Genomic DNA, 72089 nt, shown 5'->3' with positions numbered 1-72089 from the left:
TTGCCTGGTGAAAAATATCACTTCATTTCCCGTTCTTTTCTTGTGCTACATATGATGGAAAATTCGCCGATGAAACAGTGTGCAATGTACTCTCAATCGACACTTTCTGTGGTGTTTTCATCTCATCCTAAACTCTAGTGGAGACTGTAATCCACTTGTGAACATCGTTGCTCCAGAAGTGAACGCCAATTGAGGAATTTCGTGTCAAATCGTATTCGGAGTTGGCAGCACCCTCTTAAATTCCAATTTTGGGTGGAGTTCTGTCTGGATGCAAATCCATGGAGCAATATCTGGTAGAATTCCTCGAAAAATTTCATGAGAAACTTTTGGAGGCACTCTAGAAGTAATTTCAACTAAAACTTCATTTAGAAAATTTTTGGAGAAATTGTGGTCAAAAAAAATGGTGATAATTTTTAGAGAAATCAGTCGAAAAATTTCTGGGGATCCCTGAAGGATTTTTTGAAGAAATTCTTGAAAAAAACTCAGAAATTACAGAACAATTTCATGAAAAATGCCAAAGTATAGATTCTGGAAAATTTGTGCTGGCAGCACCCTCTCAAATTTTAATTTGGGTGGAGTTCTGGTTGCAAATCCATGGAGCAATATCTGGTAGAATTGTTCGAAAAACTTCATGAGAAACTTTTGGAGGAACTCTAGATGTTATTTCAACTAAAACTTCCTTTAAAAATATTTGGAGAAATTGCGGACAAAAAAAAAATGGTGGGATTTTTTAGAGAAACCCGTCGAAAAGTTATGAATAAATGCTTAAAGAATGGTCTGAATGATCCCTTAGCAATCTTTGCAGGAACCTCTGGAGAAACTTTCACAGGAACTTCTAGAAGGAACTGTTGAGAATTTTCTGATGGTATTTGTGGATAAATATCTAAGAGAACGTCCAACAGTAACTTCTGAAAAAGTTCATGAAAAAAGGGATTTCTGAATTCCTAAAGGAGTATCTGCAAAAATCTCTTTACCAAATTTCAGAATCCCAGTAAAAGAAAAACCTGCTGTACCGCATTTGACAAAACCATTGGAAGAATTCCAGGAGAAATTCCTTGACTTTCTTGAACAATTTCTTGAAGAATTTCTGAATAAATCCTGAAGAAAAAAATTCCTACATGATACTGTTTGTGTAGAAATTTATTCACAATTACTTGAGATATTTATGCACAAGATTTTGTAGCAATCGAGTTCCTGAAGAAAAAATATGAGCCAGCTTCAAAATAATTCTTATGAGAAAATTCTCGAAAAAAACCCAAGACTTCTTCAGAAATAATTCCATGGACTCTTTTAAAAATTTAAACATTTTAAAAATTTTCCAAGGTTTCTTTCAGAAATTCCTACCGCGATTGCTTCACAATTTCTTCGAGTGGTTGTTGGAAAATAACTTCCGCAGGACATTCCCTCAAGAATTACTTTTTATATTTCTCCTAGAAGTCTTTTAGGCAGATTTCCACAGATTCCTTCCGGCCCTCCTCCAGGAATTGCTTAAGAAATTTATGTAGGAATTCGATAACAAAATGTTTAAAAAATGTCCCCATTGCTTTCTCTTGAATTATCCGCTGGGATTTTTCCAGAAATTCTTTCAAATACTCGTTAAGAAAGTCTTCCTGTAGTTTCTTCATTTTCAAGGGATTCTTCAAAAAAAAATTGTACAATTGTTTCATCAAGAAGACCACCAGATGTGTTGGGGAATTTCATCGAAAATTCCATTGAAAAGTCTCGCAGGAATGTGTCCAGAAGTTTTTCCAGGGATCCATTTGGAGAATCCTGCAGGACTACTACTCAGAGAATCTCGCATTATTTAATACAGTCGTTCCAGCAGGAATTCCCTCAGAGATTCCTGCGGGCGTTCCTTCAGGATTTTCTTTAGGAATGCATTTCTTCAGAAATTTGTCCATGAATTCCTTCAAAAAATTCGTGCGGGAGTTCATACAGCGATTCCATCAGGATTTCCTTCAGGAATACATTTCTTCAGAAATTTGTCTAAGAATTTCTGCACGGTTTCCTCAATTAGTTTATTCAGAAATATTTTCTAGGAATTTTTGCAAGAATATCTTTAGAACATTTCCAATTTCTTCTAGGAATCTTTAAAGAAGCTTATCTAGCTGGTTCTCCAGGCATTACTACAGGGATTTCCTTAGAAAAACCTCTACAGATTACTCCAGGAATACCTGCTGGAAACCTCCAAGAATATTCTTTAAAAATTGCTCCAGGAATTTCTCCAAAATATCGTGAATTAACTTTTCTGGGAACCCCATCAAAGAAGTTTCTCCATGTATTCCTCCAGGATGTCTTCAATAATTCCTCGTGAGATTCCTTCGAGAACTCACCTGAGATTTCTTCAGATGTTCCTCGAGAAGTTCATGCAAGAGTACCTCCCATAATTTGTAAAAGTTTTTTTCTGAATTTTTTTTCTCAGGGAATCCTTTAAAAATGTTACCAGAGTCTTTCAGTATTTTAGGACTTTTTCAATGAATTTCAGTAAGGAAATTTTTCAAAAGTTTTCCCGTGGAGTTGTTTGAAAACTCCTGAAAATTTTGTTTTTAAAATTCCTACCGAACTGCATTTCGAAATTCTTCCAAAGGTTTTTCTGCAAATTCCTTGAAATAAAGGAATTCTTCAAATGATTCTGCAGACATTTTTAAGAGTTTTTTTTTGTAACAAATTGCACCTGCGGTTTGGTTAAATTTTTTCCTTCGATTCATTCAGAAATTCTTCCTGGAACTGTTTCAGACATTCATTCAGGATTTATTTCTAATTTTCCTCCAGTAACTGCACAAAAGTAATGGAAGAATTCTTGAAAGATTCGCAGAATGAACTTCAACAGAAAACTCTAGATGGTAGTCTAAAGATAAATCTCTTAGTTATACCTCTGGAGATTCCCAGAATAAATTCTTTTTAATTTTTTGGATGGATTCCTGGATAGAAATCGATGAAGCAATTTCTGGTAAAATTCTTTGAATAATTGCATGAGAAACTTTTAAGGAACTCTATAAGTAATTCCAACTAAAACTTCCTTTCGAAATTTTTGGAGGAATTGTAGACAAAAAAAAATTGGTAGGAATTTTTGAAGAAATCGAAAAGTTTCTGGGGGAAATTCCTGGAGGTTTTTTTTAAGGAATCCTTGGAAGAACTCAGGAATTACAGAAGAATTTTTTGAAAAATTCCAAAGAATAGACTATGGAGAAATTTCGGCTGAAATTTCTGCGAGATTCTTCGGAGAGGTTCTGAAGGAATCTGCTACTGGAACATTATTAGGAAAATTTTAAAATTAAATACTTGTAGAATGGTCTGAATAAATCCTTAGCAATCTTTGCTGGAACCTCTGGAGAAACCGTCAAAGGAAGTTCTTGAAGAATCTCTTGAGAAATTCTGGTGGAATTTTTGAAGAATTCCCAAATATATCGAATAGTTCCTAACGTCCAACCATAACTTCTGAAAGAGTTCCTGAAAAAAAAAACTGGATTTCTAGAGGAAATCCCTAGAGGATTTTCTGCAAGAATCTCTTAAGGAATTTCCGAATCTCAGTTAAAAAAAAAATCTGCCGTATTGCATCTTTTGACAAAACGATTGAATAAATTCCAGGGGGAATTCCTGAAATTTATTGAGAAACTTCTTGAAAAATTCTTGGAAAAATCCTTAGTAACAAACCCTGGCGGAAATTCCGATAATGTTTCTGGAGGAATTTGTTCACAAACACTCACATGCACAAACGTTCGTAGCAATCCTGAAAGGTGTATCCCAAAGTATCCATGTAGATGAAATTTCTGAAGGAATTACCGAAAGAAAAACATGGAATCGTTTTAAAAAAAAATATGCGTAAATTCTCGAGGAACTCCTGAAGATGACCCAAGGAAAATTTTTGGAGGAATTCCTGAAAACGTCTCAAATACATTCCAAAGAAAATAATGGAGAAAGCTTTGGTAAATTTTTTGCTAAAACCATTCAAAGAATTAAAAAAAAATTCACAAAATTCCAGGAAGGTAGAATATGGATGTACCTTTCTCATTTTTGCCTTTCTCGTACACCAAAGTGTACTGAGAGGCTAAATGTTCACTCAAAAAACGAATTTTCTATAAAAGGCTTGGAGGGACAAGTCACATATAACAATCAACTCGAATTGAGATGATGTCTGTATGTATGTATTAGAGTGGGTCAACGTTATATGGAGAAACTTTAAATTTGATCGTATCAACCCGGAACAAAGGTTTTTCAATCTATATTAGCGTCCAAAACAACTGTGCAAAATTTGGAAGCGATTGGTTGCGTCCCCGTATTCCGCATTGCGATTGAAATTTGTATGGAAGTTAGTATGGGAAAACGTACTTTTTTGCATTTTACTCATAAGTTGGATTCTTTTGTCTAACACCATGTAACTAATAACGTTTAAGTATAGCCTAGGATATTCCGAAAAACTTTACCGAAGACCGCAAAGTGATCCGACGCTTGTGAAAAAAGTTATTCGCCTCGTAACTTGGGCCAAAAATTGAGATTTTATTATTGATGTTATTCCTTTACATGTTAAATGTAAAGCACCACCGGACAATCTGCACGTTATAACTTTTTTCACAAGTGTCGGATCACTTTGCGGTCTTCAGCAAAGTTTTTCAGCATATCCTAGGCTATACTTCATCGTCATTAGTTAGATCGTTTTAGACGAATAATTTCAATTTATGGCAAAAATGCAAAAAACCACGTTTCCCCATACTAAATTCCATACAAATTTCAATCGCAATGCGGAATGCGGGGAAGCAACCAATCGCTCCCAAATTTTGCACAGTTGCTTAGGACGCTAAAAGGAATTGAAAAAGCTTTGTTCCAAAAAATCGACTTTGTTGACCCAGTCTAGTATGTATGTATGTGTGTATGTATTTGTGTGTATTTATGTGTGTGTACAAAAAGGTCACTCACTTTTGAGGCACTTTCCTTTTATTATTCGGATTATAGCTCGAATCGAACCAGAACTTTACCCCATTGTTTGTGGTCCGGATTGGTCAAGGCGTTCCGGAGTTATGGCCATTTGAGTGATCCGGACCAATACCGGAAGAACTGGCCGTACATAAAACTGAACCAAGCCCCATCATGCGACATATCAAACTGCGGTGATTTTTGTAACCTTCAGCATGGTTGAACGATTCCACGATGTCAGTCCAAAATTCAAATTGGCAGCCTAATATTCAAGATGGCGGCTCCAAATTTAAGATGGTGGCTGTTTAATGGTGTTTTAGACTCCAAAACCATGCAATATGAAGTATATTTTATAAGGGGAAATTGTCTAGAGTCCAAAAATGGTGACCAAAATATCCAAGATTGCGGTATAGAATTCAATATGGCGGCCCAAATTTCAAGATGGCGGTTGTTTAATGGAATCTTAGGTTATAAAACAATGCAATATGGATATATTTGGCATGACGAAGATGTCCAGAGTTCAGAAATAACGACTAGATTAAAAAAAATGGTGGTGTAAATCCAAGATGATGGCTCCTAATTCAAGATGGCGGCTGTTTAATGGTGTTTTAGGCTTCAAATCCATGCAATGCGGGTAGACCTCAAATTATGCATATTTTAAGGTCGTATTCTGCCTTGGAGGGCAGTTTACTCCCTTACCTAAGACACTTGAAGTTTTGGCCCGCGTGCCCACAAAATTTCCCATTCTTCCGGATTTCTTTCAAGGTCTTCATTTTAAAAACTACCTCGAGCTTTCTCCAAAAGTTCTAATCTATTTTTTAAAGAAAATGATTCACTTATACATTAAGAATTTGAAATTAAAAACTATTTCAAAATTTTCTCTAAAGCTTTCTAAAGATGTTCTGTAGAAATACTACAAGAGATTATCAAGGATTTTCCATAAATTTCTACACATTCCCGTAGTTAATCATTCGAGACATTTCTTTTCCAGAAATTGCTCCAAGGATTTTTTTTAACCTTCCGTAAGGGGCTGTCCATAAACCACGTGGTCATTTTTTTGGGACTTCTCAACCCCCCCCCCCCCCCCGCGTGGTCATTAGTCCATACGAATTTTTTTTATTTGTTCATACAAAATGGTCAATGGCCGAACCCCCCCCCCCCTCCCTTGACCACGTGGTTTATGGACAGCCCCTAACTCGCGCGGTTGACTACCTGCGTCAGCACCACGCTAATGCTGAGTACAAATAGCGAGATTTTTTCAACGTGTTGTACAAAATACAACAGCGCGAGCGCTCGTGGGTTAAGAAAGTCTTAGAAAACCTTCCAAAGATTCTTTCAGAAATGTTTCTACAGATTCTTTCAGAGATTCTAATAAGGATTCTTACGAAGAGGCTGGACGATATTCTAGCAAAGATTCCTACAGGAATTCACACAGAGATTTCATCAAAAATTCCGCCGGGTATTCCTCTATGCATTTTCTCAGAAGCTCCTGCAGGATTTCCTCCAAGCGTATCCCCAGAAATTTGTGGATTCCTCCAGGAATTCATTAAAAAATATTTTTAAGATTTTTATTAGAGGATTTGTACAAGTTTTGGTTTCCAAAAATACTTCAAGAGATTTTGTTCGGTATCCCACCAGGGGTTTCCAAGTGTTTCTTCAGCTATTCCTCCTGGAATTTCTTCAGAAAATTCATATACGGTTTCTTAAAATATTTCAGCGTTTTTTTTCGGAAATTCTTTAAGAATTCATTAAGATTTCATTCAGATATTTTTTTAAAATTCCTTCCATAATTTCTTCAGCGAACTTTCGGAAGACTTCTTCAATATTCCTGGAATTACTGCCGAAATTTCAGAAGGAATTTCTTCAAAAGTTGTTCCAGCAGAGCAGTTCGTTCAGGAATTGCTCTAGCGGTTCCTTCAAAGATTCCTCCAGGAGAGGAATGCATCAGTGAATGGGCATTGAAATCGGGAAACCTTGACTAATTAGCTCTGATTTTACCATGCACTGGAAATAATTTATCACACATCAGTAAGTCAGTAATCTGCCGAAGCAATGCCCTTTTTATGTAATTTGCTACAAAATTTGGAATTTAAATCAGCTAAGTACATGCCAAGATAGTAAAAGGCATCAACCAAAAATATCTACAGCTTTTGTATAACATTTCTCGGTGAGGTGGTCATAACAAATCTTGAAAAAAATGTTAGAAATCTTCGAGGAAAAGTCTGTCGAATGGGCAGTTTGTGATCACCAACAAAGCGAGAGGAATTTATAAAAATTGAAGTCGGAAAGGGAAAAGTATGAGATTAAGATGAATATATAAAACTAATCATATCATGAGGTATGCTCTGACGCTATAATGGGTGCTCCATAGAACAATTTATTGATATACATAGTGCGCCGTGTGTCAAAAGGTTGAAAACCCCTGCATTGAAAGTCATCACTGATTAAACTGATTGGATAGTAAAAAAAAATATTAAAAATGTACATAAAATCGAGATAAAATGTGCATAGAATCGAGGGTCTATATAGTCGAGGGTCGGTGGCGCTATCTGTTCATCTCATAGCGGCCGTTTTAGATATTTTAGTGATCCATTCCAAAACAATGTAATAATCTTTTGGAGTAGCTAGTATCACAAAGTATGGCTTTACGATTTCAAAAAGTCGTAGGGTAGAAGCTTCAGTTTTGGCCAGTCCGGAGTTTTGGCCATAGTGCGGTATTGAGCCTGTTGCGATCTAAATCGGCGTAAATTTATGTTTTACTAGTAGATCCTAATACAATATGATGATTACAGCTGTGAAAACCACACATTTTGATTGAAAACTGAAAGATAAAAATATATTTCCCTAAAAAATCTGCTCCCATATATCTATTTTGGCCAGGGTGCTTCTAATTTGGCCACTCCCATAAGAAATACACGTGATTGGCCAAAATAGAAACCTATCTTAAGAATATGGCCATAACTGCGGCAGAGCTTCTATTTTGGCCAGTGCCACTTTTAATACAAAAATCAAGTATTGGCATGATTTCTGCATTTTTCCTTCAAAATATAGATTGAAACCTTTCTTTTGACGCATTGGTTGTTTTCATAGGATTATTGGTTATTTTTATAAAAATGATTTCCCTTAGACTGGCCAAAACCGGTGCCCGCACCCTATTCCAAAAACTAAAAAACATACATATGTATCTGATTTTCTTTTTTTTTTAATGTTACGTCACTTTTTCTGAATTTTCAGGTAAAAATATAAAAACATCCCTTTGGTCCAGAGAACATTTAAACGGGGGGAAAAAGTATTTTTACATATTTGTTGCACCTTAACACAATTTGATCCACTCAATGTATTTTTCCAGAAAACTCAAATTTTGTCTTTGAAACAAAAAAAAAGGAAAAAATCGGCCTGCTGATTCAAATGTTATGATATTGGCAAAAAATGTTGTCTGGAAAAACTTTGGTAATAAATTCAGTGGAAGTGTCTTCATCCTTCCTCTGGCTGTGTATGGCAACCGATTTTGGGATTATTCTAATTATAAAAAAATAAAAAAATACATAAAAATGTAGAAATGCATCCAGTTTTGCCTTTAGTTTGTGCGATTCTTAGCAATTCAAATGATTTATTGGACAGATAATGCCACCGAAAATCTGTTGAATAGAGTCTTAAAAATAACAGTGACATTGAACCCATATGAATCTGCCTAAGAATATTGTGTTAGAGTTAAAAATGGCATTGATGTTTTATTTTTTTTTATTTTGAAGAAAATCCTGCAAAATTCCTAAGCCCTGAACAATTTACAATTTTTGACGATTATTTTGGTTGCTGAACATGAGATCAAATAGTATTCATGTATTTCTGACCGATTTTTATTTTCGGCAGTGTTCCAAAAATATTTGAACAATTTCTGAAGTCTTATATCATGTAGGGGAGACTGAGGAGACTTGATCCCTGGGGAGACTTGTTCCCCCATATATTCTCGGTATCAAAAACAGTTTTCTTCTAGCATATTTTTTCCAAAACTACATCTTGACAGACGACAATGTTTTGGTTACAATTGATTATGATTGTGCATTTTATTATTTTTTAATGGCTGATGGTTTGTTTTCAGTCCTTCAGAAATCTTTTGGGTGATTCCGAAAAGTCTCAATAACTTTGTAAAAATTGATCCAAATCGAGTCAAAATTTTACAGCATTCAAATAAGGCTGTTATATAAATATTTTAATTAATGCAGCTTGGTATATACAACAGTGACATGGGGATTACACACACATGTAAAAAATAAAATTCTATTTGGAAGCCTCTATTAACTCGGAATTCTAGTATATTCAGTGATAAAACGTGTCAGATAATTATTGTTTTATTACACACCATAAAAAGAGGGATCAAGTCTCCCCATTTTCAAAATACAGCATAACCTTAACAATTTAAGGAAATCTTATAATTTAAAATTCACCATATTCATCAAAAATACAAAAAAACATGAAATGATAATGAATAGAAAGCTTCTGGAGTTATTTTCCCTTTAAATTAACCATGTGCTCAAAAGGGGATCAATTGTGGCTAATTTTTAAAAAATACATCATAAGACATGCCTCCATAAAAACTCAGTTTTGAAAACATTAACAATAATTTAAAGTCCTTCTGTTGTGTATAAACTTGCAGTAGATTTTTACCTTCCATTCTGTGCGAAAAACGTATAAAGTTTTGTGTTTTTCTTGAAGTTATATGCAAATTAAGAAAAAGGGATCAAGTCTCCCTAGTCTCCCCTATTGTTTGATAAATCCTTGAAAAAAATTTAAATTGTCGTTTGAACGTCATTTCGGCAGGATAATCCCTGGAAATAGCAGCAGAAATTCTAGAGATTCTAAAGACATTTGTTCTAAGGTCACTTCTGTAAAAATATTGTCGAATTTGAAAAGACATATCGTTTGCGAAAGTTTCTAGAAATTCCATCCATAAAAATCTTTGACGAAGTTTAAGGATGTATCCCTTAAAAGAAAAATTGTAGTGAATAGTGTGTTAATTTTTCATTCCTGAAGTTTTTTTTATAGCTTACTGGTACATTCTACCGTGATTTTACAACGTTTTGACGCCTTTTCGGTCAGGTTTTCCACTATACCTTGTAAATTCGACCGTAAACCCTCAAATATTTTACATATTCGGATTCCTTGTAAAATTTCCAATAAATTTAATCTGTTGAATAGTGGTTTTCATTGGAAAAGTATGTTAAAAATAGGAATGAGCAGCGTGACGTTACAACGATGTAATGTCACGCTACTAATTCTAATTTTTAACATACTTTTCCTATGGAAACTAACTATTCAACAGATTAAATTTATTGAAAATTTTACAAGGAATCCGAATATGTAAAAATATTTGAGGGTTTACGGTCGCATTTACGAGTTATAGTGAAAGATCTGACAAAAAAAAACGTCAAAACGTTGTAAAGTCACGGTAGATGTGTCTACTATATCATTTGGCGGATTGTTAATTATAAAGATTCAACCGACAACATGTCTGAAGCAGTTTCAAGAAATATTGCATCAATTTTGGATGAGTATCTTGCCGCATATCTGATATTTTTGGTGGAAATCTATTTGTCATTGTTGCAAAACTAGATCATGCTAGGAGCACTGTAAAAAAACAAAATATGAAATAAATAATATGTCAGAGTATATAGAGAACATAATAATAAAAAAGAAAAATAAATGTATAATCTTACGAAAGAATCACTACAGCATCTCTTCAAAAAATTCGGACCTAAAAGTTTTTACGGTGATTCCAAAAAGTTGCAACATTTCCAAGTTATACCTGATAAAATATTGAAACAAAAAATTTTCTTTCTTCACATTCTTTTGAAGACCATGCATTTTATCATAAGTGTGTACTTGAACTTCGTTTTTATTCATGTGGCAATTTCTCTGAAAGTTCCTTGGTAATATATCCACAAATTTCTTTGGAAATTTCAAGGGTAGTTGGGATTTTTTCAATCACTGCCATTCCTCATTTTTTTATGAATCTTTTGGCAATTCCTTTGAAAATTCCTCCAGCTACAATGTTTTTTTTTTTGAGAATTCGATAAACAAATTCTTGGAATTTTTCCTGACTATTCATTTGCACATTTTTTCGATTATTACTTTGGAAACTTCTCTGACAATTTCTTCGGAAATTCCTAAAAAAAAATCCAAAGAAAATATTTGCGATGTTTGTTCGTCATATTTCTCGATAATTATTTCAGAAATTGCTTTACGTATAGTTGTGAAAAAATCATGGCAGTTTCTGCGGTAGCTCCTTTCAAATGCTTTTTAACTCTTTTTCTGGGAATTGGTATGATCGAATAATTTGGAGTACTTGCGCAAATATTTTAGGAATCTCTTTGTAAATTCGAATAGAAATTTCTTTGGCAATTGCTACGCAAATGCATTTGAGAACATCTTAGGCAATTACTTTGGATTTGTTTTTTAAGTTTTTTTTGGCAATTCTTTTAAAAATAGCCTTTTTTAAGAATGTAAATTATTTCTGCATTATTTTTGCAAATACATTCTGCAATTGCAAATAAAAATTTCTGAAATTAAAGATTAATTGATTGAGAAATGTCCAAAGGAATGGCCTAATGAATTCACAAGGAAAGCACCGAAACAATCTCCATGGAATATGCTGAATAAATTGTTGAAGAACCTCGCAAAACAATTACCTGTTGAATTTCCAAATGAATGTCCCAAGGAATTTTAAGCAAAATTGCCAAAAAGAACATCCAATTTAAAAAAAAGGAACCACAGATGAATTACAAAAAAAAAATCAAACAAAAATTGAAAGAATCCTTTAAAAGAAATGCAGAAGGAATTTCCAACAAAACTTTCGAAGACATTCCCATAAAAAGTGCTTCCTGAAGGATTTGTTGATGGATGAATATTCACCTTCGTCGTGCATAAGAGTCATTATGACCCAAAACGCGATTTCAAGCATTAATATCTCCTTTGTTAATTTACTTATCGTCATGAAAATTTTTGCAGAAACGAGAATTTAGAAAAAAAAATAATGGCACCACAAAAAAAGTTACGAATAATGCATTGCGGTCATTATGATTTAGAAATTCAAACTCTTATAGAATAAAGATTTTTTCACCAATTCAAATGACCAATGTCTTATTTGATAAATAATTTCGTCAAGAATGTGTTGATATGTTGAAACAGTGACCACCGGGAATCTGCTACACCATGCCGGGCACCATGTCGGGCATGTAGGATAGTATTACATTTTGCCAGTAGATGTGGAATATCTCGCGTTCTGGACCACTTAGAACGATACTGTCTTCGGCAAAGTTGCTCAGAAGACTAAAAGCTTCCGCATGGAAAACAATTTTATTACGAGAATCACTCACTGTGTGGCGCTAGTGGTCTCATGAGTTTCCAGTTTTGTCCGAACGTCGTATATCTCATGGTTTAGACCACTTAGAAAGATTCTGCCTTCGGCAAAGTTACTCAGAAGACTAAGAGATTTCGCATAGGAAACATTTTAGTTCGAGAATCACTCACTGCGTGGCGCTAGTGTTCTTGATCATTACTTATCCTATCTTTCTCTACAGTACGTACGAAGTGGAACCTAGCCGTTACAGCAAAACGTTGATGGTGATCAATAGATTTTACTGACCAAATCCGCAAGCGTTGCTGATTTTTCACAAATATTTAGCTAAAACTTTCAAATCGACAAATTTCAGCAAAAAATATTTAGGATGTATTGTTCTTAGAAGCTGATAGCTTGATATAATTGTTGTGTATCCATATGTTACTATGTTTGTAAAAGCTCCCTAGAAGAAAAGAAGCTTCCACATTTGAAGTTTATTTCAAAATTCGCTCACAACGTGGCACTTGTGTTCTTTAGAGCTGTCAGTTTGATTTCAGCGTCAAGTTATTAAGTTTATTCGGAAATCTCTTTATTGTTCAGTTATTACTTTGGATATCTGTGCAGTATTTCCAAAAGGTATTTCATTGAAAATCGGTTCTAAAATTACTATGAAAGTTCCTTCGGGAATTTCTTTGGCACTTTTTTTTAAACCTGCTACATTATTTTTGGAAATTGTTGGGTGAATCTGTTGGAAACTGTCTCTGCTATTGTGTCCACAATTGAATTCTCAGTTTCTTTGGTAAAAGTTTTCAAGATTTTTGCGAAACTTTGTTGGAAATTTCTTTAAAAAAATTATGGCAAAAAAGTTTTTCAAATTTTCTTGGGAATTTTAATTTATGTAGCAAATGCTTCGGCAATGGCTTCGTGAACTTCTTAAGAAATTTCTTCTACGGAAATTTCTTTGGGAATCCCATTTGAAAGTTATTTTTGTTTTTTACAATTCGTTTAGAAAATCCTATGGTTATTGCTTTGGGAATTTTTCAACATTTTTGTGGAAACATCTTTGCCAATTCTTATGGAACTCGATTGGGTATTTAACTGGGCAATTTCTTTGCAAATCAATTTGGCGAATTTCCTAAAAGTTACCCTGTGAAAATATTTCGAATTTCTTTTTGCCGGAAATTCTTCGGCAAATTCTTTGGAAACTTGCCAGCAATTTTCATTGGATTTGATTCAAAGCTTCATATAAGTTTGATTTTTGGGAATTTTCTTGGAAAATTTTTTGGAAACTATTTCGGAAATTCCTTCGGAATTTTGTTTGATAACTCTTTTGGAAATTTCTCTGCAGTAATATTGGAAATTGATTATTATTATATTTTATTTAAAAATACCGTAAAAAAGGCTGGCGTCACTAGCTTTTTAGGCGTATTGTAAGCCACGGATTGTGGGTTCAATTCCCATTCCGTTCGGAAGAAAAATTTCGCCAAAAGGAAAATTCTTCATTGATCCACTTACAGTCTTACATGGTATCCGTTGTTTAGTGAAAGTTATATACAGTCTGCGGTCTCTGGCTGACGACACTGTGCAAATTTATCAGGCAACTCTCACGGGATTTTCTTTATCAATTTCTTTCTCTTTGGAAATTTAGTTGACAAATACTTTAGTAATTTTTTCAACAGCTCTTTGCAAATTTGTATTTTTCAAATTTCTTCAGTATTCTTTCAGTATTGAAAACTCCTTTAGAAAATACATACGGAATTCCGTTTGTTATAACTTTGGAATTTCAATTAGATACTCTCTTACGAATTGAAAAAAAAAATGCAATGGTATGGCCGGAGAAAATCTCAAAGGAATTACCTAAAGAAATTCCAAAAATCATGGTGTTTCCAAGAAATTCATCAAATAAATTGTCAGAATATTGCAGAAAGCAATTTTCAATTACGTTTGAATGTTGAAATAGCTGAAGGCACCCTAATGGAATAACCGAATGACTTTTCAAAGAAGTTGCTACTAAAATATCTCAAGAGAATCCTGAAGTAAATTCCGTTGCAGAAGAAATTTCCAAAAAGATTACCAAATAAGTTGTCGAAGGCACTTCCGAAAGCATCTCAAATGAAGTTTCCTAAAAACCTTGAAGGAATTTCTCGATCATTTCCAAAGGAATTTACAGTGTGATTTCTGAAGAAATCGAAGAAGAAATTACCTAAAGAAGTGCTAGATAATATCATAATAAATTTGCCGACGGAACTGCAGAAAACAAAAATAATAAGCAATTGCAGGAAGACATTTTGAAAGTATTTATCAAATAAATTCTCGACGGAATGTTGTAATGCATTTCCATTATAATTGCAATTGGATTGAAAAATAAATGCTAAAATAATAACAATGAATTTGCCGGACGAACTTTCGAAGCAATCAAATAAATCAAAATAAAATTCTCAATGAGTTTTCTGAAGAATTGCCAACTAAAAATCAAAACATTAAAAGAAATATGAATAAGTTTTCAAATGAAATGTAAAATGGTTTTCCAAATCAATTGTTGAAAAACCCAAAAGAACTGCGGGAAAACTTTCTATCAATTGTCGGCGAAATTTCAATAGGAGATTAAGATTCAATAGAATTTCCTATAAAAATTCAAATGCTTTCACTCTTTTAAGCAAATGTTCTGAAACCTGCATTCTTTAAAATGGCCCAGAACGTCAGATGTAGGATGCTTAGACCAAACTCGTAGCTCATTAAAGAACTGAAACCAATATAGTGAGTGAATCTCGAACTTAATTGTTTTCTCAGCAAATTTTCTGAAGCGCTATTTTTTCAAGTGGTTCAAAATGCGGGATAAATGATGCTCAGACTAAACTGGAAACTGCTAAGATCACTAGCGCCACATAGTGGGCAAATTTCAAACTGAATTGTTTTTCCGATAAATGCTCTTAGTCTTCTGAACATTTTGTCAAAAAGAGTGTCCTTCGAAGTGTTTCAGAACGCGAGATATATTACTCTTTGATCAAACTTGACATCCTGCTTTGCAACAACAGTTGTCATTCTTAGCAATCCAGATCGTGAGATATGCGACGCCCTGAATCAGAGCTCATTACAGCACTAGAGTCAAGTAGTGAATAAATGATGAACTAAATCGCTTTTTACTAGAAAACTAATATTCTTTCGAGCAACTTTGTTGAATTGGGTTTTCCTCTGAGTGGTCCACAATGCGAGATTTACAACGTTTAGGCTAAACTGATAGACCCCAAGAACAATATAATCACTCAGTGAGTGATTCTCGAACTAAATTGAATCCATTGAAATCTATTTTTTTTTTCTGAGAATTTTTGCCAAAGACAGTATCCTCAGGGTTGCAAAAAAAATGAAAGCATGCAACGAACGTGAGTTTTTGTTTTTGTCTTTTCACCACACCGCTTCTGACGTTGCAGCCTCTTTCCTTCACGGAGGTGGGTGGGAAGAGAATCAAAATTCTCTCGTCGCTCACATCGTGGCGACGACGAGATTCAATATCAACATTTTCCCTGTCATTGGCACTCAAAAGAGAAAATTCACCACGCTTGTTTATGGGCCAGTCGCATTCATGCGGCCGTTGTTGACATGAAGCATCCATCAGCGCAGAGCGTGTGTTGATGATGGTGGAGTCATTACGTCCACAAAGTAGTTGAGTTTTTCTGTGTTCACTTTCAAGTATCTCACAGCGGAGCTGAAAATGAATGCCTGATGCATTCAGTTCAGCACAATTTCATTCAATTGAATGTGACATTTTCAACCCTGAGTATCCTACAAAGCGGTCCAGAGCGTGCGTGAAATATACTAAGTTTAAACAAAAAAAATTCCTCGTAGTGAGAGAACCTCAAACTAAATTGATTGCAATGCAAAAGTTTTCAGTCTTATGAGCAACTTTGCCAAAACTTATCCATCTAAGTGGTCCAGATCATGAGATATACGACGTTTTGACCAAACTGCATGCCTCAAGAACACTAGCGTCACGTAGTGAGTAGCTTGAACTAAGGCTTAGTCTTTGGAGCAAATTTATCAAAGACAGTAATCTTCTAAATGGTTCATAACACTAGCGCCCCGCAGGGAGTGAATCCAGTTTGTTTTCTATGTGAAAGCTTAAAGTCTTCTGAGTAACTTTGCCAAAGACAGCATCCACCCCTAGGTGGTCCAGAATGTTTGGGTAAAACTAAAAGCTTCCAAAAGCACTAGTGCCACGTAGTGAGTAATACTCGAACTAAACTATTCTCTATGTGAAAGTCTTTAATCTTATGTGCAACTTTGTCGTATCCTTATAAGTGGTCCAGAACGCGAGATTCACGAAGATAAGGTTAAACTGGAAGCTTTTAGCAAAACAAGCGACAGGTAGTGAGTGATTCTCAAACTAGATTGTTTTTATGCGAAAGTTTTCAGTCCCATGAGCAAATTTGACTGAGACAGTATCTTTCTAATTGGTCCTGAACGTGAAATATACGACGTTAAGACTAAACTGGAAGCACTAGCGCCACATAGTGAGTAATTCTCGAACTAAATTGTATTCTATGTGAACGCTCTCATTCTGCTGACCAGGGTTCCTGATTTCCACTTTTCATCTTCTTCCCGATTCGAAGACAGTCAGCAGCGAACGGTTGTCGCTTGAGTTCGTGTGTGTGCTTGTCAGCGACGACAGCAAACTCCGGCGAACGGTGGGAAGCCACACTTGGAAATTATTCATTCGCATCGCAAGCGAATGCGATTCGTGAGTGATGCGATTGATATTGTGCATACGAATTATTGATGTTTTCGAATTATTTTCTTTGCTAATCTAGCATTTCAGCGACAATACAGTAAAAATGTATGCATTACATGCAGAAATTCTCTTCTACTTATGATAATAGCCGCTTCGATCGCTCACCAGTATTCTTCACCATTCGCCATTCATTCATTCGCTTGCGATCCAAACTGCGACGAATGGCAACGAATATTCATGTCAAGCAGATGGCTCATCGCTTCCCACTGGTGATGGGGTTGCGTGTTTGATCACAACGATCCGTTTTCTGCATCTTTATCGATTCGCTTCAGCAAAGAGGAGTGAATATGAATGGAGTGAGGCGAAAATACCGATCCTTGCTGCTGACTAACTTTTCACAAGATAGTATCCTTCCAAGTGGTTCATAACGCGTGATATACAACGTTTAGACTAATCTGGAAGCTCAGAGAACAGTACCACCACGCAATGAGTGATTCTCGAACTAAATTGTTTTCCATGTTAAAGCTCTTAGACTTCTAAGTAACTTTGCCCAAGACAGTATCCTGCTAAGTGGTCCAGAAAGTGAGATATACGACGTTCTGATTGAACTGAAAGCTTCTCAGAACACCAGCGCCTCGCCGTGAGTGATTTCCGAACTAAATTGTTTCCTATGTGGTAGCTCTTAGTCTTCTGAGCAACTTTGCCGAAGACAGTATCGTTCTAAGTGCCCGTGTAGTTGCCGGCTTAGAATAACACTACGGACCCCCTGTTCCGGGGGTAAAAGTCCACCAAACAGGGAACCCCAATCCAAGGTGTCAGGCGACCCGTGCTGAGGGATGAATGATTGAGGGGGTTTGAAACATGCTCGATCTTTAACGGAGCCCGTAACGTGGGTAGATCTCCCTTTTGGGTTGCGTTACGGAGTAAGATCTACCAAACTGAACCCTGGTGACATCCAGCTTGTTAAGTTAGGGTAATGCGTTTTGGTAATAAGGATTCATGGTACAAAGCCCTTGTTACTAGTGACAGTTTCTAAAATTGCATTTATTTTGCCTTACGGATAGTTAAAGACTCGGTTTGTCCTCGCCGAGACTACACTTGATGGAAGGAAAACAAACATGCTTTGCGTATCTAATTACGTAATAACCTACTAAGGACTGATAAGTACTGGTGATACAAGGACTCACGTGAATTCTTATTACCGAACGAATTCTCTAATTTGACATCGTTTTGCAACTAGCCTAAAGCCCCGGGTTTTTCAATGTTGTCCTGGGACTAAACTAGAAGCAAGACACGGATGAAGCCAGAGTTCCGATGCATGGACAAATATCAGTTCTACCGTTTTGTTTTCTCAGAAATAGAATCGATTATGTGTGATTAAGGGCGCACTTTCGCTGGGATTTATTTCCCTGTGAAAACGGTACTTTTTCATCACATTCGATTTCTCGAACCTTATTACGAAAAAATAATGAAGCACTGCATATGCATATTAAAATATAACATATTGTAGTGGATCCTTACAAATGCGTAATAAATGAGGACATCACACTTGGACGAATACAACACAGAACATATATTTTGCCCTGTTATCCTATTGGATAACAATTTCCAATCACAGGATGACGTGGTTTCATAAATGTTGTTGGTCCATCAGTCAATCCTGTAATCGTATTTTGTCTGGCAGGTTGCCTTTCGTTCGCAGCATTAGTTGCTTTCATAGCTTGAGTTTTGTCTAGGATTTCTAATCCTAAGGGGGCATCCCGATTCGGGTTTCATCACTAGAGTTCTAAAACTTGAAGTCTGTGCCAGGGAAAGGTTTCCATCTCTAGTACTTAATCACGGCCCGAAATGGCCTGAATGTTGGCAATCGAAATAGGATTGCGGGCCTCTATTCTGCCAGAGCCCTATAAATGCGCATTAATTCTAGGGAAATATTTACAAGTTAAAATAGCACATTAAACACAAAATAAAACTTGTAACACAACCACTCCCAACGGAAAAAAAGAAATTTTTTGTGGATGAAACCATCCACAAAAATTTCGTACGTACTCAAATTATATAAAAACTTATATGAAAGGTACCTTTAACATATTACTTACATCCAACTTCAACAGAGACTCTTCTGTCCTGGTAGAAGACCTTGAAGTTGGTTCGGCTAGGCCTACTGCAATACACCAGGAACACAACAAAACTGTACGTAGGCTTCAATTCCAAATCGAACAGAACATTCCATCATTGGATTTTCGATCTTGGCGGCACTAGTACAAACTCCAAATCGATCAGAAAAATTCCATCATTGGATTATCGATCTTGGATTTACTAAATAAACTCAAAACAAAATAACTGGAATCTTGCTTCACAACGTAGTTGTGCAGATCAGGCAAAGCTTTCCATTTCTGAACTCCGTCACGATCGCGACGAAAAATCTTCTTCATCTAAACACAAGCCTAACCTAATACTATTGCTATATGTACACTATTTACAATGCCCGCGTGGGTTTTGCGGTTGGGCGCCATAACATGGACACCTACAAAACCCGTGCCGACGTTGGGCGCCATTATTACGAAAAAATAATGAAGCACTGCATATGCATATTAAAATATAACATATTGTAGTGGATCCTTACAAATGCGTAATAAATGAGGACATCACACTTGGACGAATACAACACAGAACATATATTTTGCCCTGTTATCCTATTGGATAACAATTTCCAATCACAGGATGACGTGGTTTCATAAATGTTGTTGGTCCATCAGTCAATCCTGTAATCGTATTTTGTCTGGCAGGTTGCCTTTCGTTCGCAGCATTAGTTGCTTTCATAGCTTGAATTTTGTCTAGGATTTCTAATCCTAAGGGGGCATCCCGATTCGGGTTTCATCACTAGAGTTCTATAACTTGAAGTCTGTGCCAGGGAAAGGTTTCCATCTCTAGTACTTAATCACGGCCCGAAATGGCCTGAATGTTGGCAATCGAAATAGGATTGCGGGCCTCTATTCTGCCAGAGCCCTATAAATGCGCATTAATTCTAGGGAAATATTTACAAGTTAAAATAGCACATTAAACACAAAATAAAACTTGTAACAACCTCTGAGGTAACAAAACAAGATCTGTACAGAAATCGATGCTCCATTGCCTCTCAATGACAATGGAGTAGTACGACATGCACTAAATACTAAGGATACGGGTATTGCTACAAAAGATCTAAATACTGGTCGCAGTGGCTCATCCGAACAGAAAAAAAAAGTGGACCAGAACGCGAGATATTACACAACTACTGGCAAAATGTTATACTATCGCACAAGTCCGACATGGTGCCCTGTGTAGCAGATTTCCGGTGACCAATGCTCCTGGAATCACTGTTTCAACATATCAACACATTCTTGACGAAATTATCTATCAAATAAGACATTGGTCATTTGAATTGTTTCCATAAGAGTTTGAATTTCTGGGTCATAATGACCCCAATGCATTATTCGTAACCTGTTTTTAATGCCCGAAGAAGGTTAATTTGTACAATATCCTGCCTCTCTTCAATTTTGTGTTCTTTGAGTACTTCAACAGTTATCAGTTGAATGATAGTCTATGCCCAGGGAAGTCAGGAGAAATTTCCCGACTGGAACGGGAATCGAACCCACCTTCTGCAGATTGGCGATTGAAAGCCTTATACACATGGCAAATTGGAGACCCCCAGGCAGCAGGGACGAAAGTCCTGGGGCCTGACGCACCCCCCCGCTTGCGAGTCAGCCGCGTAGTCGCCGGCTAAGAATAGGACTACTAACCCCAATTCAAGGTGTCAAGCGACCCGTGCTGAGGAATGAGTGATCGAGGGGGTGAAAAAGATGCTCGATCTTTAACGGAGCCTGTGGGGTACCTGGGCACCCCCCACAGTAAGCTGTCCCTTACCGCGTTAATGCAGGGCTCTGGCGTGGTGGACATTCTTTCCCGTGCGACTCGTGGGATTAATCATGAAATCAAACAAATCAAGCAATCAAAATTCAGGTGGAAGTAGTGGTGGGATCAACCCCTTCGCAAGAAGCGGGTTGATGAGATCTCCGACAAGGAGAAGTGAGGAGATAGGCGCTGGGAGTTGCGTACGCAGCTCAAGCGTGGGTGCTCCAGTCCACTTCCCGGCAAGCCAGCCGGTGGAGGTTATGGACGGAGCGTGGTTGTTGAGGGCCGTCAACCGAGGATCCAAAGGACGGTCCGCAATAGAGGTGGCTGAGCAGCAGCTTGGCAAAATCATCGACTTTGCGTCCACTAAGTCGAACATAAGCAAGGACCTGAAAACGGCCTTGCTTCGACTTAGGGCGTCGATCGACGATGCCAAGCAGGAGCACGCGGCACTCGCGTTGCTGACTGCTGCAGCAGCGGAGCCTGCAAATGAGAAAGTGCCGAAGTTTACCCAAACGGAGGCCTTCTCCTTCGCAGGAAGTCCAAATAAGGCGGAAGCGACTGCTCGCGACAAACGGGGCAAGCAATCGCAGAAGCGGGCGAGGCAACCGTCAGGCGAGGAGCTGTCTGGCGGTGCCCGCAAGGCCAGGCGAATCATTACCCCGAAAGTCGGTAATAATGCCGGAAGGTCGGACCCCAGCCAGGGTTCCCGGAAAGCTGGGAAGGGTAGGCCTGAAAAGGCTGGCCCGTCCCGGAACGATGGGAACAAGGGGTTGCGACCGCTAGTGGGCCCTCAACAGCCACAGAGTAGGGCGATCCAAGGGGAGGACCCCCCTTGGACGAAGGTAGAGCGGAAGAAGAAGAAGGCGAATCCGCAGGTAGTAGCGCAGGACGCCAAGCCAAGGCGTAGGAGGGCAGGTGCCAAGCGCGAGAAAGGCGACGCTATCGTCATCAAGACGGAACAGTCCAAGTACTCGGACGTCTTGAAGATGATGCGAAGCGACGCCAAGCTTGAGGGTCTTGGAGCCGACGTACGCAGTATTAGACGTACTCGTACGGGCGAGATGATCCTGGAGCTGAAGCGCCAGAAGGAGCACAAGGGCGCCGCCTATAAGAGGCTGGCAGAAGAGGTCCTTGGTGAGGGTGTGCAGGTGAGGGCTTTGACACATGAGGCGACTCTGAAGGTCAAGGACATCGATGAGATCACCGAAGTGGAAGAGCTCGTCACGGCACTGCGGCAACAGTGCGATGTGCAGGTGGCCGCCGCAGCCGTTAAGCTACGGAAAGGGCCAGCAGGGACACAGGTAGCTTTGGTTCAGCTACCCGTGGCGGACGTCAAAAAGTCCGTTAAAGTAGGGAGTATAAAGGTGGGTTGGTGTGTATGTCACCTGACATTCCACGAGCCACCAGAGGTTTGCTTCAGGTGTCTGGAACCAGGACACAAGTCGTGGGACTGCAAAGGCCCCGACAGGCGCAAACTGTGCAGGCGATGCGGCGCTGAAGGTCATAAGGCCCAAAGCTGCACGAGTCCGCCCATCTGCATGATCTGTACCGGGAAATCCTCGAACAACAGACATCCGATGGGTGGTCCAAGGTGCCCGGCCTTCAAGAAAGCCGCAGTGAACAACAAATCACAGTGCAGGTAACGCAGCTGAACCTGAACCACTGTGATGCGGCTCAGCAACTGCTTTGTCAGGCAGTTTCTGAGTGGGAGACGGATATCGCCATCATATCGGACCCATACCGAGTACCCGCCGGCAACGGCAACTGGGTCGCGGATGGGACCAGAAAAATGGCGGCGATATGGACGACGGGTAAATACCCCATCCAGAAGTTGGTGTCTGCTACCTATGAGGGCTTCGTGGTCGCCAAAGTAAACGGGGTCTTCTTCTGTAGCTGTTATGCGCCTCCGCGGTGGCCGATCGAGCAGTTCACGCAAATGCTGGACCGCTTAACGACCGTGCTAACAGGGCAAAGGCCGGTGGTAATAGCGGGCGACTTTAATGCCTGGGCCGTGGAATGGGGAAGCCGTTTCACGAACCAGCGGGGTCAGATCCTGCTAGAAACACTGGCCATCTTAGATGTCGACTTGGCTAATGTCGGTACCAAGAGTACCTTTAGTCGGAATGGAGCGGAGTCAATTATTGACGTGACCTTTTGCAGTCCTGGCCTAACAAGTAGTTCGAACTGGAGAGTAGATGATGGCTACACTCACAGCGACCACCTGGCGGTTCGCTACAGTATCGACTACAATAACAGCAGACAGCGGATAGAAGAAGAGGCGGCTAGGCCAAGGCCAAGCCCTCGCAGGTGGAAGACATCATACTTCGACGAAGGGGTATTTAGGGAGGCGCTCCGCCGTGAGCGAAACTTAATCGGTTTAGACGGCGACGAGCTGGTAGCGGTGCTCTCACGTGCGTGTGATGCGACCATGCCTAGGCGAGTCCACCCTAGAAATGGGAGGCCACCGGCTTACTGGTGGACCGACGCGATTGCGGACCTGCGCCGCGCCTGCCTACGGGCTAGGCGGCGGATGCAGCGAGCACGTTCAGAGGAAGAGCGAAACGAACGGCGGGTGGTGTTCGCCGCTGCAAAAGCCGCGCTTAAGACCGAGATAAGAGCAAGCAAAAAGGCCTGCTTTGAGGGTCTCTGTCAGAGTGCCAATACGAACCCGTGGGGTGACGCCTACAGGATCGTTATGGCCAAGACGAGAGGTGTGATGGCTCCTACAGAGCAATCTCCAGAGATGTTGGAGGGGATCATTGGAGGACTTTTTCCGCGTCATGATCCTAGTCCTTGGCCTCCTTTCGTAGGACAGCCGGGGACTGGGGCTGGCGATGAGGAGAGGGTCACCGATGTGGAACTTGCGGGGGTAGCTAAGTCCCTTAGCGTAGGTAAGGCCCCAGGTCCGGACGGAGTTCCGAACCTGGCCTTAAAAGTAGCTATTGCAGAGGCTCCCGAGATGTTCAGGTCTGCTATGCAGAAATGCCTGGACGAGGGAGTTTTCCCAGAAGCTTGGAAGAGGCAGAGCCTGGTACTATTGCCAAAGGCGGGGAAACCACCCGGAGACCCGTCGGCATATAGACCAATATGCTTGATTGACACGGCGGGGAAGGTGCTCGAAAAGATCATCCTCAATAGAATGTTGCGGTTCACCGAGGGCGAAAATGGTCTTTCGAGTAACCAGTACGGCTTCCGGAAGGGGAGGTCCACCGTAGACGCTATCTTGTCGGTTACAAAAACCGCCGAGAAAGCACTCGAGCCTAAGAGGAGGGGAATTCGCTTTTGCGCGGTAGTGACTCTGGATGTAAGGAATGCGTTTAATAGCGCCAGCTGGTCTGCTATTGCCGATGCGCTCTTGCGTCTGGGGATACCGGAGTACCTGTACAAGATTCTCGGAAGTTACTTTCAGAATCGTGTACTAGTCTACGACACGGAGGTGGGTCGGAAGTGCTTTCACATAACCTCAGGAGTCCCGCAAGGTTCCATCCTGGGTCCGGTGTTATGGAATGTCATGTACGACGAGGTGTTGAGGTTAGAGTATCCAGTGGGAGTGGTGATTGTCGGATTTGCCGACGACATTACGCTCGAAGTCTACGGTGAAACGATCGAGGAGGTAAAGTTGACTACCAACCACTCGATCAAGGTTGTGGAGGCGTGGATGCGGTCCAGGAAACTGGAGCTGGCTCACCACAAGACAGAGGTGACGGTTGTTAACAACCTGAAGTCGGAGCAGCAGACGGAGATCAGTGTAGGAGACTGTACTATCCTGTCAAAGCGCTCCGTCAAACACTTGGGCGTGATGATCGACGATAAGCTTACCTTCGGTAGCCACGTCGATTATGCCTGTAAAAGAGCCTCCACAGCTATTGCGGCACTGTCCCGGATGATGTCCAATAGCTCTGCGGTGTACGCCAGTAAGCGCAAGCTTCTGGCTAGTGTTGCTACATCCATACTTAGGTATGGCGGCCCGGCGTGGGGCACCGCGCTAAGTACTAAATGCTACCGACGGAAGCTGGAAAGTACTTACAGGCTTATGTGCCTGAGGGTTGCGAGCGCGTACCGTACCGTGTCACACGACGCTCTCTGCGTCATTACTGGTATGGTGCCTATCAGCATTCTTATCAGTGAGGACATGGAGTGCTTCGAAATGCGCGGCACAAGAGGCATACGCAGGACTGTCAGGATGGCCTCTATGGTCAAATGGCAGCGCGCGTGGGACAGCTCCACCAAAGGAAGGTGGACCTATAGGTTGATACCGAGGGTAGATAGTTGGATTAATAGGCGCCATGGGGAAGTCACATTCCACCTGACACAGGTCCTTACAGGTCATGGTTGCTTCCGACAGTATCTACACCGTTTCGGGCATGCGGATTCTCCCGAATGCCCAGTGTGCAATGGTTTAGAGGAAACGGCGGAACACGTTTTGTTCGTGTGCCCGCGTTTTCGCACAATGCGTGACCGCATGCTTGCCACATGCGGGGAAGACACAACTCCGGACAACTTGGTCCAGAGGATGTGTAGGGATGAGTTTGGCTGGAACGCCGTTTCAACGGCTATTACCCACATCGTCTGGGAGCTACAGAGGAGGTGGCGCGTGGACTCGGAGAATGGCTAGTCCAGATGCAGTACAAGAGGTGGTCCAGGGGTTCGGAGTCGGCTTCGTAGGTCATACCGGTGCCCTGCGGTCGAGATCGACCCTTACAACGATTAAGTGGCCGCGGAGAGGAAGTCCCGGTAGCGGTGCTGTCGTGGCGTCGGTCTACTGGGTTGGATCCGAGCCCGCGGTTGGAAAGGGGTCCCCGGCAAGGGTCGGGGTAGGTGAGATCCTGCTGTCTGCAACCTACGGGTGCATCTGATAGGGCCTGAAGGGTAGTGATACCCTTCCTTGCGGGCAGGTCAGATCGGGTTGCACGTGGGCATCAGTTCTTGATGTCCGCTCAGCAGTAGGGCGCGGGCGGGGTTGACCCTGCCCGCCTTCCGAGGACAAAGGGAGTGGCGAGGACCACTCGGGAAACTGGCTAAGCGCCAGCATGCTACCGTGATGGACTCTCCAAAGCGAGTCATCGATGTTCGTTGCTGCAGGCTACGCAGCTAACCTTGTGGGTGCGATGTGCACTAGCCCCTCTCTGAAGCAATACCTTCTTGGTGGTTCCGGAGAGACGTAGGGTTTGGCGACCATAGGAATGGTTTAGTGGGTACGAGGAGAGAGTAGTCCTGGATTTTACTTTTGTTGTAGAAGACGGCCTGTCAGACCTACACTACCCTAACCTTCTGTTAGGGTGTCTGTTGAGCAGATTATCCCCCTATGGTTTAGAAGAAAAAAAAAAAAAAAAAAAAAAAAGACCCCCAGGCCTAGGCATTAGATTTTATGGAAAATTAAGTTTGATTGTCATTTTAAAATCATAAATGTTGCATTTCTTCATTTCTTGGTTTACGACTTTTTTTTTGATAAATAACGAAGCAATGTTTTCAAAATCGATTTCCATTGACATTAGGAGGAAGGATCAAGGTTTCTCCTATATTTTCTTGGTGGAAAACGTTCATTAGCATTGCAAAGATTTTGTTTTCATAATTTTGTTTCGATTTTTTTATTCAATTTTACAGTTTAAAATTGGTATTTGTAAAACTTAAAATCATTATTCAACAGTACAAAAAATCATGAGATTCCTTGATTCTTCCAATTTTTAGAACATTGCTCCGTTATTTGAAAAAAAAAACCTAAATTAATCCACCTAGAGGTGATAGTGCCTTTCTCGTCGTATATGTTCTCACGATCTTTCCGTCGACGTAAGTCAAAGTGTTCCTGAATCCTGATATTTTTTAAGAAAAGCATGCATTTTATCAAAGCCATCATTGAATTGACTTAAAACTTATTGATGACACATACTCCGACGTTGTGTTCAGCGTTAAAGCAGAGCTGAATAATATCAGATTTCTCAGTTGACTGCTTGAGTACCTTCACTAACATTGGGAGCTGATCAATATCAAGACGATACCAACAAGCTAAGATATATTTTTTTATACATTCACAGATCACTTTGCGGTCTTCGATAAAGTTTTTTCTGCACATTCTAGGTTATATTTTATTGACCGTCTAAAATAAGAACGTAGTGAGTATAGTGAGACGTCTGTTTGTATGTGGGTTTAATATGTCAAGATTTTGTTCTCTTACACATATTTATCGCTTGCATTGATTTTATTTACTTTCGTAGTTCCGGCGAAGCATCAAACGCTGGTTGTGCAACCCTACCAGTAGTATCTAATGTGGTATGAGCCTATTTTCTAGTTAACCATTCCTCAGGTTATTAAAAAAGCCGTGATGTGATGTGTCGCATGGTACATTTTGTTACTTTCCGGAACAGGTTCCGGAGCACCACCGGGTCTCCCAAATATAGTCTCCCGAGCAGAAGCGAATACCTAATAAATACCATATCCATACCAACTTTTGCTCTAACAACTGAAATTGTTATTAAGATGGTATCGTATTAGATGTTCTAAGAACATCACAATAGCTACTTCAGGCCAAACATGTCTAAAGGCCCAATCTGCTGAAGAGAGGCTCTCTTTCGTTTCCCTCTCTTCAGTTAATATCTCACCTGTTTATTTGTATTATGATTCCCAACAAACATTTTTGCTGTATAAGAGTGTAACAAACCACTCTTAACCCTTATGTGACCGACAGGGTACCCGGGTACCCAGCGCCCATTTAAAAAGCACGGTGTAGAAAAAAGCAAAAAGTTTGTCGGACACATAACGGTTAAGCAAACTTTAGCTTAAGAAACTGCTATTCAGCTAGTTCTGTTACTTGGGTTGTCTCCTTGCATTGAACGATGGTCAAAACAATCGTCTTTTGATTTATACTGCAAATATAGTTGAAAAGTGTACCATTACATTGCAATAGTTGAAAGAGAAAGTGAAAAAAGAGAGCCTCTCAAATGCAGATAGGACCTATTGAAATGTTCGACCTGACTTGAGGTATCAGATCAGAGGTTGGTATTTATAAGGTATTGGTTGAGTTTAAAAAAAAAAAAGAATATTTAACCTGTTTTGTAACTCAGCTTGGGACTTTACCATTTGAACACAAGCTCGAATTCGTCACCATCAGCATAAACTTGCTGAATACTCGACGTGCTCTCACCGCATCGGCAATATGGACACCACTGCTGGATCAAAATTTTTAATCCGCATTCGAATAAACAAAATTATGTAATAAACAATGATAAAATACCTAATAAAAAACTTAACTTCTTTGGACTGAATTTAAAAAAAATATGTTTAAACTACTTTAACGTGCAAGATGCACCTCTCGTACCAAGGAGAATACATTTTACTTTTAGTAAAATGTATTCTCCTTGCTCTCGTACCACCCACGAGGTGGCTCTGTGCATGCTGCGGCTGTCAAAATTAGTTTGTTTTTCTCTCTGACACGGTCATTTTTTGTTTTGCTTGCTGCTGCAGCGTAAAAAGTGTAGTGTACCGCGGATTTAGGTGCTGTGGAGTGCGGAGTATTGTCCAGCAAACCATCGTAGGACATCGTAAGATTGTAGGCACTCTTGCGTGGATTCGCCGGAGACGGTGATCGGCCCGTCGGATGGACAGAAAGCTGATTGTTCGATTCCTGAAGGAGCCGAAAAGTGTTCGTCGCACAGCGGCATTTGCACGGGTCCGCCAACAACATTCAAGCAAGGAATTGGCATCCCTATCCCACCAATGCAATGTTTTCGTAGCCAACATAACTGCGGCTCAAGCTGACAACCTATCTTTTAACACGGCAGCATTGTTTCAATGCTGGGTAAGAAAACAAGAAGATCATAACAGTCCCCTGCATTCAAGTGGAAGAGGCTTCGATATGGGAGAAAAACTGGCCATTTAAGAGAATCCGGCATCGGAAGTATTGATCACGAGAACATTGCCATAGAAGAAGGAAGAACCACCGGCAACCTTGCGCGGAGAGCTGTCGCCGTCGTGAGGAAGAGATTCGTCGCTGCAAATCACCTCCTCGCGAAATCAAAACATTCGAGCTGCTGCTGTTGTGTTCCGACGCAGGAATGTCCGCACCGCCGTGAGGTAAAATACACGCTTGGAAGCTAGTAGAGGAGCCGAACTAATGCTCTTTTGGCCGTGTCATTCTTAAGGCCGGAAGCTAGTAATCTTTGCCACTCGCAGGACTAAAGCGCAGCTAACAGTCGAGGTAAGTGGAACCCGTTTTCACTTTCTATCGTTTTAGGTATCATACCTTTTCTATGCAGTTGGTGGGTGTGTGTTTTGATTTGAGCATGGAAGACGACTGGAAGGCAGAAAGTGGTACAATGTTGATTAGGGACCCATTTTATTTGTTGAGTTTGTTCTTCTATTGTTGACAAACTTTATGCACTGCTGGTTATCCGAGGTAAAAATTACGCCTATCTAATTATCGCGATCGGAGGGATCTCAGTCCAGAAGGAGAGTAGTATGGTAGTATGGCTTACAATCTGGGTTGCAGTTACCAGTACCTATTAGCGTGGTTCAAAAAATCGTTTTTTCTCCACACTGCTCATTCGATTCCTAACCAGATTATATGCCTTCTCACAAAATTTGAGCTCATTTGGTTGAAAATTGAGACTGCACAAGCCCGTCAAAGTTTGTATGGGAATTACTATGGGAAAACGATGTTTTTCATTCAATCAACCGTAGAATTTCCCCAACTGCCCTAGTGGGTTAGTCGACCCTTGGTAATCCTAGGCTACTCTATCAGCTACAACTTTGCCGAAGACCGCATTCAAATCGGACGCCTCATTAATTAGTTACCGATTTTTATCCAGAATCGAAATCTTTACTCATGATGGTTAAACTATTCGGTGGGCATCACTGCATTCTGCAGTGGAACATAGTAGCCATGACTTCAGTGTGCTATCTTTGGCGCCATATGCAGCAATGTTGCCTGCTGGGAAGCTGGAGGATCATAGTTAAAGTTTGCCCAGTTGGATACAAATCGATAACTAATTAATGAGGCGTCCGATTTGAATGCGGTCTTCGGCAAAGTTGTAGCTGATAGAGTAGCCTAGTGTTACCAAGGGTCGACTAACCCAATAGGGCACTTGTGGAAATGCTACGGTCGATTGAATGAAAAACATCGTTTTCCCATAGTAATTCTCATACAAACTTTGACGGGCTTGTGCAGTCTCAATTTTCAACCAAATGAGCTCAAATTTTGTGAGAAGGCATATAATCTGGTTAGGAATCGAATAAGCGGTGTGGAGCAAAAACGATTTTTTGAACCACGCTAGTACCTATGCCCAGTGATGTCAGATTTTTTCGCAAGTAGTTCCGTAGATGAAAAGTGATGAGCGGGGGGGAGAATTTCAGAATTTTGGTTCCGTAGATTCCGCTGCAAAATCCGTAGATTTTCCGTAACTTTCCGTAGGATTCCGTAGAAAAATCGAGTTTTCCGCAAATTTAATCTACGGATCCGTCGATCCGTAGAAAAGGCTCAATTCCGTAGATCTACGGAAATTTCCGTAGATCTGGTAACACTGCCTATGCCCAGACGCCTCCTGTGAGTGTCGTTGAAACTAAGAAGGCTTCGAAAACAGATCATGTCCCCAGGCGCAAGGACACACAAACCGGTTTGGAGTGTCTGGGATGCCCAAACACTTCATTGTCGGCAATTTGTGTACAGTGGTACAAATTCGTTTAAACGCACTTCATTTTTGAACGGTAAATTTTACTTGCAGTTCATCTGTATTTTATTGGTATAAATTTTGATAGACAATCACGTAATATAATATCTGCCGGAGTGACAAATAATTCTTTTCAATTCGTTTTATTTTTATCAGGAAATAACTATCTTATTTTTGGAGGAAATTTCGTTGAAACGCACTTTTTTTTGTTTTTTTTTACACAATTGTTATTGAAAAACTGATTCACAATTTCTTATATCAATATGCATTTGTACAAGTACTATACAAGTAATACTTAGAGCGCATTTATCATATTTTTGTATGCAGAAACATATAAACTGAATAATTTGAGAAGTGCGTGCGTATAAACGAATTTGTACCACTGTATAGCTGTTCCTCGACCAGGGAGTTGGTTTTTGGTAAAATCTTGCTGCTAACATGTGCCAGTGTTATTGCAAACAACTGGGAAACATGACTTTGGCCTTATACCCTTGTACTCGGGATCCAATATTTGACAAGGAATGAACAAAAAAGTAAACCACAGACAAACAGACGTCTCACTCTACTCATTCCTCATTGTTACCCTTTTTATCGGTTAGTTTAAGGACAGACTTGTTAGAATCCCAATATGGCCGCCACAATGGCCGACTTTGGCACCTACTAACGATTTTGAGGGCACACATCTCTTTGTAAACAAAACCAGCGCACCTGAGCTTCTATTTTAAGCTTATTACAAGTGAGCAAGAACAGAATAATCCCTGGGCTTGGATTATATCTTCCAGGAAGCTTTGAATTCAGGCATGTGGCCGATGTGCTTTGCAGTAATGATTGGAATAGCTGAATGTAGCCTAGCTAGGCAATATCATTGCTAACGTACATCAGGTGTACCTAAAAAAACCACGATTTGATTTATCTTATGCATTGGTACACATACTTTTACATTTGACCACTTCCAGTGGGACACCCAGAACTAGTTTCGGGACACTACCGGTTGTCTAAAATATGGTCTGAGGCTATGTTCTTACGAATCGATCATCGTGTTATCAAAAAAGGGTCTCTAGTTGGCCTAGTGGTTAAGGCTATGAATCGCCAATCCGGAAACGGCGGGTTTGATTCCCGTTCCTGTCGGGAACATTTTCTCGACTTCCTGAGCATAGTGTATCATTGAACTTGCCTCACAATATACAAATTCATGCAATGGCGGGCAAAGAAAACCCTTCCATTATTAACTGTGGAAGTGCTTTAAAGAACACTAAGTAGAAGAGAGGCAGGCCAAGTTCCAATGCGAACGTCGAGCTATAAAGAAGAAGAAGAAGTTATCAAAAAAGCTGCTATTTGATGTACTGTCAAACCCCGCGTATTCATCACTCTTTAATAAGACACTTTTTAACTTGTACCCCGCGCATTCGAAATTTGTTGAATTAAAAAATGATCAAATGTCACAGTGTAATACATACACTGTAAATACAAATGATACGATATTGTGATGTTACTTACACCCGCAGCGGCTCCTCTTCCGAAAGTTCTAATTTGGTGCATTCCGACACCTGATCCGTTTGGTGATCAACCGCAGTGAACCTCGGAAGCCAACAATCGTAAAATGTACAAGCTATCAATTCGTACCACCACAATATCTGTAAGATTTGTGTTCAACAACAAATCATACAATCTAAACAAAACTAAAACAGAGTTAGTTTATCGAATTGAAAGTTTACACAGGTAATTTGACAGCAATTATTGTCGAATTAGCGTGGTTTTATGGTACGACACGCATGGATTTTATTCAATTTCACATTTACAACTTTCGGTTCACATTTTACCACTTATTGATTGTCCCTGATGTAATCTTAGACAAGTTTCATGCAAATTATTAATCAGTTCTCCTAAAAAGTCGCAAATTGATGTAATGCATGTATGGGTTTGGTTCATTCGTGCATTTCGCCAGTTCCGGCGAGGCACTCGAATCTGGTTCCGGAACACTACTGACCTGAGACTATTTTCTTGCTGACCGTTCTTCGCGTTATCGAAGAAGCCGTTATTTAGTGTGCTGCGTATATGCGATTGGTTTTTTTTCTCCATTTGACCACTTCCGTCGGGGCACCTGGAACCGGTTTCGGCACACTATTGGTTTTCCAAAGTATGGTCTATGATTTTTTTGTTAACCGTTCATCAGCTTACCTAAAAAGTCATTAAATGTGTCGAATTTATGGGTTTGGTTCTCCTTTACATTTGACCACTTCCGATGGGGCAACCGTAATCGGTTGCGGAACACTACCGGTTGTCCCCAATAAGGCCGGAAACTTTTTTTTGTCAAATCAAGATGGCTTAAAATCCGCGATTTGATGTGTCGCTTGCATGGGTTTGTTTCCCTTTTATATTTGGCCATTTCCGGCGGGACACTCGGAACCGGTTCAGGATCACAACCGATTCAGATATGTTCTGAAAATATTTTCCTGCTTACTGTTCATCAGGATATCGAGAAAGCCACGATTTGATATATCCCTTGCATGGGTTTAATTAACTTTTATACTTTGCCACCTCCGGCGGAACATCTGGAACCGGTTCCGATATGGTCTGAGAATGCTTTCCTGCTTACTGTTCATCAGGTTATCGAAAAAGCTGGGGTTTGATATGTCACATGCATGGTTTTATTTCAATTTTATATTTGGCCACTTCCGACGGGACACCCGGAACCGGTTCCGGAACTCAACCGGTTCAGATATGGTCTGAGAATATTATCCTGCTTACTGTTCATCAGGATATCAAAAAAGCCACTATTTGATATGTCGCATGCATGGGTTTGGTTAACTTTAATACTTGGCCACTTCCGGCGGGACATTTGCAACCGGTTCCGGAACACTACCGGTTCCGATATGGTCTGAGAATGTTTTCCTGCTTACTGTTCACCTCGTTACCGAAAAAGCCGCGGTTTGATATGTCGCATGCATGCGTTTAGTTCACTTTTATGTTTGGTCACTTCCGGCGGGACACCCGGAACCGGTTCCGGGACACTACCGGTTCAGATATGGTCTGAGACTATTTTTCTGCTTACCATTCATCAAGTTATCGAAAATGCCGTAGTTTGATGTGCCGCATGGATGGGTTTATAGCGTTTTCATATCTGGCCCCCTCCTGGGGTACCGGTCCGGAACACCTAAATGGCCATAACTCCGGAACGGCTGGACCGATCTGAACCATTTTCAATAGGAAACAATGGGACCAGATTCCGCGTCGAATGAACCGTCGGTCAATAAAATCGGTTGAGGTTTACTGCCAAAAAGTGATGTGAGTTTTTTTGTACACACACATACACACACACACACATACACACACACACACATACACACACACAGACATCACCTCAATTCGTCGAGCTGAGTCGATTGGTATATAAGACTTGACCCCTCCGGAGGCTCTATCAAATTTTCGTTTTTGGAGTGAACATATAGCCTTTCGGTACACCTTGGTGTACGAGAAAGGCAAAAAGAAAATCAAAAACCAAAAAGTGAAGAAATTCATTCAGTTCCACCTTACTTGAAGCAGGTATTCTTGTAACATCCAAATCAAGTAACTTAAAAATTAACTTTCATTTCCCGAACGGAATCCGCCGTTCGATTCTGGGGATTCTAAGTGAGCAAGTCGACTGAAATTTCCCCACCAAATGAGTTGGCTACGACTGGCAGCATAATGTTCTTCCTTTTCTATACGAGGAAAGATAACACTAGTTCACAAAATAAAACGAAAGTGGTGAACTTCTATCAACGGCATTGGTTTTGATGACGAATTACGTGCTGATTTCGAAACCGTGTTTTTTTAAGTGGACAATTTTTGAGTTTTACCTGAAAATCAAACCATACAGTATTATAAAACATGGAATTTACTAAAAGTTAAAAATATTGCCTTGCCTGTCAGTCAATCTTCAATCTTTTTGCATCAATAGAAAACTGAATAAAATGTGTTTAGAACATCTGAACACGATTTTTTCGTCGGATCGATGAAAGTCGAGAAATTGGTCAGCTTTTTTTTTAAATTTTGGCAAAATTTTCAAAAAAAATTTCAAAAAAAAAAATCTTTCACAGCGTTCATGCTAAAAATGAGTTGTAAGCGAGTAAAAGTGAACATTTCAGCTCAATCTGAGCATTGGTTACGAAGCATAAGATGCATGAAGTGAACAACCTTGCTTGAAAATAGGACAAAAATGGGTTTCAAATTGTTATCCTTGTATGGAGAGTCGAAAGAATGACCGCTCTAGTATTTTTTTCCATCACGTTTTCAAACTAAGAGCAGGATTGTACACTAAAAATGATCACCGGCTTACCGAGTTCCAAAGTGCTGTAAACTAGTGTAACATGTGTGAACGGATTTTTTTTCGTCTATCCTTTTCCCAGATGTGGTTCAAGTTCAAGTCGCTCCAGCACGAATGGTGGCTTGTTATCTGCTAGTTGATGTGTGGCGAAGCAGTTTATTTTTTTCAAGTGATTCATTCGCAATAAACATATTATCAAACATTGCTGCTCGACATAGAAATTAGGAAACGAAAAAAAAGGCATTTAAGAACCCTAGAAGTGGGTAACTTTGGAAGTGCAGCAGGAGGCAGATCCAGATTGAATGTTTGCATGCTGCACTAGATTAGTGTTTGCATATTTAACTTGTTCGCAGGGAAAAGTGCGAGTATTCAGCGGCCCAGTTGTTCACAAGAACCGTAATCCGAGCTTACTTTGCATTAAAAAAACTTGATTATGTACAATTTATCATCTGATTTGGAAATGGGGTACTGTTGATCACCCAAGTAGTCAGTATTTGTTTCTGTTACAATACCTGTACAAGTTTAAATCGGGTCCCCAAATTCATAGTTGATGCCAAAAGTCCAAGTGGTCATAAACATTTGGAGGTATTTGAAAAAAAAAATAAAATTAAAATTAAAAAATATCAAAACTAGAAATAATACCTAGAGATGTGTCAATTTTCTATCGGAGTTTATTCTCAAGTTTCACCTATAAAGTTGATCGATTCGAAGTCATGTGTAGCTGGTAGAGGAATTTTGAGTTCCACATTGTTTGTAGATTTCATGCAAAACGTGGATTTTTGAAAATGTATCAAACTGCGATAAGAAAAACAGTAAAGAATAATCGGTTCATTTAAACATTCATGAAACTCGATTTCTATGAACTCCATATCTCTTCGTAGCTTGAGCTGTTTAACCAAAACAAAGTTCGTGATCAGAAACAGATTTAATGAAAATGGTGATTTTAAAATTTCATGAGCAAGTTTCTGCTGATCAATGCTACCCCATTTTACGGTATGTTTGTTTTATACTTGAGGCTGCTCCACTGCAATGCCATATGTATGTTTGCAAATTCGGGTTGAGATAAAGTTCCAAAAATTCCCGATACGAACAGTGGGTTCAGTTAAAAACACAAGGACATATTGTAGGTTGATATAAGTAAAGTTTTGAAATTAAATTATGCTTTAAAATATTTGTTTTGAATTTTTAAATTATCTTTTACAACACAAAAAAAAACCATATGATGCCTTTCATCATTTTGAAAACTAAACCATGAGAGTCTGAGCTTTGAAAAATTTTTCGAGCTACCTCTCGAAAGATTGTTCTTATCTATGCGTCGTTTATTTTGTTGCAAAAGTGAGACTAACTTTGTGCTGTGTTCGTCAATTGTGCAAACAACGCTACATTTACTTTCCGTTGGATTGAAACGATTTCAATTTCGGACTTTGAATTGATCCCATTGTGCGGTCAGAGCTGTTATCGCAATTCTCGCCGATGATTTTTTTTTCTCGCCGCCTATGCATAAACCACATAGGATCAAACCTAGGGTGGACCGCGCTTGGATGGAAAACTCAAATCTGAAGTTTTTTATTTTAATATAATTGTAATAATTTTACTCGATGTAATTCTAGTCAGAACGCTTAAAGAGTGTCAAGCTTATTTTTTCTCAATTTGATGTGCTTAAAGAGTATATTTTTGTTTGTTTTTCTATGAACGCCACTTTGACCATAATCATATCTACACCACAACCAATGGCTGTATATATAGGCGTTGTACAGATAAACAGACGAACCACCAAGATAGGTTTTCTTGCAATATTTCATCATTTCTGGTGCACATGTTGCACAAAACGCGCTTTTGCGATACAAAAGGCACTAGTGGTAAACTTCAAAACGAAAGAAAGACATGAACTCCAAACCACAGACAAACAGTCGTCTTACTACACTTACTTCCCATCGTTTCCTTTTTTAACGGATAATTCAAATATTTTGTAGTTCGCAAATCTCTCGCTCATTACGCTCATTACGTTTTCGTGACGATGATTTTAATCGCATTTTGTTCCAAGTGATACATCTGTTGTTCTGTGTCCAAACAATCATCGAATGCGTGGTCGATGGAAGTCTCACCAGTGTATAATAGAATGTTAAACGATTTTTAGAGCGAATACGAAGTTATGAATCACTGTGGTACCAGAAACCACAGGTTAGTCTTCAGTCGATGCTTATTATTGAATTTTTGAATTAACTTCAGCTTTCCAAGATTTTTCTTTTTTCATGAAGATTTGCCGCGATGCGGCATGGTAACCAAGCAAGGTAATCAAATGAACATGAATTTAACTGACCTCACAATTTGCAGTTGTGCGCCGTGATTCACCAGAACAATCGGGAATGTACAAGAAATCTACAAACGGAGCGTGGGACTTGACTACCGTTTACAATGAACAGCTTTGAGAGTTCTCAGCTTAATCAAGCGCTGTAAGTCACGTTATATATTTATATTGACAAGGAGTTCACTCCGGCATATGCAGCGTTGGTCATTTCAATTTTGTTTGAATAAATACAACTTAACACCTCTACAATTACCATACTTAAACAATTGTTGTTCAAATAATCTAGACCGTACGTTGAATGTAAAAACAATAGCATGGAACGAGCTCACCTATTGATATGCATCCATCCAACGTTCCATCGCTGTTCGAATGCAATACTAAGACATGCTGTTCAGTTGCATAACTACCACAACCCAAAGAATGCAGCGAACAAAGTGAAAATATAAAATTAAAATCAACGAATTCACGCCCATGCGACTCTGCGTTGGCATGCTTTTTATCTGATAAGTGGTAGCACACTCGGAAGTCAGCACTGTTTACAAATAAAAAAAAATCACATAATATTCACTCCTAACAAAAAGCGGAATCAATCAGAGAACCATTTTGCTGAAATACCGCACCACCCTAATGCTACTCTGAAGTTCTGAATCACCGCAAACGTATAAAAAGCGATCGGGACAACTCCTCAAACATCAAACATCAGTTCTACCAGTGAAAGTGAAGTCGGTCGAAAATTCATTCAGGATGCAGGTAATTTTGGCTATGTAAGTATAACTGTGGAAAATATTATTGTTTTTTTTATATATTGATTCTAAAATACCTCTTGCAGACTAATTGTGATGATTTCACTGAACGGCATAAAACCTTTCACTGTGTCAGATGAATGGGAAAATTCAATTGATATATATGACTTCAACTGGCCTGCTGATGCAACCTCGATAGGAAAAGTCCCAAAATATAAAACAGATTACAGTTTTTACAATGCAATAGTGGACATACTGCCATATAATTTCACTGAGCCATTTGAGAAGTGCAAGCTAATTAAATTTCAAGGTGGATCTGTTAAATCAATCCACATAAATCCCAGGTTAGACTATATTTCTTTACGCGAAACATCTTCTGAAAATGTGATTATTAAACCTGATGTGTTCTACAAACTGGGTCATTTCACGTGTACGAAATCAAAATTGACACAAATCCCAGAGAACATTAATCGGTTAAAACATTTGACATATTTAAATCTTGATGAAAATTTGATAGAAACAGTTCAAATGGACCAGTTTAATGGGTTGAACAATTTGAAAAAACTTTTTCTTTCTTCTAATAAAATAAAACACATTTACAGTGACGGTCCGGTGAGTTTGCCATCGCTCACTGAAATGTATCTTGACAATAATCGACTTCAACATTTTGACGTCTGCAAATGGGACATGCCTACTCTTTCCCGCCTTCTTCTCCGACGTAACAATTTGACACATTTTGCAATTCATCAATTTCCTGCGCTTAAAGAACTATTGATTGGTGGAAACCCATTGAATTGCGCTTGGAGAGATCGTTTAAAGAATAAGTCAATACGGCTCTTTTTCCATACATATTGTGACGAAAAAAGCGTCGGTGACTTCGTGTTGGATTGTTCACCACCAAATCATCAGCTACAGCAGCATCAGGTTTCCAATTTCAACTCCAGCTTAAGCCAAAGCGAAGGTACAATACCGAATAGTAATCAACAAGTTTCGGAATTGAGTGACAGAATACAAAAACTTGAAGAGCAGCTGAAAAATTTGAGCAACAATCAACTAATTTCTGATTTGAGTACCAGAATACAAAATATTGAAGGTCAGCTGAATAATCTCAACAAAAATCGTAAAAACTATCAACAAGTTTCCGAAAGAATGCAAAACATTGAAGGCCAGCTAAATATACTGAAGAACAATCAACAAGTCTCTGATATGAGTAACAGAATGCAAAAAATTGAAGACCTGCTGCAAAATCTTACCGCAAAAATTATTGAACAGCAAAATATCTCAAATGACATCATTGAGGCAATGTACCGAACTGAAATCGAAAGAGCTTCCAAAAAAACGAAGAAAATTCCATAACTTTCGAAATAATAATGTTCATATTTATTGAATAATATAGACCTAAGTATAAAAAAGTTCTATGTATCGAGCTTAAGTTCATAATTAAATAAACGCCATATAGAAAAAAATCAGCTTTTCACAGTTCTTTTGGTTTCCCTTGTGAAAAATATCACTTCATCTCCCGTTTTTCTTTTCTTGTGGTACATATGATGGAAAATCCGCCGATAGAACGGTTTGCAATGTACTCTTAATCGACACTTTCTGTGGTGTTTTCATCTCTTTCTAAACTCTCGTGGAGACTGTAATCCACTTGTGAACATCGTTGCCCCAAAAGTAAACGCCCATTGACAAATTTCGTCTCAAATCGTATTCGGAGTTGGCAGCACCCTCTCAAATTTCTATTTTGTGTGGAGTTTTGGATGGAAACCCATGGAGCAATATCTGGTAGAATTCTTCGAAAAACTTTATGAGAAACTTTTGGAGGAACTCTAGAAGTAATTCCAACAAAAACTTCCTTTTGAAATTTTTGGTGAAATTGTACACAAAAAAATGGTGGGAATTTTTAGAGAAATCCATCTGGGGGATCCCTGAAGGAATTTTTGAAGAATTTCTTGGAAGAACGCAGAAATTACAGAAGAATTTCATGAAAAATGCCAAAGTATACATTCTGGGAAAATTTCTGCTGGAATTCGTGCGAGATTTTTTGGAGAAGTTCTGAAAGAATCTTGTTTTAGAACATTTTATGAAAATGTTAAAATTAAATGCTTGAAGAATGGTCTAAATGAACCCTTAGCAATCTTTGCAGGAACCTCTGGAGAAACCTTCGCAGGAACTTCTAGAAGGAACTGTTGAGAATTTACTGATGGTATTTGTGGATAAATTACTAAGATAATTCCTAAATATATCTAAAAATTGCTAAGGGAACGTCCTACAATAACTTCTTGAAGAGTTCATGGAAAAAGAGATTTCTAAAGGAAATCCCAAAAGGAGTATCGGCAAAAACTTCTTAAGAAATTTCGGAATCTCAGTAAAAAAACCCGGCTGAATCGCATTTGACAAAACCATTGGAAGGATTCCAGGAGAAATTCCCTGGCTTTCTTTAACAATTTCTTGAAGAATTTCTGAAGAAATCCTGAGGAAAAAAATTTCCGCCAGGATATTGTTTGTGGAGAACTTTATTCACAAATACTTAAGAAAACATGCACGAGCTTCTGTAGCAATCCTTAAAGAAATATTTCAAATAAGGAAATTTGTGAGAGAGTTCCTGAAATAAAACATAGGCTAACTTCGAAATATGAGAAAATTTTGGAAGAAAATCCAAGACTTCTTCAGAAATAATTCCATGGATTCTTTTAAAAATTTCCGCGGAGAATTTTTCCAAAGAATCTTCCAAAAATTCTTCCGCGATTGCTTCGGGATTTCTCCGAGCGGTTGTTGGAAAATATCCCCAGAACTTCCATAGGACATTCCCTCAAGAATTACTTTTCAAATTTCTCCAATCAGTCTTTTAGGCAGATTTCCACAGATTCCATCCGGCACTCCTCCAGAAATTGCTTAAGAAATTTATGTAGGGATTCGATAATAAAATGTTTCGTTAATGTCCCCATGGCTTCCTCTAGAATTTTTCGCTGGGATTTTTTCAGAAATTCTTTCAAATATTCGTTAAGGAAGTCTTCCTGTGGTTTCTTCATTTTCATGGGATTTTCAAAAAAAAATGGTACAATTGTTTCATCAAGAAGACCACCAGATTTGTTGGGAAATTTCATCGAAAATTCCATTGAAAAGTCTCGCAGGAATGTGTCCAGAAGTTTTTCCAGGGATTCAGTTGGAGAATCCTGCAGGACTACTACTCAGAGAATCTCGCATTATTTAATACAGTCATTCCAACAGGAATTCCCTCAGAGATTTCTGCGGAAGTACCTTCAGGATTTTCTTTAAGAATGCATTTCTTTAGAAATTTGTCTAAGAATTTCTGCACGGTTTCCTCAATTAGTTTATTCAGAAATATTTTCTAGGAATTTTTACAAGAACATCTTTAGAACTTTCCCAATTTCTTCTAGTAATCTTTACAGAAGCTTATCTAGCTGGTTCTCCAGGCATTCCTACAGGAATTGCCTTAGAAAAACCTCTACAGATTACTCCAGGAAAACCTGCAGGAAACCTCCAAGAATATTCTTTAAAAATTGCTCCAGCAATTTCTCCAAAATATCATAAATTAACTTTTCTGGGAACTCCATCAAGGAAGTTTCTTCAAATATTCCTCCAGGATGTCTTCAAAAATTCCTCGTGAGATTCCTTCGAGAACTCACCTGAGATTTCTTCAGATATTCCTCTAGAAGTTCATGCAAGAGTACCTCCCATAATTTGTAGAAGTTTTTTTTCTGGGTTTTTTTTTTCTCAAGGAATCCTTTAAAAATGTTACTTCGGCAAGGGAATTTTTCAAAAGTTTTCCCGTGGAGTTTTTTGAAAACACCTGAAAATTTTGTTTTTAAAAATCCTACCAAACTGCATTTAGAAATTCTTCCAAATGTTTTTCTGCAAATTCCTTGAAATGAGGGACTTCTTCGAATGATTCTGCAGAAAATTTTACGAGTTTTTTTTTTGTTAACAAATTGCTTCTGCGGTTTGGACAGATTTTTTCTTCGATTCATTCAGAGATTCCTCCTGGAACTGTTTCAGACATTCATTCAGGATTTGTTTCCGATTTTCTTCCAATAATTGCATAAAAAGTAATGGAAGAATTATTGAAAGATTAGAAGAATGAACTTCAATAGAATATTTTAGATGGTAGTCCAAAGAAATCGCTTTAAAATCTCCTAAATAGTTATACCTCTGGAGATTTCCAAAATAAATTCTTTTTAATTTTTTTGGATGGATTCCTGGATAGAAATCGATGAAGCATGTTCTGGTAAAATTCCAAGAATAATTAAAAAAAAAACTTTTGAAGGAACTCTATAAGTAATTCCAACTAAAACTTTCTTTCGAATTTTTTGAAGAAATTGTAGACAAAAAAAATGGTAGGAATTTTTGGAGAAATCCATCGAAAAGTTTCTGGGGGATCCCTGGAGGATTTTTTGAAGGAATCCTTGGAAGAACTCAGAAATTACAGAAGAATTTCTTGAAAAATGCCTATGAATAGATTATGGAGAAATTTCTGCTGAAATTTTTGCGAGATTCTCCGGAGAAGCTCTGAAGGAATCTGGAATTAGTACATTTTTGAGAAAATTTTGAATATAAATACTTGGAGAATGGTCTGAATAAATCCTAAGCAATCTTTGCTGGAACCTCTGGAACCTCTGGTTCTGGAAGAATCTCTTGAGAAATTCTGGTGGAATTTTTGAAGAATTCCCAAATATATCGAATAATTTTTAACGTCCAACCATAACTTCTTAAAGAGTTCCTGAAAAAACTGGATTTCTAGAGGAAATCCCCAAAGGATTTTCTCCAAGAATCTTTTAAGGAGTCTCAGAATCTCAGTTAAAAAATGGTCTGCTGAATTGCAAAACCGTTGGATGAGTTCCATGGGAAATTCCTGAAATTTCTCGAGAAACTTATTGAAGAATTCTTGGAAAAATCCTAAATAAAAAATCCAGGCGGAAATTCCGATAATGTTTCTGGAGAAATTTGTTCACAAACACTTACAAGCACGAACGTCCGTAGCAATTCTTAAAGGTGTATCCCAAAGTATCCATGAAGGTGGAATTTCTGAAGGAATTGCCGAAAAAAAAAAAACATGGACTCGTTACAAAATAATTTTTTATGAGAAAATTCTCGAGCAAGCTTTGAAGAAGACCCAAGAAAAATTTCTGGAGGTATTTCTGAAAACGTCTCAAATACACGGGCAGGAACTCGTTCCAATGAGATCTCTGGAGCTAGCTTTGATGGATTATCTTGCTGAAACCATTCAAGGAATTCCCACAAAACTATTCAACCCACAAAATTCCAGGAAAAATAACTTTTGGATTTGATTTGACAAGGGAATTTCTGGCTGCGTCTCTGGAGGTAATCGTGGAGAAGGTTCTGAAACAGACAATACCTTTTAAAGAATTCTCAGAGAAAACTTTGGAAGAACTACTGCGGATCTCATAAAAGGAATTTCTGCCATGAAGTGCTTTCCATAATATTAACAGAATAAAATCGTGAAAAAAAAAATCATGGAGATGGTCCTGCGGGATTGTTCATTGAACAATTTCCTCAATATATGATTGTTCTAGAAATGTCCTCCCAATCGGCACCGGTTCGAGAATATCCAGATGGTTGGCCCATAGTTTTGCTGGCTTGAGATTTTTCCTAATCTACTGTTACAACCCGAGAAGAAGGGCATACCTTACAAATACCGTGCAAAGAGCAACCTGTGCTCTAATACTTCAAGTTGGTATAGCTATATTATTCTATGCAATGTTATGAGAACACCACAATAACAAAGGAAGGTATTTGAGCAAAGTTAGGTATTGAGTTGGTATTGTTGATTTAGCTGGGAAAATAACTGAATAACAAGATTTGCTATTACATCATGGAGCTATCGAAAAATGTAAAATTTAAATAGCAAGACATGTTATTACTTTGCTATTTCATACCTTCATTTTCATTTATTTCATTTATTTAGTTAACATCAAATTCATGATAATACTGAATCAACAATTTGCCGCCATAATACTCGATTTGCAGCTGCAGCTCTCCAACGTCGGTCACGCCCAACACTCGCCAGATCACGCTCTACCTGGTCCGCCCATCGTGCTCTCTGCGCTCCACGCCTTCTTGTACCAACCGGATGGTTAGCAAACACCAACTTTGCAGGGTTGTTGTCCGGCATTCTTGCAACATGCCCTGCCCACCGTGTCCTTCCGGCTTTGGCCACCTTCTGGATGCTGGGTTCGCCATAAAGTGCAGCGAGCTCGTGGTTCATCCTTCTCCGCCACACACCGTTCTCCTGCACGCCGCCAAAGATCGTTCTTAGCACCCGTCGCTCGAAAACTCCGAGTGCTTGCAGGTCCTCCTCGAGCATCGTCCATGTCTCGTGTCCGTAGAGAACCACCGGTCTTATTAACGTCTTGTACATGGTACATTTGGTGCGGGGGTGAATCTTTTTTGACCGCAGTTTCTTCTGGAGCCCATAATAGGCACGACTTCCACTGATGATGCGCCTTCGTATTTCACGGCTCACGTTATTGTCAGCCGTTAGCAAGGAACCGAGGTAGACGAATTCTTCTACCACCTCGAAAGTATCCCCGTCTATCGTAACATTGCTGCCAAGGCTTGTCCTGTCTCGCTCAGTCCCACCTACCAGCATGTACTTTGTCTTAGCCGCATTCACCACCAGTCCGACCTTTGCTGCTTCACGTTTCAGGCGGGTGTACTGTTCTGCCACCGTTCCAAATGTCCTAGCAATAATATCCATGTCATCCGCAAAACATACAAATTGGCTGGATTTCGTGAAGATCGTACCCCGGCTGTTGAGCCCGACTCGTCGCATAACACCTTCCAGGGCGATGTTGAATAGTAGGCAGGAAAGTCCATCACCTTGTCGTAGTCCCCGTCGAGATTCAAATGAACTGGATAGTTCACCCGAAATCCTTACGCTGTTCTGCACACCGTCCATCGTTGCTCTTATCAGTCTAGTCAGCTTCCCGGGAAAGCTGTTCTCGTCCATAATTTTCCATAGCTCTGTGCGGTCGATACTGTCGTATGCCACTTTGAAGTCGATGAACAGGTGATGCGTTGGGACCTGGTATTCACGGCATTTCTGGAGGATTTGCCGTACGGTGAAGATCTGGTCCGTTGTCGACCGGCCGTCGATGAAACCGGCTTGGTAACTTCCCACGAACTCATTTACTTTAGGTGGAAGACGACGGGAGATGATCTGGGATAGCACTTTGTAGGCGGCATTCAAAATGGTGATCGCTCGAAAGTTCTCACACATTAACTTGTCGCCTTTCTTGTGGATGGGACAGATTATCCCTTCCTTCCACTCCTCCGGTAGCTGTTCGGTTTCCCAGATCTTGACTACTAACTGGTGCAAACAGGTGGCCAACTTTTCCGGGCCCATCTTGATGAGTTCCGCTGCGATACCGTCCTTACCAGCCGCTTTGTTGTTTTTGAGCTGGTGGATGGCATCCTTAACTTCCCTCAGCGTGGGAGTTGGTTCGTTCCCGTCCTCTGCTGCACCAACATAGTAATTTCCTCCGCTGCCTTGGTCCTCCGTGCCTACATTCTCTTCGCCATTCAGGTGCTCGTCGAAGTGCTGCTTCCACCTTTCGATCACCTCACGTTTGTCCGTCAGGAGGCTCCCGTCCTTATCCCTGCAGATTTCGGCTTGCGGCACGTAGCCTTTGCGGGATGCGTTGAGCTTCTGGTAGAACTTGCGTGTTTCCTGTGAACGGCACAGCAGTTCCATTTCCTCGCACTCCGCTTCTTCCAGGCGGCGCTTTTTCTCCCGGAAGAGACGGGTCTGCTGCTTCCGCTTCTGTCTGTATCGCTCCACATTCTGTCGGGTTCCATGCTGCAGCATTACCGCCCGCGCTGCATCCTTCTCCTCCAGAACCGCTCTGCACTCCTCGTCGAACCAATCGTTTCGTCGACTCCGTTCTACGTACCCGATAGTGCTCTCAGCTGCGTTGTTGATGGCTGCTTTGATTGTACTCCAGCAGTCCTCTAGAGGGGCCACATCGAGCACACCCTCGTCCGGCAACGCTGCCTCGAGATTCTGCGCGTATGCTGTGGCGACATCCGGTTGCTTCAGTCGCTCTAGATCGTACCGGGGCGGCCGCCGGTAATGTACGTTGTTAATAACGGAGAGTTTTGGGCGCAGTTTGACCATCACCAGGTAGTGATCGGAGTCGATATTAGCGCCACGATAGGTCCTGACGTCGATAATGTCGGAGAAGTGCCGTCCATCAATCAGAACGTGGTCGATTTGCGATTCCGTTTGTTGTGGTGATCTCCAGGTGTAACGATACGGGAGGCTGTGCTGGAAGAAGGTGCTACGAATGGCCATGTTCTTGGAGGCGGCGAAATCGATGAGGCGTAGGCCATTTTCGTTCGTCAGCTGGTGGGCGCTGAACTTTCCAATCGTCGGTCTGAATTCCTCCTCCTGGCCTACCTGAGCGTTTAGATCCCCTATGATGATCTTGACGTCGTGGTTTGGGCAGCGGTCGTACTCGCGTTCGAGCTGCGCGTAAAATGCGTCTTTGTCATCATCAGTGCTTCCGGAGTGAGGGCTGTGCACGTTTATTATGCTAATGTTGAAAAATCGGCCCTTGATCCTCAACCTGCACATTCTTTCGTCGATCGGCCACCAACCGATCACGCGCCTCTGCATGTCGCCCATCACTATAAAAGCTGTTCCCAGCTCACGTGTGTTGCCGCAACTCTGGTAGATGGTATGATTACCTCTAAACGTTCGCACCATAGATCCTGTCCAACACACCTCCTGCAGCGCTACGATTCCGAACCCGCGGTCCTTCAGTATATCGGCGAGTATGCGGGTGCTCCCGATGAAGTTGAGAGATCTGCAGTTCCACGTACCGAGCTTCCAATCGCAAGTCCCTTTTCGTCGCTGTGGTCGTCGCCATTGGTATCGGTTCGCATTCTTCTCTTGTTGATTTTCCGGTGCTAGTCTTTTTTACGGCTGGCTCGCAGGGCCTGACACCAACCCACTAACCCAGGGAGCTGGGCTTACCTTCCCGGAAGCTATGGGTTCTGCATTGGCATTTCCTCCAACTACAGTGCTAAATAGCTAGGCTCGAGCGCCAGTCTTCGCCGGGGGTGGTGTTTTTAATGGGCGCCCAGGAGATAATATTTTACCTGAGCTTCCACCCCTTCTGGAAAACAAATACAGCACTTGAAATTTATGGTAGGCATTCATTATTGAAATAACAAGAATTGCTATTTTTCAGGTGTTATTGATACAAAACTAGTTGTCCCGGCAAACTCTGTCTTGCCAATCTTGTGATTGTTTGACAGCTTTTAAGCTCATTTAGGCATCGCACTCTAGATTGGTTTGATTTCGATCATATTCCCAGCTCACAAAAATCAGTACTTCATCAATTTTCCAACTTTTTGAGTTTATTTTCTTAACTTTTTATACATATAAACAAAGCCACCGCGAATACGAATCGAACCATGTAAGACTCATGCTGATCGGTCCACCCGTTCTTGAGTTTTGTTGCCTCAAAGGAACTTCAAATTTATTTTTATATATATAGATTATGGTATTCATTTTTGTTTTTTTTTGTTTGCCTCTTATGGAGGGTCTCCAGTTAACCTAGTGGTTAAGGCTATGGATCGCCAATCCGGAGACGGCGGGTTCGATTCCCGTTCCGGTCAGGAAAATTTTCTCGACTCCCTGGGCATAGTGTATCATTGTACTTGCCTCACAATATACAAATTCATGCAATGGCAGGCAAAGGATGCCCTTCAATTAATAACTGTAAAAGTGCTCAAAGAACACTAAGTTGAAGCGAGGCAGGCCAAGTCCCAGTGGGGACGTAGAGCCACAAAGAAGAAGAAGAAGTCCACCTAATGAAGGGCATATCGAGGTATAATGTTATTTAAGATAAATACCTCGATATGTTATTTCGATGCTATTCTTTTCTGCTCGGGAAGGTATTCCTAAATTGATCCTTTTTAAAATCCATCCGGAGCCGGTTTGCTTCGGTGGTCAGAATGGCCTAGCTGAGCAGTTTTGGCCGGACTACAATTAAGGCATTAAGTATATTTCGTTTTAGGCCAAACGAGTTGAAATGTGTAAAGAAATGCTTCAAAGTTATGGGTCTTTTTTACCCTTAATGCAACGTATAACTTTTTTTTCCTAATGCATTGGGAAGGTAGAATATGGATGTACTGAAAAGCTATACATGTTCACTTAAAAAACGAATTTTCGATAAAAGGCTTGGAGGATCAAGTCACATATAACAATCAACTCGAATTGGGGTGATGTCTGTATGTATGTATGTATGCATGTATGTATGTATGTCTGTGTACAAAAAGGTCACTCACTTTTAAGGCATTACATCCTTTAAATATTCAGATTACAGCTCGAATCGAACCAGACCTTTACCGCATTGTTTGTGGTCCGGATTGGTCAAGGCGTTCCGGAGTTATGGCCATTTGAGACATCCGGACCAATACCGGTAGAACTGGCCGTATATAAAACTGAACCAAACCCCATCATGCGACATATCAAACTGCGGTGATTTTTGTAACCTTCAGCATGGTTGAACGATTCCATGATGCCAGTCCAAAATTCAAAATGGCAGCCTAGTATTCAAGATGACGGCTCCAAATTTAAGCTGGAGGCTGTTTAATGGTGTTTTAGGCTCCAAAACCATGCAATATGAAGTATATTTGATAAGGGGAAGTTGTCTGGAGTCCAAAAATGGTGACCAGAATATCAAAGATGGCGATCTAAAATTCAAGATGGCATCTATTTAACCCTTTGAAGCCGGATTTTTTCCAAGTGTTATTCTGGAGTTTTTGCTACGTTTTTCTGCAGTTTTGGTGATCAATAGTATAAAAACGGTAAAATATTATGCAGAATACATTTCAGGATATCCTAAGTCATCCAAACTTTTCTTGAGTTTTGATCCTTAATCTATAGGTGTAACGGTAACTTCTTTCATCATACAAAGCTACGATTTGTAATCTATCTCGTCCAGTAAGTCTTCTGAAAGTTCAATAGACAGTATCAGATCAGTCGGGATGTCCGAGGTCATCCAAACTGTTCTTGAGTTTGGATCTCAAAGTCTATGGGTGTAACGGTAACTTCTTTTGTTATACAAAGCGTCGATTTGTAATCTGTCATGTACAGTAAGTCTTCTGAAAGTTACAGTTGTTGTTTCTATCAACTAAGCTTCATATCAGTAAGGAGCCCATAATATCCCAATAATAGAAAACAACACGTATTGTTCCTCTAACTGCTTTGGTAAGTACAGTGCAGTGGATTATGTAACACTTCCAGACGTAGTGGCAAAAGCTATTATCACAAGTGTAGACCTGAAGCTACGGTCTCCAGAGTAGTGTTGTTGATCTGGAATATCTCAAAACTATCTTGAATTGTCTCATGCTAGGCCAGGGGTATTACAGATAACCGTCTAAAGTTCATCGTGAGACTAACTACTGTTACTTCAAGACTAGTTTGGGAATGTACCATGCTACTGCAGCAATTGTCCTATCGCAATAAGATTAATCTGTACTGGGTTCCTGGACATTGCGGAATAGAAGGAAATGAAAAAGCTGATCAGCTTGCAAAAATAGGGTCATCCATACAATTCATTGGGCCTGAGCCATTTTTTGGAATAGCTCCTTGTGCCTCAAAAATGGAATTAAGGAACACTGAAAAAAACTAAAATAAAACTTATCTGGTCGAATACTTCAGATTGTCGTCAATCTAAACGATTCATAGAACCAGATGCATCTAAAACACTAAGGTTAATGAACCTGAACAAACATGATTTAAGTATTTACACTGGACTAGTAACAGGCCACTGCCCTTGCAAATATTACTTAAATATAATTGGGAAATTACAAGATAACAAATGTCGTTTCTGTAAATTTGAGAGCGAAAGCTCTGAGCATTTATTGTGTGAGTGTGCTGCACTTTACCAAAAGCGCCGCGGTTACCTTGATAAGGGCTTGATGGAGCCTTGGGAAATCTGGGCCTCTCATCCCAAGCAGGTATTGGATTTCATACGAAATGCAGTACCTGATTGGGAAACACGCCAATAGCTGTGAGGATGATCATTTCTCCATAGTGATGAGTCTTTTCAGTACGGCAAAAATAAAGAGGATGACACCATAATAGATCAAATTAATGGTCGCAGTGGTACTATGTCCCCAACAGGAAGAAAAAACTACTGTTACTATCAAGAGCTAAACTTCAGGATAGTTCGGACGACCCCCAATGTCTCAGAGGTTCATTAGAGTAGATAGTAGATTTCAGGTTGATCCAGTCACCTCGATTGATTATGAAATGCTACTCAGTATGTCAGATGTAGCTGATGTTACGAGTGTAGACCTGAAGTTCTGAACTCATACACTCCCGTTCAAAAGTTTGAGGTCACCCCCTCAAAAACATGTCATTTTTTAGGCCCATATCTCCGCTAATTTGCGTCCGATTTCAAAACCCTAGGTTTCATTCAAAAGATAATAAGTCAAAGAAACTTTGAACATGATTTAAAAGAAACTTTTTCAAAAAAATTTGTATGTAAACTTAACCCAAAGTTGCCAAATTTTCTAAAAACTGAATATAAACTTACGACAGTGTCGCTGGAAGTTGGGTCGACCAAATTTTAAGATGAGAGCGGTAATATGACCCATTTTCTATTAGCTTTCAACTGCTTTTTACAGAACTTATCTAAAAAATCTAGAAAAAAAGTTATTAAGTAAATTAACTCTTCATGTCATCGACCAAAAGTTTGGGGTCACCTCTCAATATGATGTATCGGCCAAAAGTTTGGGGTCACTATCGTAAAACATGGAAAAGTGATTTGTTGATATCATTGTCATCTTTCATTCAATTTTAATTATTTTTGGCTCATTTCAAAGATAATTAACTAGTTTCTTAGACTTATTATCTTTTGAATGAAACCTAGGGTTTTGAAATCGGACGCAAATTGGCGGAGATATGGGCCTAAAAAAATGACATGTTTTTGAGGGGGTGACCCCAAACTTTTGAACGGGAGTGTAGATAGTTTTGCTGATCTGGAACATTCCCATAGTGTTTTCCAATGTCATTTGAGGTTTCAAGAGCTTCACGGATCTCAGCAGAATATGCTATGCTATAGGACCAAAATAACAAAATTTGGCATGTAGAGAGCTCATAAAGTGAGGAATGTTTTTACGGTGATGTAAGACGCCTTCTCCCTTTGGAAAGGGGTCTCCTATACGCACGAAACGGACATTTCTGCATAACTCTAGAACCTAGCATATAAAAAACAAATTTGCTATGTGGAGGATTCAGAAGGCAAAAAGTGTTCCTATGGTGTGTGAGACCCCTCCTTCCTTGGAAAACGATGATTCCCATACAAATGCGACTGAAGTTTATGCATAAATCGAGAACAGATTAAGCAAATGTTACCAAATTTGCCATGCGGAGGTTTTAAAAGGCAAAAAATGTTCCTATGGCTATGGTAGTGTGAGACCCCTCCCTCTTACGAAAGGGAGGCTTGCATACAAATGGAACGAAAACTTTTGCAAAACTCGAGAACCAATTGAGCAAATGGAACCAAATTTGACATATGGAAGATTTAGAAGGTAAGAAATGTTTCTATGGTGGCGTAACGTGTGAAATCCATCACTCTCCGCTTCCCCTTTGGAAAAAGAGGAACTTATACAAATTAAACAAAAATTTCTGCAAAACTTGAGCACCAATCAATCAAATTTGGCATGTGAAGAACGCAAAACATGTTTTCATGATGGCTTGAGATCGCTCCATCTTCTGAAAAAAAAAACTTCTGTACAAATAAAATGAACAATTCTGCATAACTTGAGAATCAACGGAAATTAAAGAAAGCAAAAAATCTTCATGATCAAACAAACGGACCAAATTTGGAATGTGGAGATTCAAGAGAGCAAGAAATGTGTTATGATGGCTTGAGACCCTCTCCTCTTTGGCAGGAGAGACTTCTATACGAACTAATCAAAACAGTACTGAACATTATTTGAAGAAATCCAGCTAATAGCAAGGCAAGGAATGTTTCAAAATAGTACTCCTTGAAAGAATAGTCTATGGGTAGAAGAAGGATGAATAATATATTGAAATATTGTCATTTGTAATTCCAATCATTGCAGCGATTTAATAAAGTCAAACAATCTATTAATTAGAGAAGAACAAATATCTGGGTACTATATGAGCAAACAAAACGAAATAATTTACGTTGGGAGCAGTAATCCAAAATGTACTGTCAAAAACTGTAGTTTGCATGATAATCGTCGGTGTATGGTCTTGACTATCATGCAACAAAAACATTCACGTATGAGCAGATGAAATATTCATGGGTGACTGTGACATTTTTTTAATCACGGCGTATAACTTAGGAACCGAAAGTGTGAAAAAGCGGAGACAAAGATTTTCGGATTGCAGGGGAACAAAAGTCAGTGGCTCCCAACTGAATAGTTACGACCCACGTCTAATAAATCAAAAACTCACATGCCATACGGATATTTTCGAACCTGGCTAATTGAGTTTATGTTGAAACCTGATATCCTAGGCCATTTTGGAAAAAAAATATTGCGCTTGGGGTTTCGTGGACAATATAGGGATACTACTGAGGGTTTCCGCCATCCTCAAAACACCTCTGTAACGACTTTGAAATCAAATCCACTGAAAATTCTCTGAAGCTTCTTGGAATGCCTCCGAAATCTACCTTAAACCCCCTGAAACCCCATGTAACGCACCTTAGATCCTCCAAACCCCCCGAAAACGCCATGTAACGCCTCCGTAACGTTTCTGAAATCCTCCGAAAATGCTCTGAAGCCTTTTGGAATGCCTCCAAAACCCCCTAACACCCATGTAACGCACCTCAGACCCGCAGAAACCCCCAAAAACGCCATATAACGCCTCCGTACCGTTTGTGAAATCCGCCGAAAATTCTCTGAAGCTCTTTGGAATGCCTCCAAAATTCCCCTAAAACCCCCAGAAACCCCATGTAAATCACCTCAAACCCTCCGAAACCCCAGAAAACCGCACGTAACGCCTCCGTTACGTTTCTAAAATCCGCCGAAAATTCTCTGAAGCTCTTTGAAATGCCTCCAAAATCCCCCTAAAACCCCCAGAAACCCCATGTAACGCACCTCAGACCTTCCGAAACCCCCGAAAACGCTATGTAACGTCTCCGTAACGATTATGAAATCTGCTGAAAATGCTCTGAAGCTTCTTGGAATGCCTCTGAAATTCCCCTTAAACCCCCTCTGTCCCCATGTAACGCACATGTGACTCTCCGAAACCCCCGAAACACCATGTAACGCCTTCGTAATGTCTTTGAAATCAGCCGAAAATCCTCTGAAACTTCCTAAAAAAACCTACAAAATCTTCCTAAACTATCCCCCTTCCCTGTCAGACCCCAAGTAACGTCCCTGACACCCTCTAGCACGAGTTTTCCGCATTTTTCTTTCGCAATTTTCGGAACCACTCCAGCTCTACATTTCAAAACAGTCATTTCGTACTCCCATCATCTTGATTTGTGTTACAAGCATGGTGCCAAATGTTACATTCATGGTAGACGACATTCATGCATCGACGGCAGTGTGAATGTAGTGTGTGACGGTAGTATGCAACATTAGTCATGACGGTAAAGGCGTTGCGACGATAAGGAAAAAAATGTACTACATATACGGTTCACGGTTTGGGAGGTATGGCTTTCAATCTTTGGAGGATTAACTTATGGAAAACTTAAGAATCCGTTTTTGAGTTATTCTTGCAAAGACTGAACGCCATACCTCCCAACATAATCATCAACAGTCGAAATTCGAAGAAATTATTTATACTTATACAGTGTAATTCGTCGGAACTACCTACAGCTATTGAATTAAAGAGCGCAAAATTTCTGATTGAACTATAAGTACCTAAATAGTCGATAATTAATTTAGTAAAAAAACTTAAAAGAACAGCCTATAAATTTAAGAAGGAAAAATTACTGAACAAAACATCAAACTATATTGCTATTAAATACTACATCAACACAACTTGAAAGAATAGCCTATAAACAAAAGAAGGAAAAATTTCCTATAGAAATGTCAGTGGCTGAAATACATATGACTACTATAACAGCACCATAATGTTTCTCTCAATGAACAACAACAACATGAACAAATTATTCTTATACGTGACACACCAGCTGGTAACTTGGTCTAGTAATGTTTTTGTCCATTCGACCTTTTATTCATTCGGCCTTTTGTCCTTCGACCCTCTGTCCTAAAGCCATCAAAATATGCCTTTATTGAGCTATTTCACTCTGCTCGGTTTACACTAAGTGTAAGTCTTCTCTCGGTTGGTAGTGAATGTTCTGTTCTAGTCGCTCCATCACGAATGGTGGTATGTTATCTGCTATTTGATGTATGGAAAAGCAGTTTTTTTATGTGATTCACTCGCAATTAATATATGTATTATCAAATATTGCTGCTTGACATAGACCTTAGAAAACGAAAATAAAGGGCATTTAAGAACCTCAAAAGTGGGTAACTTTGCAAATGCAGCAGGGGGCTGAACCCGATTCAAATCTTGCATGCTGTACTATTTTGTGCTTGTATGGTTAACTTATTCGCAAATACAACATGAGACTATTCACCAGGCCACTATTCTCCAGTGGTAATTGTGATAACTCAAGTCAGGTTTATGTTACAATACTTGTTAGGATTAGAAATATTTCAACACAATATTCAAATTTAAACTTCGCTATAGAACCCAGCTTCTACCATAATTGCGTATTGCAACGCACTCTCACATTCTATTGTGTAAAAACGCACTCGCATTCCATAAGCTAATTAGGGTAAGTGTGCCCATCGTTGTGGTATTAAGGTAAATTCATTTTAAAAACAATGATCGTACCATCTAATGAAGGGTTGCAAAACGTTAGTTGGTAGTTTTCTATCCAAATTTGCTTGGAAAAATATAAAAACTATCGTTTCTCTCTGTTTTCGATCATAAATCGCTTACCACAACATTAGGCACACTGTTCCTATTATGGAGGTAAAATTTAATTTTGGTTCTTATTGTTGCGGTATCCCATTGAAATCATATGGGATACCGCAACAATAGGAACACAGCAGCAAAAAATTTAAGGAAAATATTTTTTTAAAATAGGTTTTTGGGCAAATCTTAAGCACACAAATGGTGCAATCTCATAATTTAAGCATAATACATCTATTAAAAATGTCTTTTGGTAACATTTCAGTCGAAAAAGTGCTCAATTGCCACTACCGCAACATTAGGTACTACCACAACGAAGGGAACAATTACCCTAGGCGATTTTGTGCTTCCTCCTTTTTCACTATCGCCCAACCAGACCCGCCACCAGCACAGTAGTGTGGATAGCCATAGTTATAATAAAGCAACCATAGTGAACTGACCCACATGCAATAAAGTGTCTTCTCGTGCAAATAAATTCGGGTTTTCGATCAGTAATCGCGTCGTTGTTTGTGGTAAAGTAATCTACCGAAATTTACGCCCGTGATTTTGACCCCGTACAGAACATTTTGGTGCCGTGACCAGGATCACGGGTATGTGAATATCACTTTCTGGATCGTGTACTTCGACGCTAGCACCTAACCCCATCACCGGTCGAAAGTATTTCCCAAAGGATTGCAGTACCGTACATAATACAAGGTCTGTTTTTGGACAGGTACATGTGAGTATTTGTCCATTATTTCCCATCCCCATTGCACGATGCTTCCTTGGTGTTTTTTTTATGATCGATTTCAGTCCATTTCTGGTGTGATTGCTGCTGGGAAACACGAGGTTGTTGCTGCTGTTGCTGTGGATGGTTGCCCATTCTCCCACTGGATTGAAACTGGTTGTTGCTGCTGCTGCAGTGATATGATAAATAGTACCACCGCCGGTTCTAAAGTGAATTCAATTAACCAATCATTGGTCTGCCGATAGCGCTTATTCTGCCAAGCCGCTTAGTATGCAGCGCATAGTCCACGTCCGAGGATCAACATCGTGTTCGGGGTTCCTGCTATTAATATAACACAAGGCCTGTCTTTGGACAGGCACAGGTGAGTGTCTGTCCAAGTGTTTTATACCTCCCCCTTCGGTACTTCCTGGGTCCTCCCGATCATTACAGCTCCCATTTGGAAGTCGTCCGGCGCACACAATGTCGGAGAAGAAGAGGAAGCAGAAGGAGCTCAAGCGTCGGAACATCATGGACTCGATCGCCCGCATCGATGAGTTCCTGACCAACTTCAATCCCGAACGAGACACTAAGGAGGTAGAGATACAATTGGCTAGATTGGACAAGCTGATGGAGAACTTCGAGGACATTGAAGGTGAATAGGATACTGTTTGTGGAGAAATTTATTCACAAATACTAAAGAAATACATGCACGAGCTTCTGTAGCAATCCTTAAAGAAATATCCTAAATAATGAAATTTGTGAGGGTGTTCCTGAAAAAAAAAAACATTGGCTAGCTTCGAAATAATTCACACAAGAAAACTCTCGAAGGAAACCCAAGACTTCTTCAGAAATAATTCCATGGATTCCTTTAAAAATTTCCTCGGAGTAATTTTTCAAAGGTTACTTTCAGTAATTCCTCCCGCGATTGCTTCAGGATTTCTTCGAGCGATTGTTGGAAAATATCCCCAGAACTTCCACAGGACATTCCTTCAAGAATATCTTTTTAAATATTATTGGCCGCTGGGATATTTGCAGAAATTCTTTCTAAAATTCGTTAAGGAAGTTTTCCTGTGGCTTCTTAATTTTCAAGGGGTTCTTTAATAAATTGGTACAATTGTTTCTTCAAGAAGACCACCAAATTTGTTGGGGAATTTCATCGAAAATTCCATTGAAAAGTCTCGCAGGAATGTGGCCAGAAGTTTTTCCAGGGATTCATTCGGAGAATCCTGCAGGACTGCTTCCTGAGAATCTAACATCATTTAATACAGTCGTTCAAGCAGGAATTCCCTCAAAGATTCCTGCGGGAGTTCCATCAGGATTTTCTAAAAAAAAAAAAAAAATCTGCACGGTTTCTTCAATTAGTTTAATCAGAAATATTTTCTAGGAATTTTTACAGGAGTATCTTTAGAACTTTCCCAATTTCTTCAAAGAATCTTTACAGAAGCTAATCTAGCTGGTTCTCCAGGCTACGGGGATTTCTTTAGAAAAACCTCCACAGATTACTCCAGGAATACCTGCTGGAAACCTCCAGGAATTTTCTCGTAAAATCACTTTTCTGGGAACTCCATCAAGGAAGTTTCTCCAAATATTCCTCCAGGATGTCTTCAAAAATTCCTCTTGAGATTCCTTCGAGAACTTACCTGAGATTTCTTCAGCTGTTCCTCTAGATGTTCATGCAAGAGTACCTCCCAAAACTTGTAAAAGTTTTTTCTGGATTTTTTTTTCTCAGTGAATCCTTTAAAATGTTACCAGAATCTTTCAGTATATAAGGCTTTTTTTAAATGAATTTCCCGTGGAGTTTTTTGAAAACACCTGAAAATTTTGGAAGCACTCTAGAAGTAATTCCAGATAAAACTTGCTTCAGAAATTTTTGGAGGAATTGTAGACACAAAAAAATGGTAGGATTTTTTAGAGATATCCGTCGAGAAGTTTCTGGGGGATCCCCGGAGGATTTTTTTGAAGGAATCCTTGGAAGAACTCGGAAATTACAGAAGAATGTCTTGAAAAATGCCAAAGAATAGATTATGGAGAATTTTCTGCTGAAATTTGTACGAGACTCTTCGAAGAAAATCTGTAAGAATCTTGATTTAGTACATTTGTGGAAAAAAATAAAAATAATGCATGAAGAATGGTCTGGATGAACCCTTAGCAATCTTTGCAGGAACCTCTGGAGAAACCTTCGCAGGAACTTCTAGAAGGAACTGTTAAGAATTTTTTGATGGTATTTGTGGATAAATACCTAAGCGAATTCCTAAATATATCGAACAATTCCTATAGGAACGTCCAACGATAACTTCTAAAAGAGTACATGAAAAAACGGGATTTCTGAAGGAAATCCCTAAAGAAGTATCTGCAAAAATCTCTTAAGGAATTTCGGAATCTCAGTAAAAAAAACCTGGTGAATCGCATTTGACAAATCTATTGAAAGAATTCCAGAAGAAATTCCTTAACTTTCTTGAACAATTTCTTGAAGAACTTCTGAAGAAATTCTGAAAAAAAATCCGTCAGGATAATGTTTGTGGAGAAATTTATTCACAAATACTTAAGAAATAAATAAATAATGAAATTTGTGAGGGAGTTCCTGAGAAAAATCATAGGCTAGCTTCAAAATAATTCTTATGAGAAAATTCTGGAAGAAAACCCTAGATTTTTTCAGAAATAATTGCATGAATTCTTTTAAAAATTTCCGGGAGAATTTTTTCAAGGTTTATTTCAGAAATTCCCCCCGTGATTGCTTCAGGATTTCTTCGAGCGGTTGTAGAAAAATATCCCCAACACTTCCATAGGACATTCCCTCAAGAATATCGTTTCAAATTTCTCCAAGCAGTCTTTTAGACAGATTTCCACAGATTCCTTTCGGCGCTCCTCCAAGAATTGCTTAAGAAATAAAGGTAGGGATTCGCTTAAAAAATGTTTCGAAAATGTCCCCATGGCTTCCTCTAGAATTTTTCGCTGGGATTTTTTTCAGAAATTCTTTCAAATATTCGTTAAGGAAGTTTCCCTGTGGTTTCTTCATTTTTAAGGGATTCTTTAAAAAAAAAATGGTACAATTGTTTCGTCAAGAAGACTACCAGATTTGTTGAGGAATTTCATTGAGAATTCCATTGAAAAGTCTCGCAGGAATGTGTCCAGAAGTTTTTCCAGGGATTCATTCGGAGAATCCTGCAGGACTACTACTCAGAGAATCTCGCATTATTTAATACAGTCATTCCAGCAGGAATTCCCTCAGAGATTTCTGCGGGAGTTCCTTTAGGAATTCCTTCAGGAATGCACTTTTTCAGAAATTTGTCTAAGAATTTCTGCACGGCGTCTTCAATGAGTTTATTCAGAAATATTTTCTAGGAATTTTTACAAGAATATGTTTAGAACTTTCCCAATTGCTTCTAGGAATCTTTACAGAAGCTTATCTAGCTGGTTCTCCAGGCATTCATACAGGGATTTCCTTAAAAAAACCTCTACAGATTACTCCAGGAATACCTGCTGGAAACCTCCATGAATATTCTTTAAAGATTGCTCCAGGAATTTCCCCAAAATATCGTAAATTAACTTTTCTGGGAGCTCCATCAAGGAAGTTTCTCCAAATATTCCTCCAGGATGTCTTCAAAAATTTCCTCCTGAGATTCCTTCGAGAACTTACCTTAGATTTCTTCAGATGTTCCTCTAAAAGTTCATGCAAGAGTACCTCCCATTATTTGTAAAGGGTTTTTTTTCTGGATTTTTTTTTCTCAGGGAATCCTTTAAAAATGTTACCAGAATCCTTCAGTATTTTAGGACTTTTTTTAATAAATTTCAGCAAGGAAATTTTTCAAAAGTTAGCCCGTAGAGTTTTTTGAAAACACCTGAAAATTTTGTTTTTGAAATTCCTACCAAACTGCATTTAGAAATTCTTCCAAAGGTTTTTCTACAAATTCCTTGAAATGAGGAAATTCTTCAAATGATTCTGCAGAAGATTTCACGAGTTTTTTTTTTGTAAACAAATTGCTCCTGCGGTTTGGTCAGATTTTTTCCTTTGATTTATTCAGAGATTCCCCCTGGAACTGTTTCAAATATTCATTCAGGATTTATTTCCAGTTTTCTTCCAGTAATTGCCCAAAAAGTAATGGAAGAATTCTTGAAAGATTAGCAGAATGAACTTCAACAGAAAACTCAAGATGGTAGTCCAAAGAAATCCCTTATAAATCTCCTTGTTATACCTCTGGAGATTCCCAGAATAAATTCTTTTTAATTTTTTGGATGAATTCCTGGATAGAAATCGATGAAGCAATTTCTGGTACAATTCTTAGAATAATTGCATGAGAAACTTTTGAAGGAACTATATAAGTAATTCCAACTAAAACTTCTTTTCGAAATTTTTGAAGGAATTGTAGACAAAAAAAAATGGTAGGAATTTTTTGAAAAATTCGTCGAAAAGTTTCTGGGGGATCCCTGGAGGATTTTTTGGAGGAATCCTTGGAATAACTCAGAAATTACAGAAGAATTTCTTGAAAAATACCAAGGAATAGATTATGGAGAAATTTCTGCTGAATTTTTCTGCGAGATTCTTCGGAGAAGTTCTGAAGGAATCAGGAGTTGGAACATGTAGCAATCTTTGCTGGAACCTCTGGAGAAACGCCTTGGAGGAAGTTCTTGATGAATCTTTTGAGAAATTCTGGTGGAATTTTTGAAGAATTCCCAAATATATCGAATAATTTCTCACGTCTAACCACAACTTCTGAAAGAGTTCCTGATAAAAAAAACTTGCTGAGAAGTTTATCATGATACATTTTATCACAAATCTCTTTTTTTTATAGAATGAGAAAATCTGCAACAGATACCCAAGAGGTGGTTCCTCGGGTGATGTGGGGATCGACCCACTAAAAACTCATTCTCTCTCTTCCTTACCTTCGCGGTACGCCCGTTAGGGATGACTTCGAGAAGGGGGGGACCGTACATGAGTACACTCTAATAGTAAGCGTTCCACCAGCTACCGCCTTAAGTTGTTCACTCTCCCCTGGAGGCTCGGGTCCTGGCTAGTACTTAGACTACCCGTTGAACTCAAGCTCCTGGAAGGGGGAGGGGGGCCAACTCAACTAGCTGTTGTTCGGCTCGCCATTTACTCTGTAGTTCAAGTACGATTCGAGAAACCGTGGAAGTAACGGAGTCCCACTTGTCCGCCCCCATACACATCCTTTCAACAATGTTGTCAGGCGTGATATCTCTACCGCATACCTCCTGCATACTCGACCTTTGCTCCACGAAGCGTGGACATTCAAAGAGCACATGCTCCGCGGTCTCGTCGCAGTCTGCACACTCCGGACATGCGGGGGAGCCTGCGTGTCCGAATCTGTGCAGATACCACCTAAAGCACCCATGGCCTGACAGAAATTGAGTCAAGTGAAAATTCACCTCGCCATGGGGCCTGCTCGTCCACTTGGACACGCTCGGTATGATCCTAGAATGTGTCCATCTACCCTTGCTGGAGGAATCCCATTCGCTCTGCCACTTCAGCATAGACGAGGTTCTGGCGATACGCCTCGGACCTCTTATGCCGCGTCGCTCGAAGCATTCTTCATCCTCTGCCACCACTAAAGCTATGGGCATCATGCCCTCTAGCACACATACCGCTTCCTTTGAGACCGTGCGGTATGCGCTCACCACCCTAAGGCACATCAGCCTGTGGGTACTCTCAAGTCGCTTCACGTTTCGGTTAACCACTAGCGCCTTAGACCATGCAGCGGCGCCATACCGTAGTATGGAGACCGCTACTGCCGCGAGCAGCTTACGCTTACTCGAGACTATTGCCGAGCTGTTTGACATTATCTTTGACAATGCCATTATCGCCATGCTTGCCCTTTTGCAGGCATATTCTACGTGGCTTCCGAATTTCAGCTTATCGTCGATCATGACCCCCAATTGCTTCAGTGAGTGCTTAGAGTTGATCGTGCATCCACCTGTGGTGACCACTGCCTGCTGTTCAGACTTGCGGTTGTTTACCACCACCACCTCTGTTTTGTGGTGCGCGAGTGCCAAATGTCTCGACCTCATCCAATCCTCCACTATGCCAATTGCGTGAGTTGCTGTCAGTTCCACTTCCTCTATCGACTCGCCGTATACCACGAGGGTAATATCATCGGCGAAGCCGACCAGCTTTACGCCCGGTGGAAGTTTGAGCCTCAATACGCCATCATACGCCGCGTTCCATAGTACCGGCCCAAGATGGACCCCTGCGGTACCCCTGCGGTGATTTTGTAGCTCCTCTCGCCTTCCTCGGTGTCATAGATTAGCACTCTATTCTGGAAGTAGCTATCCAATATCCGGCATAGGCTAACCGGGACTCCTAGGTGGTGTATTGCGCACTCAATGGCGGTCCAGCTGACGCTGTTGAACGCATTCTTGACGTCCAGCGTGACGACCGCGCAATAGCGGATTCCTGTTCGCTTCTTTTGGAGCGCTATCTCGGCCGTTTTTGTTACAGCCCTAATTGCAGAACAAATACCCAAAGGAACTATGGATTGAAAAATAAATGCAAAAATAAGAACAACGAATTTGCAGAGCGAACTTTCGAAGCAATCAAATAAATCAAAATAAAATTCTCAATGAGTTTTCTGAAGAATTGCCAACAAAAAATCAAAACATTAAAAAAAATATGAATAAGTTTTCAAATGAAATGTAGAATGGTTTTCCAAAGCAATTGCCAACAGAAATGCCGAAACTGTTTTCAAAGTAATTGTTGAAAAATCCAAAAGAACTGCGGGAAAACTTTCTATCAATTGTCTGCGAAACTTCAATAGGAGTTTCCAAAGAGATTACTTGAAAATTTCATATAAAAATTCAATTGCATTTACTCTTTTGAGCAAATGTTCTGAAGCCTGTATTCTTTGAAATAGCCCAGAACGTCAGATATAGGACGCTTAGACCAAACTCGTTGCTCATTACAGAACTAAACCAATATAGTGAGTGAATCTCGAACTTAATTGTTTTCTCAGCAACTACTTTGCTGAAGCGTTATTTTTTCAAGTGGTTCAAAATACGGAATAAATGATGCTCAGACTAAACTGGAAACTGCTAAGATCACTAGCGCCACATAGTGGGCAAATTTCAAACTGATTTGTTTCTCAGATAAAAGCTCTTAGTCTTCTGAGCATTTTGTCAAAAAGGGTGTCCTTCGAAGTGTTTCAGAACGCAAGATATATTACCCTTTGATCAAACTTGACTTCCTTTTTTGCAACAACAGTTGTCATTCTTAACAATCCAGATCGTGAGATATGCGACGCCCTGAATCAGAGCTCATTACAGCACTAGAGCCAAGTAGTGAATAAATGATGAACTCAATCGCTTTCTACTAGAAAACTATAATTCTTTCGAGCAACTTTGTTGAAGTGGGTTTTCCTCTGAGTGGTCCACCATGCGAGATTTACAACGTTTAGGCTAAACTGATAGACCCCAAGAACAATATTGGGTAACTCTCGCTGAGACCGTCCCACTATTTACACCATGTATTTAAAAATGTTTAAGGTGGAGATTCTGAAAGTCCTCCTTAAAAAAGTAACAAAAATGCATTTTGTTAATCAATTTGATGGACCCCCCGTTAGTTAGAGCCACAACCATTTTTGCGGACCCCTCGATTTTTATCAATTGTTGGCTCATTTAAACCGTTATAACTCAAAAGTTTCTCCAAAAACCACCTCATAACAAAATGTTGTTGAAAAGAGGAAAGACAGAGCTACTATTTACAGTTATAAAAGTTGGGTCGGCCATATTGATTTTGGCCGCCATCTTGGATTTTTATACCAAAACTGTTTTTTCTCCATGTTGGCAACCACCGATTTTCAAAATTTTTGCGTCAATCGAAAGCGGGAACATTTATACACAACATATCAAAAAAATAGAGATGTATCTTTTTCCTATCAAAAGTTATCTGCACTTTTGTTAATCATGACACGTTTTCTTCATACATTTCCTTGCGCACCGGCAACGACACCCAACAGCATCATAGAATGGCGCCTGCTTGTATACACAACGGCACCTGCAGCCAAATTAGGGAAAATTGGAGGTTCGTTCCCGTTTTTGACTGTTTCTCAATGATGCGGACATTGCTTTTTAAAGTTGTTTGGTGTTTTGAAAAGCTTAAACCTTCAGCTTTCCATTAGTGGGTTCAGGTTTCAAATAATTTTTCGTAAACACTGTGAAATAACGCTGCATTTATGTAAACAACCGGCACCTGGCCCAGTGCGCTAAAGTGTCATGATTTACAAAAGTGCAGATAACTTTTGATAGGAAAAAGATACATCTCTAAATTTTTGATATGTTGTGTGAAAATGTCCCTGCTTTCGATTGAAGCAAAAATTTTGAAAATCGGTGGTTGCCAACATGGAGAAAAAACAGTTTTGGTATAAAAATCCAAGATGGCGGCCAAAATCAATATGGCCGACCCAACTTTTATAACTGTAAATAGTAGCTCTGTCTTTCCTCTTTTCAACAACATTTTGTTATGAGGTGGTTTTTGGAGAAACTTTTGAGTTATAACGGTTTAAATGAGCCAACAATTGATAAAAATCGAGGGGTCCGCAAAAATGGTTGTGGCTCTAACTAACGGGGGGTCCATCAAATTGATAAACCAAATGCATTTTTCTTTCTTTTTTGAGGGGTACTTTCAGAAAATCGCCACCTTAAACATTTTTGAAGACATGGTGTAAATAGTGGGACGGTCTCAGCGAGAGTTACCCATTATCACTTAGTGAGCGATTTTCGAACTAAATTGAATCTGTTGAAATCTTTATTTTTTTCTGAAATTTTTTGCCGAAGGACAGTGTCCTACAAAGCGGTCCAGAGCGTGCGTGAAATATACTAAGTTTAGACAAAAAAAATCCACGTAGTGAGACAATCTCAAACAACATTGATTGCAATGCGAAAGTTTTCAGTCTCATTGAACGAAAAGCTTCCAAAAGCACTAGTGCCACGTAGTGAGTAATACTCGAACTAAACTATTCCCTATGTGAAAGCTTCTAATCTTATATGCAACTTTGCCGTAAACTAAACTGATAGACCCCAAGAACAATATTATCACTTAGTGAGTGATTCTCGAACTAAATTGAATCGATTGAAATCTATTATTTTTTCTGAGAATTTTTGCCGAAGACAGTATCCTACAAAGCGGTCTAGAGTTCTACAATCTCAAAAGGACGTATTTTGCGTGACATAATTTGTGTGTCACTCCTTAGACTAACTCGTTTTCGCTCAAATGCTGAACGTAGCTCCTGGGAGTCCAAAACAATCGATACAGGAGGTAAGACTTGTCATTTTTCGAATTTTATGTTTTTCATATAAGTGTGGGCCACCCGAATACGCCTTTTTCAAATGGTAGTCTAGATAAATGTTAGATTATGCAAAATTGCTTCTTCAACAATTTTTCAAACATCCATAAAGTTTCATAAAGGCTACTGAACCTATATATGGCCATGTTGGCACGAAACACGATGAAAAATATTCACTCAATGTGGACATGAAAAAAGTTTTTGTTAGAAAAACTTTTTTCACTTAAATATGTCACAGCAACATTGTTTGGAGAAAATGTAGGTAATTGAATTACCTTTCTCCAGAAAAAAAATCATTGATTTAAAAACATAGGGTTTTTTGTAATATTGATTTAAATTTTTAAAACCTTTATTTTTCAATGTATGAAATAATTTTGTATTTTTAGATATTTTTTTAGAAAACTTCATGAAATTTCACGATAGTGCGCCATACAACACTTTTTTGTAGGTCTTATCATTTTTGAGTTACATTGATTTGAAAAAATCTATGAAAAAAATTAGGCCCTCTTCAAATGTTACTCTTGAAAAATTTCGAAAAACAAAATATGAAAAGTTGTTTAGAAAGACCTATTGTTTATGCCCACAAAGTGTCGTTCGATTCTGAGAGGGTGCTGCCAGCCCCATAGAAGGGTTGGCGCGAAATTCGTCCTTTGTCAAATAAAGTATCGTTCTAAGTGGTCCAGAACCCGAGATATTCCTCAACTACTGGCAAAATGTAGTGCTATTACACATGTCCGACATGGTGACCTGTGTAGCAGATTCCAGGAACCACTGTTTCAACATATCAACACATTCTTGACGAAATTATCTATCAAATAAGACATTGGTCATTTGAATTGGTGAAAAAATCTTCATTCTATAAGAGTTAGAATTTCTGGGTCATAATGACCGCAATGCATTATTCGTAACTTTTTGCCATTATGGTTTTACCTTAAGAATTTTTTTTTTCTAAATCCTCGTTTCTGCCAAAGTTTCCATGACGATAAGTTAATTAACAAAAACGATATTAATGCTTGAAATCGCGTTTTGGGTCATAATGACCCTAATGCACGACGAAGGTTAATATTCATCCATCAACAAATCCTTTAGGAAGCATTTTGTATGGGAATTTCTTCGGCAGTTTTTTTTAAAGGATTCTTTCGATTTTACATTGAATTTTTTTTTTGTAATTCATATGTGGTTCTTTTTCTTTTTGCCTTTCTCGTACACTAAGTGTACTGGAAAGGCTATATGTTCACTCCAAAAATGACTTCTTGATAGAAGGCCTAGAGGGTCGAGTCACATAAACCAATCAACTCAGCTCGACGAATTGAGGTGATGTCTGTGTGTATGTATGTGTGTGTGTATGTATGTGTGTATGTGTGTGTACAAAAAACTCACACCACTTTTTGGCAGTAAACCTCAACCGATTTTAATGACCGACGGTTCATTCGACGCGGAATCTGGTCCCATTGTTTCCTATTGAAAATGGTTCGGATCGGTCCAGCCGTTCCGGAGTTATGGCCATTTAGGTGTTCCGGACCGGTACCCCAGGAAGGGGCCAGATATGAAAATGCTACAACCCTATGCATGCGACACATAAAACCGCGGCATTTTCCATAACCTGATGAACGGTATGCAGGAAAATACTCTCAGACCATATCTGAACCGGTAGTGTTCCAGAACCGGTTCCGGGTGACCCGCCGGAAGTGGCCAAATAAAAAAGTGAACCAAATCCATGCATGCGACACATCAAATAGTGGCTTTTTCGATAACCTGATTAACGGTATGCAGGAAAATACTCTCAGACCATATCTGAACCGGTAGTTTTCCAGAACCGGTTCCGGGTGTCCCGCCGGAAGTAGCCAAATTTTAAAGTGGAGCAAACCTATGCACGCGACACATCAAATCGCGGCTTTCTCGATAACCTGATAAACGGTTAGCAAGAAAATAGGCTCACACCACATTAGAAACTATAGGTAATGTTCCGGAACCGGTTCCGAGTGTCGCGCCGGAATTGGCCAAATACAAAAGTGAACCAAACCCATGCATGCGACACATTAAATTGCGGCTTTTCTGATAACCTGATGAACGGTAAGCAGGAAAAGAGTCTTAGACCATATCTGAACCGGTGGTACTTCGGAACCGATTCCGAGTGTCCCGTCGGAAGTGGCCAAATATAAAAGAGAACCAAACCCATGCATGTGACACATCAAATCGCAGCTTTTTAGATAATCTGATCAACGGATAACAAAAAAAATCTCAGACCACATTAGGGAAAACCAGTAGTGTACCAGAACCGATTCCGGGTGTCCCGCCAGAAGTGGACGAATGTGGAAGGAAACCAAACACATGCGTGCGGCTCATTAAATACCGGCTGTTTTGATAACCTGAAGAACGATCAGCAAGAAAATAGGCTCAGATCACATTACAGACAACCGGTAGTGTTCCAGAACCGGTTCCAGGTGTCCTGCTGGAATTGGTAAAATGTAAAAATGATCCAAACCCATGCATGTGACACATCAATTCGTGGCTTTCTAGGAAATCGGGTGAACAGTTAGAGGAAACTAGTTTCATGCCATATTTGGGACAATTGGCACTGTCCTGGTTCCAGATGTCACGCCGTAAGTGGTAAAATGTAAAATTGAACCAAACTCATGTATTCGGTTTATCAAATCACGGCCTTTTCGATTACCTGATGAACGGTTAGTAAGAAAATAGGCACAGACTACATAAGTTACTACCGGTAGTGTTTGTGGTTCCAGGTGTCCCGCCGGAAGTGGCCATATACAAAAGTTAACCAAACTAATGCATGCCACACGTCAAATCGCGGCTTTTTTGATAACCTGATTACCGGTTAGCAAGAAAACATGCTCAAACCAAATTAGAGACTACCAGCAGTACTACAGAACCAACTTTGGGTGCTTTGCCGGAACTACGAAAGTGAGCAAAATCATAGCAAGCGATAGATATGTGTAATTGTTCTTTTCATCATGACAAAACTAAAGTGATATCAGAACTCATCAAATCACACCATTTCAGATTCCTACTCATCCTTACAGTCAACGTTTTATGGGAAAATTAAAATTTAATCGCAACAACCCTGAACATTTTTTTCAATCCCCTTTAGCGTCTAAAGTTACTACACAAAATTTTGATGTGACTGGTTGCGCCCTCGCGCTCTGTAATGTGGTTGAATTTTATTGGGATTTAGTTTGGGAAATTTCACTTGCTTGATTTTTTTTTTTTGTTCAATTTAACATGGATCTTGTAATCAGCGATAAAAAATATAGCCTGAAAAAATAGAGCCTGTACTGAAAAAACTTTGTCGACGACCCCAAAGTGATCTGTGGCTGTGAAAAAAGTTATATCTTAGCTTGTAATCATCATCTTCATATTGATTGGCCTCCAATGACAGTGGAGGTGGTCAAGCAGTCAACTGAGAACTCTGATATTTTTAAGCTCTGCCTATACGTTGAACATAACGTCGGAATATGCGTCATCAATAAGTTTTTCTATTCGATAATGGCTTTGATAAAATTCTTACTTTTCTCAATAAAGTATTCTCAGGATTCAGGAACACTTCGGCTTACGTCGACATCATGAGTACATATTCGACGAGAAAGGCGCTATCAGCACTAGGTGGATTAATCAGGGTTTTTTTTAATTGGATGTTCTTTTTGGAAATTTTGCCTTCAATTCCTTGGGTCATTCATTTGGAAATTCCACAGGCGATTGTTCTGCGAGTTTCTTCCACAATTCATTCGGCATATTCCTTGGAGATTGTTTCGGTGCTTTCCTTGTGAATTCATTAGGCCATTCCTTCAAACATTTCTCAATAAATTAATTTATAATTTCAATTTTTTTTATTTAAAATTGCAGAATGAATTTGCAAAAATATTGCAGAAATAATTTACATTCTTAAAAAAGGCTATTTTGAAAAGAATTGCCAAAAAAACTTCTTCTTTGAGTTCTTCCACAGTTATCAGTTGAATGATATTCTATGCCCAGGGAAGTCAGGAAAAAATTCCCGACCGGAACGGGAATCGAACTAACTCACCTTCTGCGGATTGGCGATTGAAAGTCTTTTTTACAAGGCTAATTGGAGACCCCCAGGCCAAGCTGTTAGATTTTATGAAAAATTGAGTTTGGTTGTCATTTAAAAATCGAAAATGTATGCATTTCTTAATTTTTTATGCTTCTATTTTTTTTATTGAATAACGTAGCAATGCTTTCCAAATCGATTTACATAGACATAAGGAGGAAAAATCAAGGTTTCTCCTGATTTTTTCTTGGTGGAAAACGTTCATTAGCATTGCAAAGATTTTGTTTTCAAAATTTTGTTCCGATTTTTTTTATTCAATTTTATTTGTAAACTTTATCTTATTACTAAATCTTCACAGTTTAAAATTGGTATTTGTAAAACTTAAAATCATTATTCAACAGTACAAAAAATCATGAGATACCTTGATTCTTCCAATTTTGAGAACATTGCTCCGTTATTTGAAAAAAAAAACAAAAACCAAAAAGTGAGGAAATTCATCCAGTTCCACCTTAATCGAAGTAGGTATTCTTGTAACATCCAAATCAAGTAAAAATTAACTTCCATTTCCCGAACGGAATCCGCCGTTCGATTCTTGGGATTCTGAGTGAGCAAATCGACAGAAATTTCCCCACCAAATGAGTTGGCTACGACTGGCAGCAAAATGTTCTTCCTTTTCTATACGGGGAAAGATAACACTAGTTCACAAAATAAAACAAAAGTCGTGAACTTCTATCGACGGCATTTGTTTTGATGATTTATTACGTGCTGATTTCGAAACCATGTTCATTTTTTTTAAGTGAAACATTTTTCAGTTTTACCTGATAACCGATCCCTACAGTTTTTAAAAAAATGGAATTTACTAAAATTTGAATATCTTGCATTGCCAGTCAGTCAATCTTCAATCTTTTTGCATTAATGGAAAACTGAATGAAATGTGTTCCAGACATATGAACACGATTTTTGCGTCGGATTGATGAAAGTCGAGAAATTGGTCAGCTTTTTTTTTTGAATTTTGGCAAAATTTTCAAAAAAAAAAAATTTTTTCAATGAAAAAAAAAAAAATTTAAAAAATCTTTCACAGCGTTCATGCAGAGTTGTAAGCGAGTAAGAGTAAACATTTCAGCTCAATCTGGGCATTGGTTGCGGAGAATTAGATGTATGAAGTGAGCAACTTTGCTTAGAAATACGTTTACATTGTCAGCCTTGTGTGGAGGGCAGAAAGAATGCCCGCTCCACTAATATTTTTTTCCATCACGTTTTCAAACTAAGAGCATGATTCTACACTGAAAATGATCATCTGCTTACCGAGTTCCAAAGTGATGTAAACTAGTGTAACTTGCGCGAACGGATTTTTTTTTTGTCGTCTACCCTTCTCCCAGATATGGTGGATGCTCTGTTCAAGTCGCCGCTCCATCACGAATCGTGGATTGTAATCTGCTAGTTGATGTGTGGCGAAGCAGTTTTTTTTTTCAAGTGATTCATTCACAATGAACATTTTATCAAACATTGCTGCTTGACATAGAAATCAGGAAACGAAAAAAAAATAAGGCATTTAAGAACCCTAAAAGTGGGTAACTTTGGAAGTGCAGCAGAAGGCAGATCCAGATTGAATGTTTGCATGCTGCACTAGATTAGTGTTGGCATATTTAACTTGTTCGCAGGAAAAACGTGCGAGTATTCAGCAGCCCAGTTGTTCACAAGAACCGTAATCCGAGCTTACTTCGCATAAAAACTTGAATATATGTTGTTAAAATGCTTATTCATGTATTCTTTTCATTTTTTATACAGTTAATCATCTGCCCAAGCAACACACATGTTATAATAGAGTTACGACAGCGCAAGTATAGAAGTTTATTTTACGTAATTCTAACATTGTGTTGAAATAACGTTAAATAAACTTCTATACAACCAAAACTTGCGCTGTCGTAACTTTTATATAACATGTGTGTTACTTGGGTGATTTGGAAATGGGGTACTTTTGATCACCCAATTAGTCAGTATTTATTGATGTTACAATACCTGTACAAGTATAAATGGAGGTCCCCAAATTCATATTTGATGCCAAAAGTCCAAGTGGTCATAAACATTAAAAGGTATTTGATAAAAAATAAAATAAAAACAAATATTAAAGCTAGAAACAATGCCTAAAGATGTGGCAATTTTCTATCGGAGTTAGAAATATGATTGGTAAATGGATAATTTTACTAAAAATAAGCATTTATTCTCAAGCTTCACCTATAAAGTTGATCGGTTCGAAGTCATGTGTAGTTGGTAGAGGAATTTTGAGTTCCACATTGTTTGTAGATTTCATGCAAAACGTGGAGTTTTGAAAATGTAACAAACTGCGATAAGAAAAACAGTAAAGAATAATCGGTTCATTTACACATTCATGAAACTCGATTTCCATGACCCTTTATATCTCTTCGTAGCTATATTTGAGCTGTTTAACCAAAATAATGTTCGTGATCAGTAACAAATTCAATGAAAATGGTGATTTTAAAATTTCATGAGCAAGTTTGTGCTGATCAATGCTACCCCATTTTACGGTATGTTTGTTTTGTACTTGGGGCTGCTCCACTGCAATGCCATATGTATGTATGCAAATTCAGGTTGAGATAAAGTTCCAAAAATTCCCAATACGAACAGTGGGTTCAGTTAAAAACACAAAGGCATAATTTAGGTTGATATTAGTAAAGTTTAGATATTAAATTATGTTTTAAAATATTTGTTTTGAATTTATAAAATATCTTTTACAACACAAAAAAAAAAACAAAAAAAACATATGATGCCTTTTATTATTTTGAAAACTAAACCATGAGAGTCTGAGCTTTGAAAACTTTTTTTGAGTTTACCTCTCGAAAGATGGTTCTTGTTTATGCGTCGTTTATTTTGCTGCAAAAGTGAGACTAACTTTGTGCTGTGTTTGTCAATTGTTCATACAACGCTTCATTTCCGTTGGATTGAAACGATTTCAATTTTGAACTTTGAATTGATCTCATTGTGCGGTCGCAGCTGTTATCGCAATTCTCGCCGATGATTTTTTTTTCGTCGCATATGCATAAACCACATAGAATCAAACCTAGGGTGGACCGCGCTTGGGTGAAAAAATGAAATCTGAGAGGATTTTTAACTCTCAGTTTTTTATTTTAATATAATTGTAATATTTTTACAGAAGAAAGTAGAAAAACTCGATGTAATTCAAGTCAGAGCGCTTAAA

At 39.3% G+C, this 72089-nt stretch overlaps 2 protein-coding genes across 2 annotated transcripts in view; both read left to right on the top strand.

Moving 5' to 3' along the window:
- Positions 1-37336: 37336 nt before the first annotated feature.
- Positions 37337-39706, top strand: LOC109397661 (uncharacterized). Its single transcript, XM_062846239.1, has 2 exons — positions 37337-37907; positions 37973-39706. Exons 1-2 carry the CDS (start codon positions 37888-37890, stop codon positions 39240-39242), a joined length of 1290 nt encoding a protein of 429 aa, XP_062702223.1. The 5' UTR covers positions 37337-37887; the 3' UTR covers positions 39243-39706.
- A 31091-nt stretch (positions 39707-70797) lies between these two features.
- Positions 70798-72089, top strand: part of LOC109432934 (leucine-rich repeat-containing protein let-4-like) — a 4025-nt gene continuing 2733 nt past the window's right edge. Inside the window, exon 1 of the mRNA XM_062846236.1 lies at positions 70798-72089. This exon is cut by the window's right edge and continues 1501 nt beyond it. The gene's annotated coding sequence lies outside the window, so the exon portion shown is untranslated.

Source organism: Aedes albopictus, chromosome 1, assembly GCF_035046485.1.
Source record: "Aedes albopictus strain Foshan chromosome 1, AalbF5, whole genome shotgun sequence".
Classification (NCBI taxonomy): Eukaryota; Metazoa; Arthropoda; class Insecta; order Diptera; family Culicidae; genus Aedes; species Aedes albopictus.
The sequence above is the reverse complement of the archived record's forward strand: the minus strand, read 5'-3'. Positions and strand labels throughout refer to the sequence as shown.

Coding starts and splice junctions, on each gene's coding strand:
- LOC109397661 (XM_062846239.1), top strand. CDS start 37,888: ATGCAGGTAATTTTGGCTAT. Junction 37,908..37,972: donor ATGCAGGTAATTTTGGCTAT/GTAAGTATAACT, acceptor TACCTCTTGCAG/ACTAATTGTGATGATTTCAC.